This window comes from Lygodium microphyllum, chromosome 4, assembly GCF_053477565.2.
Source record: "Lygodium microphyllum isolate KBCC chromosome 4, Lygodium_microphyllum_v1.1.10, whole genome shotgun sequence".
In the NCBI taxonomy this organism is placed as follows: domain Eukaryota; kingdom Viridiplantae; phylum Streptophyta; class Polypodiopsida; order Schizaeales; family Lygodiaceae; genus Lygodium; species Lygodium microphyllum.
In genome coordinates, this window is record NC_141138.1 from 28726115 (window position 1) to 28798203 (window position 72089).

At 40.3% G+C, this 72089-nt stretch overlaps 1 protein-coding gene across 2 annotated transcripts; it reads right to left on the reverse strand.

The window, feature by feature from the left end:
- Positions 1-9957: 9957 nt before the first annotated feature.
- On the reverse strand, positions 9958-45508 carry LOC148036900 (serine/threonine-protein kinase D6PK-like). 2 transcript variants are annotated; one of them, XM_087675822.1, is made up of 4 exons: positions 44033-45508; positions 11020-12202; positions 10608-10923; positions 9958-10505 (listed from the first exon to the last, which is right to left on the reverse strand). In XM_087675822.1, exons 1-2 carry the CDS (start codon positions 44785-44787, stop codon positions 11338-11340), a joined length of 1620 nt encoding a protein of 539 aa, XP_087531948.1. In that variant the 5' UTR covers positions 44788-45508; the 3' UTR covers positions 9958-10505; positions 10608-10923; positions 11020-11337. The 2 variants fall into 2 exon arrangements, with proteins under 2 accessions (XP_087531948.1, XP_087531947.1); XM_087675821.1 differs by having other exon boundaries at positions 9958-10923.
- Between the last annotated feature and the right edge of the window lie 26581 nt (positions 45509-72089).

Sequence of the window (72089 nt, forward strand, 5' to 3'; positions counted from 1 at the left end):
ATGGCAAATGGTTGCCGATAGGTTTGAAGGCATGATTTCTCGGCCTTATCATATGCTTCAGAATGCCTTTGTGTCTGCAGATTATGAGGATGTTATGCATGAGAGAGACGCTTTGAAATTGAAAGTGCAGGAATCGGAGGCAAAATGCATGGATGTCACTGCAAAATTGGAGAAGGCTGTGGATGCAAAAAGAGCAAGTGAAGAGCATGTAGCTACTTTGTTGCAACATAGAGACTTTATGTCTGATGATCATGATTCTTTGATTCAGGAGGTGGTTCATACACTTCATCAGGATTTTTCTGCTATAGATCATGAGCCAGCTCAACATCATGATGTTGGTGCTGTGTCATGTCAGAAATTTTCATGCACGGATATCATTCCCTATACTCCTAGATCTTACTAGTTGTTAGTTTGGATGTAGTTTTGTTTTGTTCATTATACATTTTGATCATCTCACTGACTCTTAGAATCAATTATGCAACTGCATAAGAGGATTATGAGTATCCTAGAGGGGCTCTACTCATGATAGCTTAGTGCGGCTTGTCAAGGGGTGCAAGGCCTTTGGCAAGGCATAATTGTGTTCTTTGAGTAAGTTTTTCATCATATCTAGTCTTCATATGTTCAATTAGCTATCTACATGCTTGTGGGTTCGAGTCATGACTGGTGGCCATCCACCGGGCTGTGCCAGGTGTTAGGGCTCGAATTCTACCGTTTATTTAGTACTATTTCATGCATTAGTATTAGTATGCATGTAGTCTTTTGGGTCAGCATATGTAAAGCAGTCTTTATACTTCATATGATGTGTTGCCTAAAAGTCAGGGTGTAGGTCCAAAACATCAGGCAGTTGTATTCGAGTAGTTAGTTTCTGATCATGAATGGAATATGACTGTGGGCAACGCTCAGGAATGGTTGCTGATGTTTGATCCTATCATTTTCTTATCGTGTCTTGAATGTTAATGTTATTCTCTTTCATGTTATTCAATCAATGATGATTATGGTGAACAAAAACAGTGTTGTGTTCAACGATTAGTAATTTTATGTTGCTGAGCATGATGTTTGCTCTGCATTTGAATGTATTTCCTAAATATTATGTGGAGATGAAGGCTAGAAATCTATTCAAGGAGTTTCTTTTCAGTATTGTTGTGTATTCAGGCAGAATGATGTTTCGTGATTGTTATGGTGTGTTAGAAGGCCAAAACAGTCCACAAGAGGTTCACATAGCCAGCCATCGTTATCTCTACTCGTAATTATGATAGTCAAAATTTAGCATATTCAGAGGATGTATTGAAAGCTTCATCCACCTTCTTCGTTGAATATAAAAGGGATGCTTGTCAGAATTTGTAAGCAATGATGGCAGAAGACTTTGATTTCCCAAATGAATGATTCATCATCTTGCTCAATCACTTTATAACCTTTACTCCACTAGATAAGCTTCCCTTGATGATATCACTGCTCCAAGTATGGGTGTTGCAAATAAGGAATAAGCTGCCCCATCCACCAATATTTTCTCTTGCAGGTTTCTGATCAACCCCCCATTGACTTGCATGGTATTTATTTCGTTAGTGCATTTAGAGATAATAAGGTTTAATCTTATTAAGATTAACCTTATATTTAAACTCTACTCTCTCAAGATCAGTCAATAATGTCGTGGACTTATTTTTCCCTAGGATCTTGTAGTAGGGACATCCCATTTGGGCTCAAGTTTTCCCAGAAATAGCTCTCTTCATGCATCATAATATAGAACTAATTGTCCCTTCTTGAAGGTACATTTCTTCACTTTTAAATCATGCAGTTGCTTCATCCGACACTTAGCCACTTCTTGGTGCAACAGACTCTACAATTTGAGCTCATCCAAGTGGGCCAGAGTCGTAAAGCACTCAAAGAGGGCATCCTCGTCACCCAATGAATGATTGATTGTGAATCTTATAGTTAGCAACTCAATCTCTAAGGGAAAAACACACTCCTTCCCATAGACTACCTTGAATGGGGTGTGGCTAGTGGCTCATTTAAACGTCGTGTTATACACATGCACCACCACATATAGTTTCTTATCCTAGTCTCGCTTCATTTTGGACACTATTTTTTATAAAAATACAACAAGTTGCTTGTTAGTACTTTCAACTTGCCCATTTTCTTGTGGGTTATAAGGAGTTGTCTTATTATGCTTAATTTTTCATCTTGTTTAGGAAATGGGTTCCATGGTCCGATACGAATTCTTTTGGCAAACCAAATCAGCATATAATCTGCTTGAGTAGGAAACCAGCAGTCTCCTTTGTCATCCTTCCTCGTCGCTCGTGCTTCTAACCACTTTGTAAAATAGTCAGTTGCCACTATGATATATCCCTTTTGTGTAGTAGACAACGGGGTAATAGGACCCACAAAATCTATGCCCCACTTCTTGAATTGAAGTGTAGCCATAAGAGGAGTAAGTGGTCGCTTCCTATTCTCCCTACTATCATACCGTTAACAAGTATCACATCTCTTGACATACTTGAATGCATCCTGGAAAATGGACAGCCACCAATCGCCCTCTCTCAAAGTTTTTTGGGAAGTCAGCTATCCAGCAAAATGCCCTCCACAAGCGGAGTCATGGAACTCTTCCAAAATGAATGAGACCTCATCAGGCATCACACATTGGCAATAGATATCATCAACCCATGCCGATATAATGTTTCTACAATTAAGGAAAATTTCAAAGCTTGTTGTCTAATTTTCATCTTTTCTAATTTTTGATAAACCGACTCTAGTCTCTCCTGTTGATAGGTAATGTGTGATAGCAGTATACCAAGATGGGATTGAAGCCATATCAATTTTAAACGTTTCCTCAATATCACTTCCTTAAGCCAAAGTCTCTTTAGGCTCCCCGAAATCCACAAGGCATTCCACAATACCCTGCAGCTTCAATGGCTTACTCCGAATCTCATAATCAAATTCCTGCAAAGTGAATTAACCACTTTGCCAAACGATAAGGTGGCTTTAACTTGTTCATCAACAATCCAAGCCCATCCCACTTCATATAGAAAACCACTATCTTATAGAGAATGTAGTGCTTGCATTTTTTAGTCACAAATACCATTGCAAGGCACAACTTCTCCATATAGGTGTAGTTGATTTTTGATATGCCCACCTCTAGCAAATGCTATCAGATGATACCATTTTTCCTTCCCAATTTGGGATGAAAAATAGCTTATACTATGCATGGTAGCTGCTAAAAATATGTAGAATACTTTGCCCCTTTTAAGTGCTTTTAAAACTACTGCTGTAACTAGCTCCTGTTTCACATCATCAAAAGCTACCTTACAAGAGTCACTCCAAACAAAATAGACTGCTAAAGAATAATTCGTTAGTGGCAATGTTCTTTCTACTAAGGCATTTATGAACCTCCAATAGTACCCTACAGATGACTAAAAGCTATGTACTTCTTTCAGAGTGCATGGCGGACTCATGGCAACTATGACCTTGATCTTTTCAGGGTTAGTCGTGATCCCTACTGAATTGACCACATGGCCTAGCAATAGCCCATAAGGCACTCCAAAGACGCACTTCCGTGGGTTAAGAGCTATGCAAAATTGTCTGCAACGCTCAAAACACTTTCTTAAAATAATCAACTGCATTTCTCTTATGGTGGCTGATTCAAGGAGAGGAGTAGGTGGGAGAGAAGGGGGTTTAAAGAAATAGAAGATGTAGAAGAATACTCACAGAGGTAAAGCTTGTCAATTTATTTCAACATTATGAGAAGATAAATCTCTTGTAGACAAAAATGTGCATAAAATAATACATTCCTCTATGCTGCTCAAACCGCCAATCTGATACTTCCATTGGCTCCAAAAGGGGGGTAAAATTTTAGGACATCTGCCCAAAATTTTGCCAAATTACTCCATCTCTGAGTTCGGAGTGTTATTCATTGCCTAAAAACTGCGGTTGCGTGTCGCGCGATTTTGCCAATCCTTCCTTTTATATAAAATCTTCCCAAAATGGTTAAAAGCTACGTGCTTTCTTTTACATGTCATCCTATTCTAAAAGTTGTCTCCAACTTTTGGATATTTACAAGAGATAATATCTAAAATATAAAAAATTGGCTAAACTTGTCCAAAATCTAATATTTTTGAACCATCCACACTACGAACATTGACATTAATGACTAATATGGCATTCGCTCTCTAGATCAATAAGAAAGCCGTACTCTAGAGTTTTTCACACTGTGACCATGTAATTGCATGACATCCAACCCCCCCCCCCCCCCCAACATGCATATCCTCCGCCATGTGCCAAAGTCTTACGGATCTCCAATGTCAGAAGAAGTATCCTCTGCCATGTCAATGTCTTCATCTTCTACCTCTTCTTCTTCCATATTCTCATATTCATGCTCAGCAAACTCTTGAATGACTTCATACATCTCTAAAGTGTCAACATAAATAACCTTTTTTTTTGCCATGTTTTCAATATTAATTGTTGCAAAAATTTTAGCCATTGTATCAACATCAACTAGGCCTAAAAATACCCCTGAAATACATTCATTTGTAGCCATCAAACCATATATCTTTAGGTCTTTTTCAGCCTTTCTATATATTCCTTTTCAGCCTTGCACATAGCTGAAATATTCTTAAAATTGCCAAGACTACATGATGTCCATTCGTGCAATCCAGACACAAACCAAGTTTCCCCCTTTCTTGGAGGCATGATTATCTTCCTAGAGACATTGCCATAGCTTTCACTTATAGCAGTGCTGTCAAAAAACACTTAAACTCTCGTGCATTAGGTGGCATGGGATTATCCTGCAACCTATCCCAATTGTGGGGATGATTCACGTAAACAGTGAAAAACTGTATTGCATTTGTATTGTCTTTACTCCGAACCTGAGCATATGAAGAACCATTATCCAAGGCTTTTGTTTCTACCCTTGATTCCAAAATATAGGACTGCCCCAAAATCACCGGATAACTACATGAATCCTGCACAAAAAAATGATATTCATCCCTAACATCTCCAATAGTCATGGGTACATTCGGACAAGCTGCATAAAGATCCCCTGATGAATTGTTTGATGCTCGCATGCATCATCCTGGATCTACATCAATCGGCCATCCTCCATTCTCATACAAATTGTGTGCCATAACATTGATTTCAAAACCATGATCCAAGAGAGCTATGCAAGGTGGCTCTCTTTCTCCCACTTTAACAATTGTCTCTATTGTAGCACGAGCCCAATGCATTTGTGAATAACGACTACTTGGAATAAAATGAGCATCTTCTTCTTCATGTACTTGTTGATGGACATCCCCATTATACATACCCTTCTCTCTATGCTTACTGCTACCCATAAGACCAATTTTAGCCACAAGCTTGCTATCTACACTCCTATTTAACCCATTTTCAACATCAGTCTGCTCCAAATCAGCATTACATGCATCATCATATTCCCTCTGAAGTTGTTTCTCTATGTCTTTGACAACCTACATCAATGCTTGCAAAACTTCACCATCAAACTATCTTTTTCATTTCAACATATCAATGATCATGAAATTCACGCTTTGCGATTCTAAGAACTTCACCAAGTGTAAATTCCACTCTAGTGCCAAGTATGCGATCTTCCAAGACCTTTTTAAGGTTTGTGGCAATCTCAAGATCCGATTGTAACTTGTAACCAGGCTGCTTGCCCCTTTTCTTCCCTTCTTGTTTCTTCTCTTGAGATGCATCCTCCATAGCATGCTCAAGTATGGCTTTTTTAGCGTCTTTCTGCTGCTCCATTTTACTTCGTGTTATGCATTTAGATGGGTCTTAAGAGGAAAGACTAGCAGTGTCCTCATCTCTTCTTCTCTTTTCTTCCACTTGAGCTTCTTGATTATGAACCTCAGCCAAATAAGCATAGACTGAAAATGAATCCACTGGTGCACTCCATCTTGTTCTCCCTCATATACTTTGACTTGCATCAGCCAATTCAGACTTTGTTATTTTTCCTTTTTCCATGCAATCTAATGCTTGCATCCAAATGTGAGATTTTGCTTCAGCCATGCCTCCTTTACAAGCTTCATCAGCCCTTTCAATTCTCAACTCATATGTGGCTGCATCTATGGAAACAAATGTTGTCCTTGCAGCTATCTCTTCCAACCTCTTTTGCATGCCACCATTTCCAAAATTTGGCTCTATAGGAAGACCAGTATCTGTTGCATGTATTTTTCCATCTTTCCAAAAGACTAACCTTTTTGCTTCTACTTCACGGTAGGCTGTAAAGTCTCCCTTTTCATGCTGTAAACTATCACACCAAATGCATCTCCTATTATATCCTTCTTTGTATAGTTTTTGGGTTGTTGCCTGAGCCTTCTCTTCTACCTTAGCATCCAAATTTTTAACATTTGCATAAATTTCTATCAAATTCAGCCTCAAATCACACATGCCTTTGATTAATTCATCCACAACATCACCTTTAAGAGCTAGACCAACATGTATAGCCGATTCCGCCATAGCTACATGTGCTTATATGTCCTCTCTAATTACAAGAGAAATTACAATGAATTCTAAGGTTGTATAGCCACACTTAGCCCCCACCAACTCCCTAGTCTAGGATACTAGTTGGTACTATTTTCCAGTTGGTGATGAGTAGTTAGAACCTCAAATATCCAAAGCCCCCCTTGTAGCTTTAAGACCAAAATCCATGCACTGCTCTATAATAAAACCACACCTTGAGAGATTTTTAGTCAATCAATAGAAAATAAAATAAAATACAAACCATACCTCCATATGTTGCCACAAATTGGCCCTCCCTCCCATCCCTACAATGAACAAAAGCTAGAAAGATTTTTAACTTTCAAGTGTAACAAGGTGACTAGGAAGGATGTCAATGCAAGCAAAATTAAGAAAAACTATCAATAGAAAAATCCTAGGATAACCAAGGTGAAGAAGAGGAAACAATGGAAAGTCACCAACAATAAAAGTTGGGATTGTACTCCAATTCAACAAATGGATCAAGATCAAAATGTTACATATCCAAGTTGCAAAAGTAAGTGGTGATATCAATGCACAAGTAGGGGCTAGAAAATTGATTTACCACATGTAGTTTCTCTCCAATAAGTATTATGTTGAATAATGGGTAATGTTATAAATTGGAGGCCACTTCTAGCTCGCAAGCCAAAATTATTGGAATGGAGTGAAACATTGGTACAACACATAGGATTGGCCCAAAAAGTGCTAATGAAGCACCATTACTCAATAGTATTGGTCATTAGGTGATTGCCAAGATAAGCAATCTCTTGGTGCAAGAAGAGGCTAGAATTGGTTCATTTCACCTTCAAGCTTGAAAGTTGAGAGGATATAATGGGATGACTAGAGATGATTCTTAGGAAGGGTCTTGGCATATTCAGCTTGAATTAGGAGACTTTTGCAAAAGAGATATTCATTCTCTTTGTGAGTGGGATTTCAAATTGAAGCAATTTCTAGTGCTTCATTAATTGCAAGGCCCAAATTAATCATGGCAAATAATTTGGCGAAATTCATGGAGGTGGAGTCAAATTGAAGTAACAGTCTTGCTTCAAAGGAATTGTCCTTCTTGGCTAAGTTTGCACCCATGTTGCTAAGGGAGTAGGATATCAAAGGTTTAAGACCAAAAGTTGGATCGAGTGCAGTGGAACTGATTTGAAGGTGAGTTTTGACTTGTTCTTGCATATGTGTTAAAACTTAGCTTGCTATCTTGCTAAGGGAGTAGGAGATAATCAAAGGTTTAAGACTAGAAGTTGAATCAAGTGCAGTGGAACTGATTTGGAGGTGAGTTTTGACTTGTTCTTGCATATGTGTTAAACCTTAACTTGGAATGTCTAATCTAAATAATGGACAATGTGAGAGGAATCCAATGAGGTTAAATTAGGTGAAACCAAGTTCTTAAATAGGGATTGAGAATGGGCATTAGGAACTTGAAAGATCAAAGTGAGAGGCCTAGGCCGAAGAGCTAGCACAAGACATAAGAGGCGAGTCAGATGGGTATGAGACTATAGACTCCCAAGGGGTTTGTTATTCAGGCTTAGATTAAAGATTCAAGGGAATAAATTGCAATGGAGATGGTTGACCTAGGACAAAGGTGTCCATGGTTTCTTTTGAAAGAAAATTTATTGTGCTTAGACCTACCCAATGCTACCTTAGGCAAAGCGTGAGGTGGAGGGACAGATGAGGGCTTAGATCTTTTTGGAACCCATATGTAGGAGTTGATTGTATAGTAGCCTTGTGCTTCTAAAAGAATGTGCCACCTAGAAAAATGAAAGTTTAGCTTGGGAGGAATCCTTCATTGTCAAATCTGATTTCTATGCATTCAAAGTTTGAAGGTTTAGAGGGCTACGATGGAACCTATGATGGGATGCAAGGTTGCTGATGAAGATGAGTAGATTCCTTAGGCTTGGGTTGTGGGGCCCAACTAACTAAAAGTGTCTCATAGTGCTAGTCCTAGAAAAATTGGAGTAATAGGCCAATGGATTGAGAAGGGATGGAGTCAACAGTTGGCATGTGGCCTAGAATTTGCAAGTGAATGTGTAGATTAACATAGTTGATATTGCATATGGGACCTAATACTTGAAGAGATGGACCAAGAGAAGTTTATTCACCACATCTTTTCTATTTGAGATAAGATTAAAAAATAAGAGGGATGCTTTGAGTTTCAATAGTTAACAATGGATTACATTTTCTTAGTAACAAGGAGTAAGATTCAACTTAGTATGAGTGGGGATCAAGATGGGTTGGCCCAATGGCATCCAAACATCATATAGAACTATATTATAATTAGAGCCTTCCTGAATTAAAGCATCACTTATATGACTTCCTTTTTAGCGGTTAGTTACATCCATAGGAAGATAGGAGATATGATAGTTTCATCCTTAAGGTATAAAAGAGTGGTAGAGACAACCCATACATTAATAAAGGAGGAATAGGAGTTCAACGCAAGGCCAAGTGAAGTCAACCTATGAGCATCAACCTTCTACCACGTTGCTTGTACCATGTTTGTTCAACCACCATGATTGTGCTAAGATCAACATCGCGAGGGTGCATGGGGTGTTCATGTAAATTGTGTCCCGAGGAGGTAATATTTCTTAATGTAACTCCCATTCAAGTGTCCAATAATATTTCTTAATGTAACTCCCATTCAACTTATTCCAATTAAAAAATGATGAAGTAAAGGGTGTTAATACCATGTCCAAGAAGTCGAAGCCTAATCTAATATCAGATGCCAACTTCGAGATCGCAAGAATCCACAACTTGGAGAAGCAGCAACTTGAGAACACACAATACAAAATATATTATCAATGTAGAAATTTAATAAGACTAAATTTGTTTAATATTGAATGGACATATGCACAAAGTCGAGGGAAAAAAACCTCACAGTGAGGAAAAAAAAGTGCCCCAATGTCCTAGTTGTATTCCCCCATCACTACCAAAATATGGCAATGGGACTAGAGGTATTCCCCCATCACTATCGAGTTTGTCTGTCTTCAATTGATAGCCCATAGAAAGACAAACCAACAAAGTGCATTTGGTAAAGCTAGGGACTATATCACAGGACTTGGTGGAAGACTTGGTCAATACAATGCAGAAAAATAACCCAAAATAGCAAATAGCAATGACTAAGAGGGATATATAAAATGCTTGAGATTTGCATGCAAAGTCTCAAATGCATCCAAAACACAGATTTTTCGCACAAGCCATGATCTACTTTGTACGCAACAAATGGATGAGAGCTAAGTGCACCTGAAGGAAGCAATAATGTAATATCATTGGCACACATGCAGAAGAAGCTTGAGAGGAAAGTGGAATGGTTACTTTGATATCAAGTTCAAAACAATGGTAACAGGAAAAAACAGAACACAAGCAATGAAGAAGCGAGAGAATGAATGCAACTCTCAAATACACAACTGTAAAATGAATAAGAGAAACTCAAAGAGCCATAACACAATTTATACATCACTACCATACTATTGCTGTAAGAATTACATCCCAAAACTTTGAGACTACAGCACAAACCATGTAACCTCAAAAGGCATGATTCAAGCACAGTTTGTCATTCAGCTGCCAATTATAACAGATTTTCCTTGTAACCTTGTGTCTTTATGTTCTACAATGAGACTCAATGAGACGCAATTTTTTCTAGCATAGAGAACTCACACAATTTGATCAAAATCCAACTTGTACTATGCTAATAGCATGACTTTAGCTGGAGACAATCAATTTTGAACCGATCAAGCCTCTTGTTACCCACCTTTTTTCTAACAGGTAAAAGGACGTTGAAGATGTCAATGGTTTTACAAGGTAGGAATTTGAAATGTAACTCCCATGTTCACTTCAGATTGTGGTGCAAGCTCTCCTTTGTGGCTTTATGAGTGACCAGCTTTATTATTGAGCTTTTTTGTAATCCAAAATTACTAATATGCTTCTTACTAAGCAAGGTGAGAGAGTCAAAGAGGACCAGTTAAGCAACACTGATGTTGGAAGCACATGGAAGGATTTACTGGCAGCAATCACTGCTTCAGTGTCTGAAAAACTCAACAATTTGAGTGTGTTGCCACAGGAAGCCAATTTAGCTATCATTTCAAGAATCATTTGCAGTAATCACGATGCATAAATAGGATATATACCACGATTGTTTGGGCATGCTTCCTTTGTGCTAGAGGGCCTATACAATGTCAGCATGTTCTCATCTTTCAGCTGGCCACTGATGAGTTGATCCCTTGCTTTGTGAGAAACCTGTGTGCAGAGAAACCATAACGATAACATGCCTGTACATGTTCTTCTGTTTCACGTTTGGGAAAATGACCATCTCAACATTTACAAGGACTGCCTCCACAGGATTTGTGTAACTAGGCCAACTCCAGAAGTTTGGATAACTTGGAACTGCTTGACAGCCTACAGCTGATTAAATTATGGAGGGTGACATGCCTGCTTCATGAATGACTTCAAAGAAAAAGCACAGGCCCAATTAGTAAGAGTTTGAAATACCTAGACGGAAGCACTCTTAATACCATTCAAAAAAGTATAGACATGACTTACTTCTTGCTTACAATATTTGCATGAGTTTGAACTCAAGCTAAATTCTTCCAAGCATAAAAGATGACACACAACACACAACTCAAAGCTGAGTTTGAATCAGTAAATTCCCTGACAGCCGTGTCATTGAAAAGGCAAGTGAACTGAAAATCATGAGTGTCCACAAAGGGTATGATACAGCTGGGCTTCGCTGTGTCATTACAGCAAAGATTTAGTGGAGACAAAAATGACCTACTTGTTAGTTTCTGGTATCCCTGCAAAAGTTTAAAACAGGGAAATGGCTGGTGTTTTCCAATTACATTCACGCTTCATAAAAATGTGCTAGAAAAACTCAAAATCCAAATATGAGTTTGATGAATTAGATCTAGGAGCTGCTGACTTTATATCGGTTGATGAAGCAGATGTAGATGGCACATGATTAGCCCCTGGCAGATTAAATTCAAGGGGTTTGGGTACTTCAGGAGGCAACATGCTCCTAATCAATGCCCAATTGACACCATCAAAAAAAGGGTGCTGCTTTATCTCTGTAGCTCCCCGCTTGTATGCAAGCCTGTGTTGAGGATCTTTGACCAGTAAACCTCTTATCAAATCCCTTGCACCAAAGCTAGCCGTTGGAGACTCTGGGAACTTTAGTGGCTGACCTACAACATTAAAAAGAGTGGCCCGATTTCCAGCACCCTTAAATGGTGTTTTTCCATGTAGAAGCTCATACAGAAATATCCCAAATGTCCACCAATCTACTGCACTTCCATGGCCTTCTCCTTTGATGATTTCTGGAGCCAGGTATTCATGTGTGCCAACAAAGGACATTGAACGGGCCCCTGTGGGCTCTACAATCAGCTCAGGAAGAGTAGTAGATTGAATCCCAAAATCATTCTTTGGCTTTCTGTTCTTTTTAGACTTTTGTGAAAACATTCGTGGAGAAAAACATGATGTAGGCACCACACATGAAGGAGTTAAGCATGCAGGCTCAACGCAATAAGCCAAAACCTTCCTTGACACATCAAAATCAGATGATGACCTCACCAAGGTAGGATTGACAATGCACCTGAGAGATAAATCAAAATCTGAAAGCATAATGTGTCCATCCTCTCTCACAAGAACATTCTCTGGTTTTAAATCTCTATATATGATGCCCATCATATGCAGATATTCTAAACCAAGAAGAACCTCCGTTGCATAGAACCTGTAAGAAAAAAAAACTTACAAACAGACTGCCTCCTCCCCTTCCTCCCTCCCTCTCTTTTCCATAAAAGGTGTATTTAATATATAATCAGCTGTACAATTGGCCTTCTGGCAAATGGGCCAATAAAGGAAAATCCAATCGAAAATTAAACTCTTCAATATCCCAACCTCCACAGCAATGACAAGCAAGACACATAAAATCGTGATGTACAATTGGCCTTCTGGCAAATGGGCCAATAAAGGAAAATCCAATCGAAAATTGAACTCTTCAATATCCCAACCTCCACAGCAATGACAAGCAAGACACATAAAATCGTGCACAGATGGGGAGTAAAATTGTGCAATATATCTTAACAAATGAATAAGCTACATCATTGACAACACCCATAACTATCATGGAAGCCATTGCCACAATACTTAACCCCTTATCTGGACCAATATGATCATAAATGCTATACATTGAATCAAAGACAAAGGCAAAGCTACATCACCAATAACACCAACAACAATCATGGAAGCCATTGCGACAATACTAAATCCTTATCTAAACCAATATGACCATGAATGCTAGACGCTGAATCAAATATAAAGGCATTCCTAGTATCCCAAATGTGCCTAAGCCTTGCATATCTTACAAAATCAAACAAGTCAAAATGTTCAAAAATTGCAAATTGTGACCACTAGGCAATCTTCCCAAGCCCCATCCCATCACCATTGGACATCCTCAAGGAGCCTACCTCGGGAGATACAATTATGCATATATTGCGATCCTTACATTAGAACAGTATGTCACATCTTTTAAATGCTAGGAGGAAAGGACTCTAATATGGATATATGGCACTATTTTCTTGTTTTCTTTGAAAATCCATGATTAGATATACCATGGATAGTTGCGATCACCTATTTGGTCTATAGGTTACGTTGGCCTTTAGACCCCCCTCCCCCTCTCCCTCTCTCTTTTTTCTTAACATGTATATTAACTAGAAAAGAAGTACAAAAGTTGAGACAAGGTCACTAAAGAGACTGCCCAACACCAAGAAACTAAATCATCTTAGCTCCTACCAACGTGCCGCTGCTCCCTCGCCCCCCACCATCCAACCAGCGCGCCCCCCGCCACTGTCCCATGCCGCGCTCCTGCTCCACCCCCCATCGCACCTATCTTCTCCCGCCTTCTGCTGCGCCTAACCCCCCGCCTTCTGCTTCGTCTCCCTCCCGCCTTGTCCTTGGCACGACCCCCGCCCCCCCCCCCCCCCCAAAGCACTGACCCCACCTACTCCACCACCTTCTGCTCCGCCTCCCTCCCACCTTGTCCTTGACACGACTCCCCCCCCAACGCTGACCCCGCCTCCTTGCACATGCTGCTCCGCCCGTCCCCCCCGCGCCTAAACTCGCCTTGTCCCCTCCGGCTGAGGGCCTAAACCCCTACTCCTCTACCCTAGTCCTCCGCCTCTTTCGTATTGCAGCCCGGCCCCGTCCAACAGGCCCAACACCCGCACTGTGGCCATTGTGAGCCGGCTTACTTGGGTGCCCCCCCCCCCCCCCCGCTGCTCCGCCCGTCCCCCCCGCGCCTAAACTCGCCTTGTCCCCTCCGGCTGAGGGCCTGAACCCCTACTCCTCCGCCCTAGTCCTCCGCCTCTTTCGTATTGCAGCCCGGCCCCGTCCGACAGGCCCAACACCCGCACTGCCCCCCCCTTCACTCCAGTTGCTCCCTCCCTTTGCAACAACTTCCCCTCCCCCTCCGGCAGCGCAACAACATGTTTGGTAGGTTCTCAACAGGGACGCGCAATGGAAACCTCTCATCAAACGCCTATGCATTTTGTGAGTGCTCCCCAGTCAAACACCTTGCGTGTTGTCCTCTCTAAGGAACAGCTCTTAGCCGTCTGTGCCGCAAAGTTGGAGCTTAAAGAAACATCGATCTTTGGTTAGGTAGTAGGTCACTCCCCATCCATGGCCCAGCTTCGGGATTGGCTTCACTCCACACTGCGCATCGGCACAACGCAGATAGTGGAGGTGGTTCTAATGGGTCAATGGATCTTCATGGTTTGACTCACCTCGGCTGACACAGCCCGTGAGTTACTGGCCAGTTCACCCTATGCTTCCACAAAGGGGGTCATCCACATGGTCCCCTGGTACAGTGGCTTCACAGTGGAGGCATTTGTTCTCCACAACAAGTTCTTTAGACACCCGGTTACCCTTCTCTTCCCCAGACTGGCAATAGAGTATCGCCAATTGGTGGAAGACTTTGAACAGCTCTTTGGCACTGTCCTTCCAACCTCTTTTGCACACGCAGTGACAGCCGCAAGAGTCCCAAAGGTACGGGTGGCAGTGAAAGAGACCAAGAATATTCCACAGTTCCTAGAGATTGAGGCAGGCGGACACTCCTTTAAGCAGCAAGTCATTGTGACTGGACAGCCAGGATAGTGCCTACGATGCCATGACTTTGGGCACAAGGCAGCAAAGTGCATGCGCTTCGGAGCTAGGGCGGCTTCGCCAACAAGCCCATAGGTGGATGCGGACGGTTTCACACAAGTGCAGAGACGACAAAGAAAGAGATGGCAAGGGGGGCCGCAGGCAGCTCCATAGCCACGGCAAGGAGTAGGAGGGCGAGCGTTGCCCCCTCGGCAGAGCACCACACGGTCCCCCCCCCCCCCTCCTCGCCCTACCTGACAGGTCCACAAGTCTACACATCCACCCCCCACAGAGCCGTCATAGGCCATATCACCCGAGGACCCACAAACCCCACCCCCTCCCCACGGCTGCCTCCCCGACCCTAGTCCACAACCCCCTTCACCTAGAGCTATTGGCCCCCCCACACCCGCCGGGTGCCTCCAACCACCCTATCGTCCCTCGATCCTCCCCCTCCCAACTATCACCCCCACCGACCAGCGCCCCCCCTCCCCCTGATCCCCACCTAGTACATGTGACCATTCCCCCCCCCCCCCCCCCTTCCCACAAGAGGTGAGGAGCCCTAGATGCCGACATCCTCTACCCACCGGCAATCTAGCCCCCCCTCCCCACACAACCACCAGTTTTTTCGTTCGTGCCACCCATCACACTTTCCCAAGACAGGCACAGCTGCTACCACAGGAGTTTTTTCGTAGTGGGCCATGGTCTTACTTGAGAGTTGCGGAGCGCGGAGTGTTCCCACTACCCCTGGAGGTGGGAATCTTCGTGGTACGCAAGTCTAGGAGCGGCAAGGTTCATCTACTAGCACCGCCGGATGGACAAAACTACGCCTTCTTCCTTCAGACCTCTCACACAGGAGACTGGACGATGACTCAGATAGAGGAAATGAAGAGCTAGGTGGCTGACCACATCTCTTAGTGGATGGGAGAAGGTGGACTGGCACTTTTCTCCCAACAGTGGCCGGGTTGCATGATGGACATCAACTGGTGGGTAGGCTGGGGCCAAGGTCTCTCATCTGAGCATTATCTTTCGAGCCCCTCTGCAGTGGAGAGCGCCGATGGATGTGATTGAGTGGCCCCTCGCACAGGCGGCCCGTTTCTACCAATGTACGGAGTCTCACTTCCTAGTCTAGTTGATAGACGCCTTGGTGGTACCACCAGGCGCATCCATTACACCTATGGTCCACCCGAGTGCTACCATGGAGGAATGGAGTTCACCATCTAGGCCGACAATGAAGCGTATACGTATACCTCATAGTTCCTCTTCTTCATCAACAGCTTCCACACCGAACAGATGCTTGCTCGGTCAATCACAGGTCTCCCTATGAGTTCACACCTTGCATCCTGGAATGTGAATAGCCTCCACTATAGTGAGGCATGCGGTTCCAAGAAGTTAATTGTTCAGCAAGAGCTGTAACCTGCCCTTGCCAGACGGATCTACATCTTACTTCTACAAAAGCACAAGTCACTCCCACCCAGGCCCAGCAGGTAGGGAAGATACTCCCGAGCAGCTCACAATCTTACTGGCAAAACCATTGTTGCCCACGGCAGGAGTGGAGGCGTATGCATCTCTATTGACCCAAGTCTCACCGTATGTGTACGAGACCACAGGACGATAGTGGCAGGGAGGGTTCTATGGATCACATTGGATATTGGGGACTCCTGCCTTGGAGTCCTCAATGTCTATGCCCCTATGGAGGTTAGGGCAGCAGCAGGTTCTAGGTGGAGATCGCGGATAGACTCCCAGAGGTAGACTCCTGGATCATCGGAGGAGACTTCAACAACCTAGAGGCTTTAGAGGACCAACAAGGCGAAGGTAGAAACTACCAAGGCATGGCTGGGGAGGAGAAGAGGCATGGCAGATCTTTCTACTGGTAGTAGAAGCATGCGATGCCTAGAGAGACCCTGCCTTCCAAAGGAGAGAGAGATCGCTGGACTTCTCCTAGGGATACAAGCGGCTAGGTGGAGTCCTGCTAGAGCAGTTGGACAGGTTTTATGTGGGAGAGTGGGGAGGCTTTCGTGGAGGCCAGATTGGGCAGTTGGCGGGCACCACGTTGTCCAATCATTGACCAGTTCTCCTGACACTTAATCCCCCAACATTTGCCCTAGAGACACGATCCTATCAGATCCCTAACTCGATGTATAGGAGGGAGGAGGTGACGAGACAGATTGAGCAAATTTGGACCAGGGAGTGGGGCAGGAGGGAGCGGATCGCAGAGGAGGTTGCAGAGGTCCTAGCCGAGTCGAGTAGTATCTACCAAGAGGCAGCCACACAAGCCAGGCAATAGAGCTGGGAGGAGGATGGCGAGACCTTGCAACCACACAAAGATTATTACATGAGGCACCAGGAGATCCCACACTCCATGCACAGGAGGTGCGCACGTGAGCAGCCATTGCTGGCCTAGAGGACAAGAGCTCGGAGTTCTCTTTCCAGGTGCACCAGCCTCGCACCTCAGGAGAGCAAATATGCAGCCTTCAAAATCAGTATGGGAGGACTCGTTCTAGCCCAGACGAGGTGATGGAGATTGCCACCGACTACTACAGACGCCTTTTCCAGCAAGAGACAACCTCAGCTAGACGACAGTGATGTAGACAGCAGGTCTGGGATCACATCCCTCCCTTGTCACAGAGGAGATGGGACACTCCCTCCTAGCCCCCTTCACAAAGAAGGAACTAGAGAAGGCTTTCCTTACACAGGACGAGCAAAAATGCCCAAGAGAGGATGGCCTCTCTAAGGCCTTCTTCACTACCTACTGGGAGGTGCTGAAGGACCCCCTACTGATGGCCTTCCAAGAGATTTTCACTTCACGACAAATGCCAGGGAGTCTTTTGGCAGGCCTTATTAGTCTTCTCCCCAAAGGGAAAGACTAATTGGAGCTTTCCCAGTGGAGACCGATCACCTTATTGTTAGTGTCCTATAAGGCAATGGCAAAGATGATTGGTGGGCGACTACGCCCCGTGCTTCCAAACATCATCAATGACACACAGAGAGGCTTTGTCCAGGATAGGAGCATCCTAGACAATGTATTCACCTTCTTTGAGGCGATAGAGTGGGCTCAGCACAGTGGGCAGAGACTGGCCGTACTACTCTTGGATTTCGAGAAAGCTTAAGGTTGGGTTTCCCCCAAGCTTGGATTCACGGATCTCCGCACTTTACATATCGGACACCAGCAAGGTTCTCATAGGTGGTAGGTAAGGGAAGGAGTTTCAGTTGGAGAGATCGGTCCGGTAGGGCTGCCCCCTGGCCCCGTACATGTTTCTACTCTTTGCAGAGGTGATGTCTCACTTCCTCAGGTCACGTGTGAGCGGATTACGCGGCCTCCAACTTCCAGTAAGAGAGGAGATTGAGTTGTTAGACTCAAAGTATGCATACGATACAGCACTCTATATAGAGCACAATGAATTGATGCTGGAGAGAGTGAGGTTGGCTCTTGAGGTGGCGAAAGTCGGTTGGTTTCCTCACAGACCCGGACTCTAGCACCGAGTGGGCCGTCCACCTGGGATTTAGATGGGTGAGCAGAGGGTAGACCATCCGTTACCTAGGATTCCAGGTGGGACTCAACATCACTCCCGCCCAATAGTTTCTTCCAGTCCTCAATTCTATTCAAAGGAAGCTAACCTACTGAAGCACGGCTCACATCGATTCTCACTAGCAAGCTGAGCCCTTGTGGTTAACCAGGTCCTCCTAGCGACGGCCTGGTACATCACCTTGTGTTGGTGCTTCTCCTCATCCTGCGTAGTGCAACTTCACCACCTAGTACAGAACTTCCTTTGGTCCAGTCAGACGGCTCCAGGGATTCCAAGGCCAAGGTGGCGTGGGTGACCATCATACGGCATCGGTCAGAGGAAGGGCTTGATCATAGACCCAAAGTTAGGGCTTGATCATAGACCCAAAGTATCAAAGTATGGCCCTCTTGGGCAAGCTAGTTGTCTGCAGCCTCACACCAAGAGGGCAGACTTGGAAAGTCCTATTGCAAGAGGGTCTTCAGGATTATAGACCGAGACTTAGCGGTGAGTGGAGGCCGTCCCTGAGATGGATCTTCACGTCAGCCCAGATCACCTTTCCTATGCAACTTGCTCCACGTGTGGTAGGGCCTCCGCTAATCCAGAGCCCCCCAGGCTGCCAAGAGGAGATAGACCGTCAACCAATGATCTGGAGCCCATGAGTCAGAGATCAAGAAGGGGCACAGATTAGCAAGCGCCCCACATCCAGTGGTCTGGTTGGGAGATCGGCCCAACTCATACCATCTGGACATGGCGGGAGGTATACAAGATGGTGGACGAGGAGGTGTTGCAGCGAGTATCAGGCTGCCAAAGAGGAGTGGAGTTGAGGAGAAGAGAGATAGATGCAGCAATACCTCAGAAGTGGCTTACTCCCCCGATACTAGAGGCGATAGAGCTTGGGGAGGTATGGGCCGCTAGGTTTTCACCAACAGGCATCCCCCTACAGGTAGCAGGTAGAGTGGACGGCACTCCACCTGGGACCTTCACCGTACAGGAGATGGGGTGTCTAGCTCTTGACAAAGGGCAGCAAGATGAGGGGATAGCTGTCCTTTCATGGAGGAGGATCCAGGTGATTAGCCTTCAGGGGAACACATGACGGATGGACCCTTTTGTCTTCTTGAAGAAGCTCAGGGAGTGGCGCCTCTGGATCTGGGAGGGCAGGCCACTTGATGAGCTGGAGTGGAATCCGAGAGAGTGGCTATGGCTAGCCACTGCGGTCGCCAAGAAGCCACCGAGGTTCCTGGAGTACAATGCCAGGATTGGCAAACACATACTGATATAGGAAGATATAGATTGGGCGACGTCACGTAGCAGGCACTGGGCGGAGCACAGCATCACAGAGCCTTTCTGACAGACCTTCTGGCGCCGCCTATGGGATAGCTGGAGGCCGAGGAGGGTATCGTATTTCTTATGGCTTGTGGCACATGGAGGCTTGGCGGTGAGAAGTTGGCTTGCCTAAATGCAGAAGGAGGGAGGTTGTAAGCATTGCACACAACAGCCTTTGGAAAACCCGAAGCACTGCCTTTGGTCATATGAGGCGGCGCAGCTCATGTGGAGAGGAGCATGCCGCATCCTCCGCCGTAAAGCACCCAGCCTTGGATGTATCTCATGGGGAGCTTTCTGCTTGCAGGCAGTCAGCCAGGGCCGTCACCTTTTGTATGAGGCCGGGATGTAGGACATGATATTCATTATCGAGGCAAGGCCGTGCGTAGTGGTTGGTTTGGAGGCTCTACCCATCCGCCAGGTACTAGAGCCCACAACAAACCGCTCTGAGGTATGGGAGATCATAGGGAGTCTTACTGGTTGGCAGATCTGGAAGGTGCGGTATCAAGAGGCTTTCAACGGAGAGAGACTTTCAGTACAGGCGACCTTAGCAAAGCTTTGAACCTCCATCATCCACTCCCTCTGTGGCCAATGGGATCAGGTGCAAGGCGAGTCCAGGGCTCATCAGAAGCTCCGATCTCATTTCATGCGCACTTGGGGCGGCTAGGACCTGTTTTTCATAATGCAGGCAGGCAGCCCCAAATGGCGATACACACCCCCCCCCCCCCCCCCCCAATGGCTTCTTGCCCCCATCCCCCCCATACCGCCTCGAGAGGCTTGTATACATGATGTATTTGTGACTTTCATCAGCTCCAGCTAGTCTGTTGAGCATGAGCACTCCGTTGTAATCAGTTTCTTTCAGTAATATAATCTACCGCATTTTACTTGCAAAAAAAAAGAAACTAAATCATCTTTGGTCAAGATATCAGCATGCTGAATAAAATCAAGCTGCCATTGAAGAAGCCCCTTAAGCTTTGGAATATGACACTAGATGCCCGAGGCAACATGAAAAATGAATGCATTGCGAGTAACCCAAATAGACCAGCCACCCCAGCAAATACAAGGGAAACACTTGGAAATATTATAGAATTCCCTACCAAAAAAGCCTGAATATGCCTCAAACAGCCCAAAACCACTTCAACCTTGTCAATCACAACAATAAAAAAGTTCCAAATCTTGCCAAAGAGCTTCTCCTTGATGAAGTGGTACTGGATCTCGATGTGCTTTGTCTGGGCATGGAATACGGGATTCCATGCCAAGGCAATGCAACTCTCATTGTCGCACCACAAATTAGTAGGAAGAGTCTGGGGGCGGCCAAGCTCCTCCAACAACGCCGAAGCCACACTATCTCATATGTGGTAGAAGACGCAGCCCGATACTTTGCCTCAGTCTCAAAGATAAGAGCTCCCGTGGGCTACTTCTTGCTACTCCAAGAGATACCACCAACACCCAAGGTAAAACAATAACTTGCAATAGACCGCCTTTGGTCCATGGTGCCAGCCCAATCCGAATCACTCCAACCTGCGAGAACAAGATCAGAAGCACCTGTACCTGCTGGATAGGAAATCCCAAGGTCGGACGTCTCCCCTCAGAAACCGAAGTCTCCTCTGAGCAGCCTGCCAATGCACCTACTGAGGACATCAAACAGTAGTTGGAGCAAACAAGCTCCATAGTGTGTGCCTAGTGCCGCCGTGACCTCCGCTATCCATCCTGCGGTTGTCACTCCTCAGGGACCCCCTCGATCCCTGAATCTCGAGCGTGTCATGAGCCCAACAAGGAGAAGGCCGAATCTTGCCTCGGCACTCTCCATCTGTGCTGAAGTTTCTGGAAGGTCCATCGTTAACGGAGGTCCAATCAGTGAATACGGTGGCTGGAAAGTAGGCTCCTCATCCGAAGAAGAGTCCTTAAGAGACACAGACTCGAGAGGAACTATCATTGGGTCCCAGCTATCACCGGGATCGCCAAGTACAAGGTGATCCTCACCCCCCTCTAGGGCTTGAACCTCCACGAACCGAACATCACAGCTCATGTAGACATCCCGCTTAACACGATTGTACAATCGGTAGCCTTGAGATTGCGAGCTATAGCCCACAAACACCTGTCTTCTGGAAGTCGCTTCAAATTTGTCACACTATGTCTTTGGGATATGAACATAAGCATTACACCCAAAAATCCTGAAATAAGAAACATCGGGCTTTGATCCAAAGTACACCTCAAAAGGAGTCATACCAACAACAGCAAAAGTAGAGGAACGATTAAGGATGTGAACTGAAGTAGTCACAGCCTCAACCCATAGACACTGAGGTGTTTGACGATGCTCCATCATGGTATGGGCCATCTTGATTACACTGCGATTCTTCTGCTCCAAAATGTCATTCTCCTAAGGGGTGTTTGTATTGGCAAACTCCTGGTGTATGCCATGATCTGCACAAAACCGAGCAAACTCATTAGAAACAAATTCTCTCGATTATAAGGTCTTCAACTTCCGGCCCGATCAATTCTCCTCAAAGAGCAACCAATCCTTAAAGTTGGAGAAAGCCTCCAACTTCAGCTTGAAGAAATAGGCCCATGTCATCTTGTTGTAATCATCTACAATGAGCATGAAACACAAACTCCCTCGAAGGGAATCCGTCCTCATCGATTCACAAAGATTGGTGGAAACAAGCTCCAAGGGTGCTGAAGACTGCCTCAAAGCCTTGTTGGGAACAACATTAGGAATCTGCTTCCCACGGATGCAGGATACACAAGGTTGCTGATTCACTACAATATCTAACAAACCTCGAACAAGATGCCTTCCGAAGATTCATAATTGAGGTGACCAAGCCAGACACGTCAAAGCTCGGACTGAGTTTGGGAGGTAAGAAGAAGAGGAATCAAGGTAGAAGAAGACTACAACTTGTAAACTCCATTCTCCTCATAACTTGAGGAAAGAACCGCTCTTGCTCCTTGATCAAGAATCCAAACAGAATCCACATCAAATTCAACCAAGAGACCAAGGGCACAAATCTTGTGCACCGAGAGAAGATAATACCCCAAAGCTGGCACATAAAGTACCTCAAATGCATGGGCACCACCACTCTCATCTGGAATAAGATACATGTTGCCCCATCCCTAAATAGGAATAGACAAACTATCTTCCATAACAATCTAACCATGAGAAGGCCACAAATGAGTAACACCTACTGAAGGAGTCATGTGCCTAGAGGCACGATTGCCAGCAATCCACTCCCGAGTAAATGGGGCTATCAGTGCAACATCAAAAGCCGCCAAAGTCGAATCCTCAATCACCTCCAAATGGAGGAAAGCAGTTGATGAGGGGGCAGCCACTGCTCCGGAATCCTTTGAAGATTTCTCCTTCTTCTCCTTGTCGGGGCAAACCTTCTTTGAGTGACCTATTTTGCCACAAATGTGACAAGTACTCTCCTTGTCTTTGTTCTTCTTAGATTTATCTTTCTTCTTCTTCTTTTGGTTCTTCCCCTTCTTCTGAGAGGATTGACCAACCAAAGCTTCAGATTTCAAAGCATTGGTTCCTTTCAGTTGCTCCTCTTGATCCAAGACCATAGGAACCAACTCTTCCCACCGAAGAGTCGCAGACCGCCCTGAAGCAATCAAGGTGGAATAAAAACCACTAAAGCGAGGCGGTAGCTATGAAAGGAGCGTTATCCCCCTATCTTCAGAAGTGATTACCTTCCCTACGTTTTGAACCTGCATCTGAAGCTACCTTAGCTTGTTGATATGCTCCTACATGGATAATAACTTGTTGACACTCATAGTTCTCATTTGCACTTCTAAAGAAACGCGCTTCATGACGGTCATCTGATTATACATCTGATCCAACTCCAGCCATATCTCCCTAGCCACCGTCAAATGCTCTATATGAGCGATAACAACTATAGCACATGAGAGATAAAAATGCAACCATTGAGTTTATCCCAATGTGCCTGAGCCTTTGCCAACTCTGCCTTCTCACTGGAAGAGAGTTTGGACTCGTCGTGCGAAGAAGAACAAGTGATAGCCTCTGTAACTAGCTCTACCAATTCCGGTCCATGATCGCCTAAAACTCTGTCTTGGCCTCAAAAGACATCTTCACCTACAATGCTTACACAAAACACAAAAGGCAGCCTCCTCTGACTATGAAAATATAGCTTGCTTGGGTTGAGGTTCGCTTGTCCCATTCCTTCTTCACCCACCAAAGGCAATGAAAAGGAAAATCTGCACTTGAAGGCCAAAAATGCAGCCTTCTTCCTTCTCTAACAGCAAAAAACAGCAGCAACTTCAGCAAATCTTCTCTTTTCTCGCACATCCACGCTCGCCTCAGCCTTGTTCTAATGCGCAGCCCACTTGCTTGCACTTAAACGCTGAAAACGCAGCCCTGTGTCGCGCTGAAAACTCCTCTTCAAATAGGTCGATCCTAGGTCAGTCCTTCAATGCTCTAATACCATGTCAGAGTGAAGCAACGTGGAAGCGAATGACCGTGACAATGTGTAAACAGAGAGAGAAGAGAGAGAGAGAGAAAGACATAGTGAAACGCAAAAAATCTGCAGTGAAGAATGCCGTTAAGGATGCAGAATTATACACGTGTGCAAAGAGAATACTGCGTATATCTCCAACTTGAGGATCTCGAACTTCGTCGGGCCCAAGAGCAATCTTCGCAGTCTGCAGGCTGAAATCTGTGAGACACAATATGCCAAGACTATTGGAAACTCGGCCTATTTATCTTCTTCTTTTTCAATATCCTACTTTGTCTCTTCATCTTCAAGCTCTAGCTCTTCATATTCCTTTGATTCTCTTCTCTTAACTATCTTGATTATTTTACGTATGACTAGAATCTGAAGCTCTGTCCTCTCTAGTTTGCAAAGGGATATATAGCATTGTCAAAAACCTACATCACAATGTATGGTCCAAACCACCTCTTGGATACCTTCCTGAATGTATTGTGTTGATTATCCAAACCACTATCATATACCGACACTCAATCACCCTCTTCAATAGCCTTGGGTCTCAACCTGTGTCTCCTATCAAATCTCTCTTTGTTCTTCAGTCTTGCCTCTTTCAATCTCTACACTGCACCTTTAATATCTTCTAGTCTCCTCTCTAGCTACTGAATCCTAAGAGCTAAGAGTTTTTCTTTGGTCAAATCTTCTTCCCATGGAATCATGCCCATATAGTGGTCATTGTCTCTATAGGCATCACTGGCTTCTGCCCATATATGAGCTCAGTCAATATATAACCTCTGGTAGCAATGTGTGTGGTACGACCTGACCACAAAGAAAAAGGCAATAACTGTGGCCACTCTTTGACTCTTCCTCTGCAAGCCTTCACCAAGGACATTACTATAAAATTATGACCTCTCTTACTCTTTCCATTACCCTCGAGATTATAAGCTGAAGTTAATGCCATTAGTCTTGAAAAGAACTCTCAAACTTCTTTTGCATCTAACTCTCCTCTATCTACAGTCACTTTTCCTACATATCCATACCTACAAAAGGCATCTTCAAGAAAAAAGTAACATACTGCATTGGTAATCTTGGTCCTTAAAGCTTTGCCTTCAACCTGGTTAATCAAATTTTCTTGTGCAAGCACTATGTATCTCATTTGCTACAACCCTACAAGCATAGTAACAAGGTGAACAACCCATTTATAATGCATCCATTGCACAGTGGATAGGCCAACAATAAAGTACATGCTAATATATTTCCATTTCATTTTAGGAATATCCAGAAGGTGTAATTCATCAAGTGGTTTGACCCTTTTGACCTTGATCCTTTAGCCAAGCATTGAGTCATGTACCTAAGAGTATTAACTTTCATTCTTGGCCAATAGTAGCTTCTTCTAACAAAATTCAGAAACTTGGCATAGCCTAGATGTCTGGCTATAGGGCTGTCATGTGCTTCCCGTGAGATTTTCTTCTTCAACTCCCAAATTTTGAATACATATAGCCTTTGTTGATAGTACAACAGTTCATCGTGAAAAAGATAGTTTTTGAACTTGGCCCTATCCTTTAGGGTCTTCTTCTCTAGACAAATAATCCTCTTGATCTCCAACTATTTTGGATCATTGGAGGTTTCAATGCAACCACAACATCAAAAATAGGGTTATTAGGCATTGAGATAAGACTTAGGAGACTTCCTTGTCTTGAAGGATCTTCAATTATTAAGGTATTTAAGAAGGCTTTCCAACCGAGAGCATCAACCACCATGAGCTGCTATTTTCAACCACTGATAGACCATGTGTAAGTAAAGAAGGATCATACGAACAACGCACAACAAAAGCATAAGACTGATGAATGTCCAAGCTTGCTAAATGCACCGTTGCATCCTTCACACTTGCTGAATTTTCAGCAACACTCATGCCCAATTGTTTCCTCTTTTCACTTGCCATCCTTTTTTTACATTCTGCAATAACATAATTCTTTTTTCTGCAATAATTGCATCGCTTTTTCTTAGCATCTTCATCTTTGGTGCTTGAAGAGTCCGTAGTCTATAGAAGAAGTTGTTTTACCTTTATCTTTTGAGTTTAAGGGTTGCCATGACTTCCCTTTGTTCCTAGGGCAATGGCAACAATGCATCAAATGTGTATGCCTCAACATCTCCTTTTGCAAGTAAGTAAAGTGCAGCGGCAAAACTCTGATAGATATCAGATAGGCCAACCAAGACTATAGATATAAAAGAGGCATTAGGAATTATTCCGTCAATATTTGCAACCTACTCCATGATGTCTATCATGAGGACATGTATTTTTGAAACCTCACTTAACATGTGGATTAATTTTTAACCACATGGTTAAGTAAATGTTACACATGTGAGGTGTAACTGGGGTTAGAGTAAATTTACAAGCCTGAGATCCGAGAAAATCACGGGATATCCAAGGCAAAAGTTGCTACAAGTTACATTGCACACGTACTTGGTGGTATCTGGTGCTAGTTATTGGCCTACGTCATTCATTTAGCCATAAGTGTCAATTAGTGACACTAGAGAAGTGGCGCTTAATGGTGCCTAACGCCAATCTGATAGTCAAAGATGGCACATAGATACTCGGCAATGGAAGTTGCCTAGCCAATTTAATTATTTTTCAGTACACTAAAATAATTATTAGATTAATTTTCAGTATTTAAAGACTGAAATTTAATATTTAATTATGAATAATGCAAGAAAAATCATTTGGAAAGGCTACCACTTGTCAAAAATGCCCATGCAAGACTGAAAAACGTCTTTAGAGGCTAGAGAGAGGCATTTTAGTGTATTAGCCTGCCAAAGAGAGAGGGAGGAGATGTTGTTGGTCTGATTTGCAGCCATTAGAGAACCTTCTGAGACAACCAGGAGCAAGAGACGACCGATCAACAACAAGCGGCAACATCTACAGGCTATTGAGACAAAGCAACAACAGTAAATGACTGATTTTCTTTAGTTCTTTACATCTACAAGTTGTTGATACATGGCAACAGCAGTAAAAGACTGATTTTCTTCAGTTCTTCACGAAAAAAGTCTGAATTTTCTCTCCTCTCAGCATTCTCTCTCATCTCCTAGCCTTGCTCCGAAGATTACAACATTGAGATCACCAAAGGCTGAGAAATTTCAGATTTCTCTGCTGTAAACCCTAATCTACAAAGCAGAAATTACAGTTTAGTAGCAACCTCAAGAAGCCTGCCAAAAATTGGAAGCACCAAGACTTGGGTTCAACAGGGTTGAAGCTCTTTTCAATCAAATTCAAGTGGAGGAACCAGCAAATCAATGAATTTGGGGCATTTTCCATCTCTATCAAAGCAATGAAGACCAATTAACTGCCCAAATCAAGGGGCAAATCAGATTGCAGACTTGCTAGTCATTTTGGACAGAAAGGGAAGTTGGAATACTGAAAGGGATTGAGAGAATCCCATTGTACATCAACTTCTTCTTCAATTAAGTTAAATAAATACCGAAAGGGGCGCTAGTTTTAGAGCCAATAAGATGTCCAATGTCCAAGATTATATGGTAAAGTGTGCATTTCAATTTTGTGAATTTGTTAGTTGCTGTAAATAGTGCTTAATCAGGTTATTTACCATCCTATTTGAGGAGGAAGGCTGGTTTTATGGTTCTATCGTTAGGATTACCACTCAATCCCTTGATTTACTAGGCCCAAGGCACTCGATTGCAAGCCAAAGCTTTGTGCTAGTGCTGATTTTTATTCTCAACTAAGAAATTATAGCAATATATCTTCATACAGTGAGATGGACTCAAGTAGTGATGATGCCTCTCAGTATGAACATTCACATGGAAATGAAGAAAATGCAATGTCTGGCCTTGGACAAGGCTTAGACCATGGACAGCAAGATGAAAATGTTGCTGTTGGGCAAGATGCACGGCCTTCAAGGCATAAGGAGGCTGATGACCAACAAAGTGAAGAGGAATTTGATGACCATTTCAAGAATCGTATGAGGACAGCAACAAATCTCTTTGTTGAATTGGCAAAGGGTCCTCAATTTACCTGATTTTTGAATGCTTCAAAGAAGTACAGCAAAGCCAAGAAGAAGAATACCTCTTTTCACCTTCGGGACAATAAGATGCACCGAAGATGATGTCAAACCCTTCATTTGAAGCTTCCAAAGTGCTAATGAAATAAATCTATTGGTACCTACGGGGCCATCACGGAAGTGCCAATCCAATGGATTTTGGACAGCCGGGCATACATGCTATGATGGGCTAGCCAAAATATTTTGGTGAAAGCACGATTTTTCATGCTATGGTTAAACAAGGACCGCATACGGGAATATATGGCATAAATCCCTATGGTATGAAGCAACCAATGCATGGTGTGCAAGGTCCAATGTATTTGGGTATGGCTGGAAATATGCAAAATCCTATGTATGGCAACATTAGCTTGATGCCTAGGGCACAAAGTAGCATGTTTGGTACTGCATCTGCACCTCTGAATGCTTATGGGGCTCAAGGAATGAATGTTGGTCATGCAAATGCTCCGTTTGGCGTTGGTTTTGATGTAAATTCAGCAAATGCACCCTTTTTGCAACACCAATGCATGACAACTTGACACCCAAAGGGGCAGCAAAAGACTATGATGAGGGTGGAAAAGCAATGAAGTTTGAGTCCTTCAATGGTGTACAAGATAGGCTAAAATCTTTGACTTTCATTCAGCAGTTTGATACTGTCACGAGGACGTGAAAATTTGATGCTTTGCTTATGTTTAATTGGCATTTGATTAAAGGATTAATCAAATGTGCAATTAAAAGATACACATGTGTTGCACATGTGAGGTGCAAGCTACTTTTTCACAGTTGAAGACCGAAGGACCCTGTGAAAAAGATGGGTGTCAAAGGCAAAAGTTGTAACAAGTTACACTTGTTAGATTCTAGGTGAATTTTAGTGTCAGTTTGCGCCTAGGACCATTAATTGGCCATTAAGTGTCAGTGGTGACACTAGGGACTAGGCATTAATTAATGGATTAATGCTTGTCCAAGGGTCAATTAATGCATGGGACCACTTTGGGTTGCAAATGGCCTAGCTAATTAATTTTTGGATAGGCAAGGTCAATTTTCTCAGCATGGATTAAGAACTGAATTAATTTTCAAAATTAATTAATTCTAAAAATTAATTAAATGGCTGAAAATTGCTAAAAATGGATTAAAAAAGCTGCCACTTGGCAAAACTTTCCCATGCAAGTGGAGGAAAGGTTAAATAGGGCTGAAGGGAGAGGAAAATCTCGTTCTTCCATTTTTGGAGCTGTTGGAAAGAGGTGTTGGACTGTCGCTGCCAGCTTTTGGGGCCAATTCCCAGCCATTGGAGACCATTTTGGTGATGGAGATTGCATATTCTTGATGTTGGGAAGCTGGCAATTGTTGCTGATGCACTTTCTCCTGAAGATCACAGTCTCTGATGCTCCTATTGTTGTTGATGCATCTGTTTGGGGCTAGTACAGCAGGGCAGCAGCTGATTTTGATCAGTTTTTCGTGAAAAATCTCAGAATTTTCTCTCTCTACAGCATTCTCTCATCTCCTTCAGCCAATACTCAGCCATTCTCAGCAATTATTAGCCATTCGGAAGAGATCTCAGCCATTTTTGGTGGGCTGATCTGTAATTTCTGCAGTAAACCCTAATTCACAGTAGAAATTAGGGTTTAGCAGCCACCTTGGGATCCGTACCAAAGATTAAAGGCTCAAGGGACTGAAATCAGCAGCTAATAATTGAATATTATCAAGGGATTTCAGGAGCCAGCCCATCCCGAATTGATTTGGGGCAGGCTTTGGACAGCCAAGGGTCGAATTGGAGAAGCAGTCTTGGGTGAATCAAGGGGCAAATGACCCAAAAGGCTTGCTGGTCATTTATGATAGCAAGAGCAATTGGTTAGCAAGAGGAGATTGAAGAATCTCAAGTTATACTCCTTCCAATTGAATGAAAGCTAAAGAAATACTGCAAGGGGCGCCAATTTTGGGGCCAACAAGGTGTCTACTGTCCAAGAATGTTATGGTAAAGTGTGTATTTCATTTTATGTGCATTTATTTATTGTTGTAATTAACTCTTAAATCAGGTTATCACCATCCATTCCAAGAAGGAAGGCTGGTTTCAGATGCAACCTATTCAAGGGGAAATTTCATAGAGTCCTCGAAGATTTAAAAGGCAAACCCTTTCTTGAAAGGAAATGCATTATAGTCGTGGTCTACTATTTTGATGCAAGGTAGAGCACCGTCAACATGGGTACAATTCAAGCAAATGTTTGCATCGAATTGATTGACAAGTACCTTTGAGATTAGCATTATGACAGCATGAAATAAGCTGGATACTAAGGAATGTAAGAATCTGGAGCAATATAATAAGAAGTTTTGGGATGCATTGCTGCCTATTACTTCTTATCGCCTAGTACCCCTTCCTGAGCAAGTGGAAAAATATATCTGTGGACAGCCCAAAGGAATCAAGGATTTTTACATTAAATCCATCGTGTCTAGCATATCTCAACTAATAGAGACTGCTGCTACAGCCAATGCTTTGCTGGCATGGGAAGGATTCGGTTTCCTAGAGAGTGGGGAGAAGCCAAATAAAAAGTTGTTTAAGGTTGAGAAAAGGGGAAAATATGAAAAACAGCCTAAAAAGTGGGCAAAACAACAAAGAAAGGGTTCAAAACATTGGCACAGCATAGGGAATTGATGGTTACAAAAAAATGTTTTATTTGTGAACAAGAGGGTCACATTGCAAGGGATTGTCCCAATAGGCAACAAGCTGGAAAATCAGAAAATCAAGGAGATTCTAAAGGAAAGAAGCCCAAAACATCAATGGGATTGGTGCCCGATGTTGTTAATAATCAACCCAATGATGATGCTACTAAGTTGTCCAAAGCATGCAGCAAAATTAGGGATCAGCATACATTGATTTTCTTTGATAATGGTGCACAAGCCAACTTCATCTGTGTTGACATGGCCACCCGTCTAAGCATTAAAGAGGATGAGATGGGACCCATGGGGAAAGTTGGAATAGCATTTAAAGGCCATGCAAAGCCCATCACACCGCTCATTGGAAAGCTTCGATTGCATATACAAGGATATGTGGACAGCGAAGAGTTCTTCATTGCTCCACTTGAGGGTTGTGATGTATTGCTTGGTATGCCATGGTATCACCATATACATGCAGTGATTGATTCTTATGCAAAATAGATCATGCAGAGCCCATCACATCGCTCATTGGAAAGCTTCGATTGCATATATAAGGATATGTGGACAGCGAAGAGTTCTTCAATGCTCCACTTGAGGGTTGTGATATATTGCTTGGTATGCCATGGTGTCACTATATGCATACAGTGATTGATTCTCAAGCAAAAAAGATCACTATTCAACATAAGGGAAAGATACTCACACTTGATGTAAAGTTGAAAGGTGAATTTGTCCCTGTTGTATTTCCAGCTGCCATTTCTAAAGTAATGAAAAATCATCTTTTAGTGTACTTAGTTTTGACTAAGGATAAAGATGATACTGAGAATGTTGGAAACGTATCTAAGTTAAAGAAGGATCACATATGATTTCTGAAAATGTATACTGATTGCTTCTCCCAATCACTTCTAGGGCAGCTACCGCTTGAAAGGCCAGAAGATCATGGCATAGATCTTATTCCTAGAAGTAGAACACCTAATAAGCCACCCTATAGAGTCTATACAGCCCAACAAGAGGAGATTATGAGACAGGTAAATGAGTTGTTAGAAAAATGGCTAATTCAGCCTAGCTCATCTCCTTTTTGTTCTCCAGTGCTTTTGGTACAAAAAAATGACAATTCAGGGCATATGTGTATTGATTATCATGCTTTGAACAAGATCATAATAAAAAATCACTTTCTGATTCCTCAGATCAATGATGTTATGGATAGATTGCAAGGGACATTGTGTTCAATGAACTGCGTGAGCATATTCTAGTTATCAATGACAAGAAAAGTGAATTTTTTTTGCATGAAATCCAATTTTTGGGGCATATTGTATCGGCTGATGGTATTCATATGGACCCTACAAATGTTGAGGCAATACGATCATGGCTACCTTTGAAGAATGTACATGAGATCCGTAGCTTCTTGGGTTTATGTTCCTACTACAGGAAGTATGTAACCGATTTGCTAAAATTGCATCTCCATTGCATGCCTTGCAAAAGAAGAATGTGCCATTTAGATGGATAGCAATGGAAATTTCAACATTTGAAAAGTTGAAGCAAAAGATGACTTCAAATCCTATGCTTATGTTGCCTGATCTAAGGAAGTCATTCATAGTTCAATGTGATCCTTGTGGTAACAACTTTGGGGTTGTTCTTATGCAGGACGACCGAGTTGTGGCTTATGAGAGCCAAATTCTCCATGGTACAAAAAAGAATTTGCAAGTCTATAAGAAAGAGCTCTTGGCTGTAATTCATGCACTGTCTACGTGGAAATGTGATTTATTGGGGGCTGATTTTATAGTGCAGACCAATCATCGAACTTTGAGGTACTTTCTGCAGCGAACAAAGTTGTCAGAGAAGCATATGAGATGGAAAATTTTTCTCTTTATATTTCATTTTCAGATTGTACATATTGATGGTAAAAAGAATGTTGTGGCTAATGCACTATCACGTATGCCACAAATTTCAGCCGTCAGCAAGTCTTATCACATTGAGTTGGATGCCATGAAAGAGCAATATATTGTTGATTCGGACTTTACTAATATTTATGATCAACTTTGCAATGACCAAAGGCATGAGCACTTTGTGCTAAGAAATGGATTTCTCATAATGCATGGATGACTGTGCGTCACAAAGCAATTAAGGTCTAGAGTTATCACTAAAAGTCATGCTGCTTCACATGCAAGACACAAAGCTATTGATGCCACGATCAAGGCAGTGGAGTATTTCTTTTATTAGCCAGCTTTGAGGCATGATATAGAACAACTTGTTGAGACATACATCGTATGCCAGAAGGTAAAGCATGATAGGCAAAAGATCTCGGATTTGTTACAGTCCTTGCCTATTCCAGATAGGCCTTGACAGAGCGTTGCAATGGACTTTATTTTTTAGCTTCCTAAGAAGCCTACACGGAATTATGGGATATGGACTATCATTTTGCAAGTTTAGCAAACAAGCCCATTTCATTCCGGTGGGGAAGAAAATAAAGGATAATCATATGGCACGATTGTTTTTGCAGCACATCCTTAAGTATCATGGTATGCATGCTAGAGTCGATCATTAGTGATCGAAACCCCCGAATGACCATTTTATTTTAGAAGGGGTTGTTTGAGAATATGGATACCACACTGAAATTCTCATCATCCTTCCATCCGCAGACAGATGGTCAGTCTGAGGAAGCAAATTCCTGAGTGTTAGATCTTTTAAGCTGCTATGTTTCAGACCACAAGACACAGTGGGAGCAGTATTTGCCCTTGGTTGAGTTTGCTTATAATTAACAACACAATGTATAGTTCTACGCCCAAAGCTCCATTTGAGGTGGCTGAGGGCAGCAAGAAGGTACCACCTATTCGCAAACTAAGAATAAGATCTTTGAGACTAATCGTTATGTGGAAAACTTGGATGTAGCCTATGCAAAGATAAAATATGTACTTCAAAGATCGCAAGAAAACCAAAAGAGGGCAATTGATTGCCACAAACATGCTTTGTAGTTTGCAGAGGGTGATTATATACTGCTACATTTTGAAAAGGCAAGGCTGAAAAAGATGAAAGGAAAAGAAATATTGTTTTCGAAGTTGCGTATCAGATACTATGGGACCTTCCAAGTGTTGGAGAAGATCAGCAATGTAGCATATCGGCTGAAATTACCTCCACATTGGTAGATACACAATGCCTTTCATGTCAGTTTATTAAGGCTTTTTCATGATAATGTGTCAAAGGATATGTCTACTAAAATTCGGCTTGAGGTTGAGGAGCTAGATGAGATTTTGGTACCCGAGCAAAATTTGGCACATAAGGAAAGAAAAATCAAAAGATAAAGTTTCTAGGAGATACTTGGTGAAATTTCAGAATTATTCACCAATGGATGCAAAATGGATGCAAGAGGATGACTTGGCATACCATCCTCAGTTATTGCAGCTTTACCTAGATGCCTTTCAGTTAGAGCTGACTTTAGTTCACGCTCTGTCAAGTTCAATACAGCAAGGGTCTGGAGTATTGCCTGATGCTCAAGGGGGAGGTAGCACTTACACTTCTCCAGTTATGGACAACTCTCGTATGTAGTGGATCTCGGATGTATTCAACATGCATCCAAAATACTATGTTGACAATATGTTTGCCATGAGGTCACTACTTAGTCTACTAGTCACTGTGAGATATATGCAAATGAGTATGAGTTTCACTTGAGCACTGTAACTATACTTTTGCATCAACTTATGATCAATTTGGCGTGAATTTTGCCTCAATTTTGAACCAAAAATTCTGATCAGTTTCAGCTCAGTCTTTGATTAGCTTGAGAATTGTTTATGGTCACTTTTGGGATCAGTTTTTGCATTGATTGCGTCAATTTTTTGCAATGAGTTTGTGATCAGTTTGGAGTCACATTTGCAGCAATTTGTGATCAGTTCTCAGATCAGCAAGTAATTAGTTTATTATCAAATTATACTCAGTTTTCAATGGTTTACATCTAGTTCCATGGACAATAACATATGTTATGATGCCATTGATGTTTTAGCCATGGTTTATATTTGGTTATGCTATGCTATGGTTTGGTTTTGCCAGATGAGTTGAGCTCATGAGAAATAGACATGTCACATGGTAATCTTGCAATGTTTTTAAGATTCTTTGTGAGTCTTATGTTATGTTATGATTGCCTGGTAACTTTCAGCATGTGTTGGATATATGGAATGGTTGAGCAACAGTGCACAATGTTGTGTTAACTATGATGCCTTGTGGAAATTCCAATCCACTATTTTTCTCTTGATACATTTGGCAGTGCAATTAAGGACCATTGCAAGGATTTTAAGGGGAAGGGCTATCATGAGGACATGTATTTTTGAAACCTCACTTAACATGTGGATTAATTTTTAACCACATGGTTAAATAAATGTTGCACATGTGAGGTGTAACTGGGATTAGAGTAAATTTACAAGCCCAAAACCCGAGAAAATCACGAGATGTCAAAGGTAAAAGTTGCTGCAAGTTATGTCGCACACGTACTTGGTGGTACTGGTGCTAGTTGTTGGCCTAGGTCATTTATTTGGCCAGAAGTATTAGTTGGTGACACTAAAGAAGTAGTGTTTAATGGTAGCTAACGCCAATCTGATGGTCAAAGATGGCGCAGAGACACTCGGGAATGGAAGTTGCCTGGCCAATTTAATTATTGGTCGGTTAGATTATTTTTCAAGGCACTGAAATAATTATTAGATTAATTTTCAGTATTTAAAGACTGAAAATTAATATTTAATTATGAATAATGCTAGAAAAACCATTTGGGAAGCCTGCTACTTGTCAAAAATGCCCATACAAGACTAAAAAACGTCTTTAGAGGTTGGAGAGAGGCATTTTAGTATATTTAGCCTGCAAGAGAGAGAGGGTGGAGATGTTGCTGGCCTGATTTGCAGCCATTGGAGACCTTTTGAGACAGCTAGGAGCAAGAGAAGACCAATCAACAGTAAGTGACAACATCTACAGGCTGTTGAGATAGGCCAGCAGCAATAAATGACTAATTTTCTTCAGTTCTTTACATCTACAAGCTGTTGAGGCAAGGCAACAGCAATAAATGACTAATTTTCTTCAGTTTTTCGCCAAAAAAAATGAATTTTCTCTCTCCTCAATATTCTCTCTCATTTTCCAACCTTTCTACAGCCTTGCTTCCAAGATTACAACATTGAAATCACTAGAGGCTGAGAAATTTCAGATTTCTCTGTTGTAAACCCTAATTTGCAACAGAAATTACAATTTAGCAACAACCTCGAGAAGCCTGCTAGAAATTGGAAGCGCCAAGACTTGGATTCAACAAGGCTGAAGTTGTTTTCAATCAAATTCAAGTAAAGGGACCAGCAAATCAATGAATTTGGGGCATTTTCCATCTCCATCAAAGTGGTGAAGGCCAATTGACTGCCGGAATCAAAGGGCAAATCAAATTGAAGACTTGCTGGTCATTTTGGACAGCAACGGAAATTGGAATACCGAAAGGGATTGGGAGAATCCCATTATATATCAACTTGTTCTTCAATTAAGTTAAGTAAATACTAAAAGGGGCGTCAATTTTGGGGCCAACAAGATGTCTAATGTCCAAGATTATATGGCAAAGTGTACATTTCAGTTTTGTGACTTTGTTAGCTGCTGTAAATAGTTCTTAATCAGGTTATTTACCACCCAATCCGAGAAGGAAGGCTGGTTTCAATGTCCTTGACATATGTGATTATGCATCCACTGAATCACCCTTTGTCATGTGCTCCATCTCAAGCTCTTTGCACAAATAGGCTACACAAGCCTCATTGCACGCTTGATACAACAAAGCAAGTTTATCCTAAGTACCCTTCGTTATTATGCACGACTAAATATGCGGAATAGCCAGTCTTTTGCACAAGAGTGCAAACAAAGCATGAGCTAAATGAAGATCTATAGTGGAAGGTGCAATAGGAGCTAGAGCAAAAGATCTAGTGGTAACAGTGGATAAGTTAAATGAACCTGTAGTATTTTATATAGCTAGGCCTATAGCCTAACCTCTAAACCATATACATAACCCTAGAGCTACTTGGCAACTAAGACATGTTAGAATTTGCCAGTGCTAGGCAGTGCCCATATAATTTGTGTGGTATGGACACTTTAATAAGTGTCAATTTTGTGTGTGTATACCTAGTGTCTTGACATTAAACTAGTGACATTAAGGACTAGAGTAGGTTAGCCTAAATCTAGTTAGTTGGTGGAAGGATGGTTAGGTTAACCCTTGACCAAAATTAGGTCATACCTTCACTCTATCTTTTCATTTCAGCAAGTGCCCTCTACACTTTTGCTTCGACTCACTCACTGTCGTTCTCTCCTCTCTCTCTCCTCAATAGCTTAATGTGCAAATCATGTATTAAATCGTACACCCACTAAGGCAATAAAGACGATCACACTGTTTGAAGCTTGGCAAGGCAAGAAACCCAAAGTTGATTACTTTCAGGTGTTTGGATACATAGCCTATATACATGTTCTCAAAGAGCTTCATTGAAAGCTCCATAACAAGGCTGTAAAATGCATCTTTATTGGTTATAGTTTAGAGAGCAAAGGCTATCACTTGTATGACCCATGCATGAAGAAATTTTTTGGTACTAGGGATGTCATATTTGCTGAAAATGTTGTAGTTTCAGATGCCAGTCACCCATGACATTGGTGATGTCTTTAAAGGTTTCTTGCCACTTTCTTTTGGAGTCTGTGCCTACTATAAATGGCCAAACAAACATAATATAACAAGTTGTTGCTGCACCACATGCTCCCAAACAGCAAGGTTATGATGATGGTTTGCCTCGTGCGGTGGAAGATGCAGTACAACATGAAAGGGCTGTTATAAATGCAGCCAAAACAGTCCCTAGAGGGCTGTTACACACTCTCCACAAGAGTAGGATGGATGCTCCCTTACCTCAATGCACTAGAAGGGCTGTTGGGAATACAACACACGATGCAGGGGGGGCCATTTGATTGATTTTATGAAAGTAGATGATTGTGATGAGCATGTGTTTATGAGCTCACTACTAGATCATGATGAGCCTACTTCCTTGGATGAAGCTCAACAAGACGTGCATTAGATGCAGGCCATGCTGGAAGAGTTAGACTATATTGCTACTGACTCTACATGGAATCTTGTAGATTTACCACCTGGTAAAAAGGCTATTGATACAAATGGGTTTTTAAACTCAAACGCAAGACTAATGGAACTATTGATAGATACAAAGCACAATTGGTAGCAAAAGGCTGTGTAGAAAAGGGACATAGATTATGAGGAAACCCTTGCTTCTACATCCCATATGAGTAAGATGAGATGTGTGATTGCTATGGCTACAAATTATGGTTGGAAATACATCAATTGGACATTAAGACAGCAATTTTGAATGGGGATCTACATGAGGATATTTATGTGTCACGACCTCCATGGTTTGCGATTAAGGGAAAAGAGCACATGATTTGCAAGTTGCATAAGGCTCTTTATGCTCTCAAACAAGCTTCTTGTGCATGGTACTCTAGAATTGATGCATATTTGGCCAACAAAAGGTTCAAAAATAGTCCAACTTCTCACACTCTATACATTAAGAATGAAGGGGGGGAGTTGTTGATTATCGTTCCTTATGTGGATGACATGCGGCTCAAAGGACTTAAAGAGAATAAAATTGCAAATTTCAAATGTATATACCCACACAAGAAAATGTTTGAGAAATTTTCATGAAGGCATTACCACATGAGAAGTTTGAGGCTTTCAAAAGTCCTCAAACTTACTACCCTTTGGTGATTTACCATCCTTGTACTTCATCACCTTGGCACTACAGGGGGCTGTTAGAATTTGCCAATTCTAGGCAATGCCCATGTAGTTCATGTGGTGTGGACACTTTGAAGTGTCAATTTTGTTTGTGTATGTACCTAGTGTCTTGACATTAAAGTAGTGACACTAGGGACTACAGCAAGTTAGCCTAACTCTAGTTAGTTGGTGGAACGCCGGTTAGCTCAACCGTTGATCTAACTTAGGTCGTACCTTCACTATCTTTTCAGTTTAGCAAGTACACTCTACTTTTCTGCTTCAGCTCACTCACTATCTTTGTCTCTGGTTTCTCTCTCCTCCATAGGTGGTGCATTTTCTCACAATACATGCTTCATCATGTATACCCACATGGGATAATTAATGTCGTCCAATTGATCAAAGTCCTCAAACATATTGAGCAAATCATTTCGCCCTATCATTTCTAGCTGCAAATTGTTGGTATTTGTGACCAGCTGCTATCAAAGTATAAACGCAGGGGCAATGCAGAAATAAAGCAAAGAAAGGCCACAAAACTTATAATTTTTTGCAAAATTAATTATGGCAAGAAAGAATTTACAACTGCAAAGGCTCCAATGTCTGTGAATGTCGATGTAGAAGATGTAATTGGTCTCAATGTCGATGAATTTGGGAAAATTCCACTAAGACCCCAACATTATTTATTGTTGTGCAATTTTGGGCACCAAACATAAAATCCGCAAAATTTTGGTGAAATTTGGGATTTTTTAGCAAAAGCCCCAATTTTTTGAGAGAATTTGAGTGAAAATTGCAATATGTTGCAAAGAACCCCAGATTTTATGCCTTTAAAGGGGTTACACATGAACGGAAGTTTCTGTTAAGAGATTAATGCTGATTGAGGTTGTACGTCAAGGATATTTTAATGATATATGTCAGCAAATGTTAAGACGTGTGCAAGCAAAAACACCTATCAATAGGCCTGTTGAGCTACGTGATGGGGCAGATATGTCAAGAAAGGGCTGTCCAGTGAAATGTCGAGGCTGTCAGCATAGGTCAGAAAACGTCACACCTGTTGGGGCTAAAGAACATGCACAGCTATCGACACACAAAACAAGACTCTCTGCTACAAGCTATCAAAACAAGCAAACAACAGATGCAAGGCTGTCTGCGTGCTAGCAGGCAAACAATGAGCTAGCTGCTGAGGGACAAGCTAAGGCTAAACAGTGGCTTAGGAGCACGCACTCACAGTGAACAGCACGAGGAGAGTGCTAGAATGCCACATCCACTATGTGAGAATGATATAAAAGTACAATCCCTAAGGTACTAAGTACGACATCCACTGTCGCATGTTCACACAAGGAAAAAACCCTTCTCCAGCAAGACGGTAAAAGGTGCCCCTAGATAAGGGAGTGTTCACACCAAAACTTAGGGGAGACACAATAAGTGTAACAAAATCATCAAACTCTACAATGTTCTCTTACTCAAACAAAGTTGTCTACGAAGCATATGCAATGGACCAACTTCTTATCCATATTTCACTTTCACATAGTACACGTGGAAGGTAAAAATAATGTTGTGGCTAATACACCATCTAGGAACCACACGTTTCAGCAAAGTTTGTAGCATATCATCATGAGTTAGATAAGATAAAGACTAATTAAATAGAGGCTAAGGATTTTGCTAGAGTATGTTCTATTATCAAATGATCAACATTATGAACACCATACTCTTAGAGAGGCCTCTCTTACGATGCATGGTTAATTATATGTCACAAAGCAATTAAGGGCCAAGGTTATAATTGAATGTCATACACCTCCATATAAAAGGCATCTTGGCATCGATGCTACAGTGAAAGCAATTGAACCTTTTTTTATTACCCAACTTTGAGATCTGATGTGGATCACCTTGTGCACAAGTTCCACATGCATTGTATGCCAAAAGGTCAAGTCTAATTGACGAAAGACATCAAGTCTATTGCAACCCTTGCCTACTCTATAGAAAAACATAGCCATGGATTTTATATTTGATTTTCCTAAAACACTTACAAGAAATGATGGCATCTGGAGCATTACTTGCAAGTTTAGCAAACATGCTCATTCCATTCTAATGAGAAAAAAGATAACTATGGATCGCATAGTAAGATTATTCATGCAAAACATGTTTAAATATCATGCCATGTCATATGAACAAAACCAAAACTATCTACCCAATAGTAGAATTGTCCATCCAACATGTATGAAAGGCAGTAAACATGTTGCTTGTTATAGAAGGGAAGAGACAAGTACTATTGTGCCACATGGGCTACTTGAGAAAGACTAAAAGCACAAAGGAAAGGACTGTCTAAGCTAGGAGACCCTAATTTCCACCTAATATGCCTATAATAAATGTGGTTTTCATACAAAAAAGAGTAATGAGTAAACAGTATCAAAGCTTCAAAAATCCTCACTAGACTTTGGCTACATCTCACCAATAGGGAAGAAACATAAGAAAATACAAAGAAATGCACATCTATTAACACCCCCTCTCAAATCCTAGGTGTGGCTAAAGACCAAAGAAGCAGAGAATCAAATGGATGTTCGGAACATGGCAATGTCGATCTGGTCCATCATGAAAAGATCTAGCCAAAGAGCATGATCCTCTCTCAAAATCCAAAAAGGAAAGCCATTAAGAAGACTAATTGTCATGATACTTCTCACTCAAGCTTCCAAGTTTTCCACCACTTGTCCCACTTCACAACATGTGGTTAGACACTTGTCTTATGCTATTCTACTTTCTCTCTTTGCACTAAGTCTACCTTTCTTTTATAAAGAAAAGCTCATCACCTCTCATCTACATCAAATATAAGCTCATGTACAACAACTGAAGATAACCCCTAAGTTAGTCATTGCCATCTCCACCCCCTCCACTTCATCATCAAATCTCTCAATTTTCCCCTTCTCTCACGGGTATTTTATAGAGCAACAAACCTGTAAATTCATTATAACTTCTCTTTTTGAAGTTCTTCTTCCACTTGAAGATCGAAAAAGAAGCCATGTCAATGTATAGCTGATCACCATGAAGAAAGGCTGAATTTCCCTTGTTTTCTACTCTTAAATTAATCGAGAAGAAAGCTATGGCAATTTATTACTAATCAACCATGAAGAAAGGCTGATTTTCCTTCTCTTCCTACTCTCAATCCGTTAAGAAATCGCTTGTTTTATTGCATAACAAGTATATACCGCTAATGCATGATCTTGTGAGAGTAAGAAATACATATCATCACCCTCAATTGATTGTCACTAAGCTCATCCCTCAAGGACTTGTGTTGAGCACAAATACATTCTTTTTTTTCTCTCTCTTTTTTTCCATGGTGGTGGGGGTTTGGGGTGTGTTGGTTTACCCATATTCGACCCTCAACTTGTCTCCATTTCTCTTAAATGTCCATGGCTGTAGTTTAACTAATAAACATGTTCTACTTCAAATAGTCATTCTATCCAGTTTCTTAAAATGTTAAGCCCCCAAAATAAGCAAAAAATATCATTCTCAAACATACTACATTGTATGGGACGCTTACAAATGATTTCAAAGCTTTGGCTCAATCCTTACCCCACACCAACACTGCTCACAATGATAAGTTAGCTTGTCCTCAGCCCTTCCATTGATTGCTTGAGTATACTTTTCTTAGAGTTTCAGTGGAAGAGTAGAGTGCTATCCTTCAAGCTACTTAGAGCCCTAGATAGGAGAATCAACATATTCGTGAGTAACTTCTTAAACTAGAAAGAGTTATGAAGCCTAAAGAATTCGAGGAAAGAAACCCACCTGCCTCCACGAGACAAAGCCATAGTAATAAGAGGAGCCAATCAAGAAGCCCAACTACTTCCACGAGGCAAAGCAAAACAAATGTAGCATAAGCTGATCATACAACCATTCACACGATATGAACAAGGCTGGCTGATGCAAAAACACAGCCGTGGCCATAATGATGGCCATGGTTCAAGTGAAAATTTGTATAGAAATTCACACACCAAACTGAGCAGCCAACTGCACAACCTAGCAATGAGCTGGCTGGGAAAAGGAAGGTAGGACATGCAAGACTCTTCAAGCTGCTCATAGCAGCAGAATGAGAAGCAGAAGGGCAGTATTGTAGACTGCAATGGCAGGTTATAGCTATTCTAACAATTAATCTTAAGCATTGAAGCTGGGAATAGGTGATCAACATGCAGAGATTAAACATGGAACTGAAGCATAAATGGCATCAACTGAGTGCAGAATTGCAGTGAAACAACTGGGCAAAATAAGGACAGCACACACAAATAGGCAGCTACACACCTGGAAACTTAGGCACACTCTTAGAACTAACTAAATGCAACCTGGAAACTTAGGCACACTCTTAGAACTAACTAAATGCAAATGCAATTACTAGCAACCAGGCATCCATAACATCAACTCATGCCTGGCCAGACAAGGGACTATCTATTAATTTCTCACCCATCATCCAACCAATTCTTGACTTGCATCCAGTTTAAATGTACACTTTTTCTGTTCGAGATAAGACATACACCCCTGCACCACCGTAAGGGTGAATGCCTCCCCTACAAAGGTTCACAGAGAGAGCAAGCAACAGCCACACTAGCATCGCCCTTTATGCAGATAGGACAGCTCATGAGCCAAATGAACAACAAAGCTTGATCGCACTAGGACCCTCCTCAATGATGACCCTACCCAAAGAGGAGGTCCAACTGAGTACTCTAGTGAGCAAGTGCCCAAAGCACACCCAGCAAACATACGTGTCCAAGCAAGTGATGCACCCAAGAAGAACTTGAACCCACACAAAATTATAACCCAAGTTTCAACAGACAAGCCATCACCTCTCAGACAATTTAATGAGCACTTAACTTAGGTTCTAACTGACCTTCAAGAACTCTCTATTTTGACCCCCACTCAAATTAGAGTGTCATAAGACCTAACTTTGAGCCATCCCAAAACTCCAACTGTGCCACAACGGGCTAACTAACTACTTGGTGGCCCAAGGCAACCTCTGGCCTAGCCCAAGCTCACCACAACATAGTTGTGCCTAAATGTGCCTAGACTAACCTGGACCTGTGAGACCTGCTTGCCAGTCTAGAGTCTAGACATGTCCATATGGCCCAAGTACTAGTAGGTGTACATAACAACAACTCAGTCATAAAGCCATCAAACACAAAAACAAGTGTGCACCCTTGCAAACATGTTCAACGGAGAAGAACATCACAGAGGGCATCCTGGACAAAAACACAAAGGTAGGAAGATTGGCTGCATAAGCAGCAAAAACAACATAAACATTTGGTCCCGTTGAAATGCCCAAACATACGACCATACTTTCTGGCCTGATTCACTTAGGTTTTTGGGTGCAGCCTTCTCCCAGAGAAAGTTTTGAGGAAGAAAAGCAGGGATGACCAAGCTAAGGAGCCCTTTCAGCTCTCACTAAAAGACATGTACATTTCCTAAAGTCAGAAGTCCAGCCCAACAAAAGGCAACTACAGCTGCTAGCTTCCTACAGACTTCTCTGTCCACATGCATGTCCTCTGAATAAATAATCAGAACATTTTCAGAAATAAAAGGTGAACCCATTATGCAAAGTGTGGCCTCTGCACTGCCACATTATTAAGAAACCATATACATGGACAACAGTCCCACATTTATTTACTAGTCCATCCTACATAGGCCACCAGAAAGCACAAACAAAAAAGGAAAAGCTAGAGTAGCAAGATGCACCTTGCTGCCTGTTCGGAAAAATGCTTGCCTGGCTGTCGTTGCCTCAGAGTATGGAGGTCACCACCAGAGCAGAACTCCATAACCAAACAGGTGAATTTCTCTGTCTCAAAATGTGTATAAAGAGTTGGCAGAAAGGGATGATCTAGGGATTGCAATATTTCTCTTTCAGTTTGAGCCCTTTCAAGTTTCTTCCTGCTGGCCAATGAAGCTTTGTCCATAACTTTCATTGCAAAAAAGCAGCCACTGCCCTTTAATTCAGCCAGGTAAACACTGCCAATATCACCACACCCAAGACGCTTCAGCAACCTGAAATGGTTGAGCCCAAGCTCCCCATCCTGAACCCGAACTGCCTGTATCGCTTCCCATCGAGCATCATTCCCCTTGTGAGGTTTGTTACCAGCGCCACCTACGTTTGTGCAGGTGCTTTGATTACTGTCACTAGCAGCACTGCTGGTGCTGGCATGGCTTAAGCTAGTCTTACCACTCTCCGCACATTCTCCAGCTTCATGAATTATCCACCCTTTCCCATCAACCACATTGTAGCTGCTATCTAGGCCATCGCTGATCTTGCCACTGAGACTGATCTTGTCGCTACTAGACGCTGTCACAGGGCCACTTTTAACACTCATATCCACACTGCTGCTACCTCCAGCCATCGGCATGCGTGACCCGATGACTAATTTCTCGCTGAACACCTCCGAGCATAAAGAGCCTGAGTCGCTGTCTCTCAGAGCAAACAGCCCGGAGCTGGCCATTTGCCCGAGCTATTGTCTCTATCAGGCCCAAATTACCAATTGCGCTGTTGATTGAAACTAGCTAAGAATCAGGGTACATATCTGTGGCATGGCTGAGCTTCTGAAATTTGCATGTTCCATTACATTCTTTGGTCAATTCTGTGGTTGATCAGAACGCAGGATTAATGCCCCTTGTAGATTGATCTCAGGTCATGAAATGACGACTGCGGGATGGGTCAACGACAGACACACACACACACATATTAGAGAGAGAGAGAGAGAGAGAGCATCTTTCTGGAGCTGGGTGATGGGAGAAAAAAGAAGAGAGGATGCATCATGTCCCCAAATGATATCTTTTGCGACAGAAAAGCTGAATCCTGGTTAGAGAGAGAATGTTGGTAGAGAAGAGGAATCATGTAAGTAGGAGACACGGACTGTGACACAGAAAAAAGCTGCCTACCATGTAGTCTAGGTAGATGAAATGAGGAGCGAAAAGAAGAAGCAGGATGTTTTTTTACCAGACAGAGAGTGCCCGTAGGTAACGAGATGATTAATGAGGATCTAAGGAAGAGACACAGAGAGAGAGAGAGAGAGAGAGAGAGAGAGCCGTAGACAGAGTCGTGGACAGATCACAGTGGACATACACAGAGAGAGAGAGAGACGAAGAAACAGGTCATGTGTGTGCGTATATGTGTAGGGGCCACGGTCATGTACTAATGGAGCTTCATGTTTCCCAATTGAGGACTTCCTGCAACCCTTTAAATAATGAAAATTACGGTTCACCAATCCGTTTTTCCCCTCATTCGATTTCTGGGCCCTGCTCTGTGACAAAAAAGAAGAATATGCTTGGGACGCATCACCCAATTGTACCAGTTATTACTAGTCATTGGGAATCACAAGCCTTTTCAAATTTTGAACACACACACTCTCAACAACAAGACCCAATAGACCCAATACAATATCAAGAGTCTTTCTTATCTCTCCCCCCCCACCCCCCACCCGGACTCCCATTGAAATGTATGCACGAATCCTCTCTCGGAGTAAACATATCGAAGCCCCCGTCCTGCCTCCCATTGAGATGTATGCACGAATCCTCTCTCGGAGTAAACATATTCAGGCCCCCCTCCCCCCCCCCCCAAAACCAAAACAAACACTTTCAAGGATGTTCTGTCACATAACAATGTTTTCGTTCCCACTTACAAATCACGATATCTGGTGGCTTTCTAGAGCATGTCCCCACTCAAATCCATCAACCAACCCAAGGAGCCTTGATGACTACTAATGTTTGTCATCCATTTGCATGTTGAAGATGTAGTGGGGGAGAGCATGAACAAGGAGAGAGATGACATTTGCTCACTAACTGTTCCATAACATCACTATGAACTAAAGTGAGTGTATGAAGTACCTCTCCAAAGGGGGTACTTGATCAACCTACAAAAATCCTAGTTTATTTGTGAAAGGAGATGAGATACATATTAATATGTATACCACCAAAAACGTACACTACATAAAGCAAGTTCTTACAATGTTTTCTTAAGCTTCTTAAAGACTACTCTAATGTTAGGGCTCTTAGCCTTTAACTTCCCTAAAATAGTTATGATCTCTCTCTCTAAATAGAGTTTATCTCCTCATCTAGAGTCTTCCTTAAAATAGTTATGATCTCTCTCTCTTAGTAGAGTTGATCTCCTCATCCAGAGTCTTCCCAAAAAAAGAATCCTACCCATTCATGAAGGACCAAATGGATCAAAGTAACTAAAATTATAACCTACCAAAATCTTGTGTTAGATATGCTCAATTCCCCCCATAAGGTGCCACCTACAAACCATGGTGCTCAAAGTTGTAAGGTCCATATCATGAGGAGGAGCCTTGTGTGAACCTAGACATTAGTTGGGCCAAACTTGTATGTCAAGTGAGGTCTATATGTGACCAAGATAATAAAAAGCTTATCTTTGTGGGTCTAGCCTATCAAGGCTAGATGAGCAACTAAGTTGGTAGCATCTCAAAGCACATTCCATTAAGATGTGGGATTTGAGAGTTATCAAGGACCCCTGTTTGGGTTCCCATGGGTTGCCTCAGTGGACCTTAGGTCTGAGGGGTCCTATGGCAACCATTATAACAAGGGTTTGAAGGTAGAACCCTGACCTAATGACAAAGGGAACATTTCTTGGAATTTTCTTTAGCTAACTGGCAAGGGTTAATAACATGATGTGTCAACCATGTCGACCTACCACCTTCACATGCTACAAAAGGGAAGCCACTCAGAACCATGATCATCTATTCACCCAGTCAAAGTTCATCTAGCAAGCTTTTAAATCTTCACCTAGAATCTATCTAGATCACCATCTAAGCTTCATTATGGAAGCAGACAAGTGGACAGAGCCATCATTGTATCACTTTGTTCGCAAATAAAGGAATCTCAATGTTTTTGTTATTCGTTGCATACTCTTTGCTCAAGTTTTGTTTGTTGCATCATATAGTTTTATGCTTTAGTCCAATAGATAAGACATTATAGAGCTTCCCCATTGGAGGATACCTACTTTTTAATAAGTGTATTTCAAACAAAACTAGGTTACTATATGTGTGAGAAGTCCTTTCCCTCCCCTTCCCCCAAGGGAAACCTTAAGTGCTTTGTCTACACTTATTTACAAGCTAACAACCTTGCTTTGTGAAATATCACCTTTGGCAAGCAAGGTGTTGTTCATTTTTTCATTCACAAAACTCAAAATTACTGTTGGTGAATATTGTTAAGTACCTTACATTGGACAAAAAGTATTATTGTTTAAATGATAATAATGCATTTGTAGTCCTCAACCAGGAAGCTTCATCCTCATGTAATGGAAGACCATTCAAAAATCATTTTTCTCATTCTTCAACACCTCTAGATTGGGGAGCGACATTAGGCACATGCTTCCTACTAGTCGACTTATAAGATAACCTTACTAGTGTAAGCACCATGATAACCACCACCCCAAGAAATTGAGTGTATCTATACTTGCTATGTGCTTAAGAGAGCTCAACCCACAACATCTTGATTGTAGTGAAGTGCTAACCACGTAAGTTATTCTTTTTGAGACATGGAATTGTATTTGTTACAATATATCGCTAAAGCTTTTAAATTTGTTTTATTGTGAAGTGACTTATCATAGAACTTTGTCTTTTTAGAAGAATAAGAGATTGTTGCATCAAAAATTAGATCATGAAGTCTCAAACAACCTAATTCTAATTGATTGTGAGAATCAACCCTTTTGTTACATCTAGTTTCTTATCAAAGGTGCTAATCATATATGATGATGACGTTGAAGGATACCATGCAAATAATGCAAAAGAGCTAAGCCAATATAAGATTTATGATTCCTTCTACAACAATCTAATTGTAGCATTTTAAATTTGAGACATTAAATTGAATACATGGAACTCTTTTCTACCCCATCTCATGCCCTATTCTTTTATAACTTTAGTCATCACTAATGTGCATGAGATTATGAGCATGATATCTTGAACTTTGAGCCTTATTCAACCTAGTGAGAATCTTCATCAAGTTTTTCTCATTAAGATGGGGAAATGGACTTAAAATTTTGAGATTATACTCTCCAAATTATGGTCAACACAACATTCACATGATGTTTATTATTATTCTTCATAAAGCATATATGCAAGAGCTAAATTGTGTTTTTTTATTATTGTTCGCAAAACCATGTGCAAACTTTTGCATTTTACCTAGGATTATGACTCATGCCAAACTTGAATCTTGCTTGTCATCTCACAATAAGATGTTCATGTAGCAAGACTCTAAAATAAATGAGTACTACATGGTCATGAACATTGCACAAATAACATAGTGTTTTCTCTATGAGATTCAACATATTAATAATCTACAACTTCAATTGATACACGTGAAGCAAACATAATTCTTTTTTAAGAAAATAAAATAGAATTCTTTTTTACTACTATGACAAAGCATATTGGCATTGTACTCTTTGTAGATGCATGAAGAAAGGAGTGGTTTACCTATATTGTTTAACATGAGAATTAAATGTTATCTAAGTGTAAAAATTTTTTGGACATCTAAAAATTCTAAGCATGAAGGCATTGAAGTTGGCTAAGAGAAATATCTCCATGACCATTAAGTTCTACGAACCACCAATATTGTTGTCTAAAGAGTTTTGTGCTTAGTCATATTTGTAAATCAATTAGCTTGTTTAATGATATTCTATGTGAAATAAAATACAAGTTGCCCCCTTTTCAAAACATAAATTCATTAGAACTCGAACACACAATAGCCACCTCTCTCTCTCTCTCTCTCTCTCTCTCTCTCTCTCTCTCTCTCTCTCTCTCTCTCTCTCTCTCTCTCTCTCTCTCTCTCTCTCTCTCTCTCTCTCTCTCTCTCTCTCTCTCTCTCTCTCTCTCTCTCTCTCTCTCTCTCTCTCTCTCTCTCTCTCTCTCTCTCTCTCTCTACACACACACGCAACCTAACTTGCTATATGAAATTAATCATCAGCACAAATAATGAAATTGGACAAATAATGAACTTTAAAAGTAGAGGACACACTCTTTGGCATTGCTTATACTATTGTTTTGTACTCATTTCAAAAGAATCAACATCAATTGAGATATTTGACATGCTACTACTTGCAATTATTTTCTATGACTACTACATAAATGGATTTGAACGAATAACTTGGAATTGAATGGATAACCCCTAGAGTTTTGGTCAATCTGCTAGAAGACATGGTTTACTGGGCTTTAAATTTTAACTTATATTGATATACTACTACGATAACTTTCTACTCTCTTTCCCTATGCTTCCCACATTCCATTAACGATCATGGTGATCTAGAAGTTGATTTGTGACACTATCCAACAAAAAGGCATCCTTAACCCTTCCATAAAGGGTGCTCTATATGTCATGCTCCATTTTTTAATGTGATTTTCCAACCAAAAATAGAGACAATGAAAGGAAAAGTGGGCAAGCTCACCACATGATAAGCGGCATAATGCATGTGTACATGTAAGATTTAATGCACAAGTCTTAACTGCATATGGCAAGCTTGGCTACTTAGTTATCTCCTAGGCAAGTGCCTATGGCTAGCTTGATTAATCTACATAATGCATGTCCACTTTGAAGGCTAGAACATACAGAAACTTGACTACTCCCTCCTAGGTCATGCACATCCATTATGAAGGGTAGAACATAAAGAAGAGCAAATAATGTAGAGATGAGTTGAGATGAAGAGCTCCACAACAACTTTGCACACCTCTAATTACCAAAAAACAACTGTACAACTCTCTCACTCTCACATTAATGCACCATGCAAGAAAGAAGTAAGATATAAGATGGAGGAAACCATTCCCTTTTATAATATTGTTCCAAATAAAAGATTGTAATGAGCACAACAAATTACCTCACCCTATGTTTGTGACAAGATCCTTGTGAAAGGAGATGATGTTCCTATCAACTAGGGAAGAGACTGAAAAGAGAAATGAGAAACTCTTCTACATGACAAATAGAAGGTTTGATAAGCATAAATCCAAAGATAGTGTTAATTGGTAAGGTTCATATGCCCCCTATCCCCTACAACTTATTTGATTCCTCATTTTGATTTATTGTTGAGTATTTAGGGAGAGCAATGAGTGCAATGACTTGAAGCACATGATTTCTTGAGAAGGTAGCTTAGTACTATATCACCCATATGAGTATGAGTGGTACATTTGGTCACTCTAGATTTTTACCAAATTTGGATTTGTAACAAATCTAGCTCAATGGATATGAATCTTCTATAATAAGTTAGTGCTTTGCATTGGCCAATTCAAAATATATGTTTGAAGGTAAGCAAAATAGGCATACAAGTAGTAGCAATATAGCCATTTCAAAATATATGTTTGAAGGTAAGCAATATAGGCATACAAGTAGTAGTGATGAAGTCATAGCTATAGTTATTTCCAATTAGGTCCCTTGTCTAGATCAAAGGATGTTTAGCATGTTTGATTCATCTTATTGTTGTAGAACCTTTGAGACCAAGAAGGTAAGAAAGTAGGGAAAAGGTGATTAAATCTAATACCCCTTCATAAGAAATATAAAATTGGTTGCATTATATGAATCATTTTTTTCCTTGTGTCTCCATAAATCAAAGTTTACCTTAAGTTGCATGAAACTTTGAGTCTTTGGGACTTTGATGAGTACAACAATCTTAAGGAGGTGATTAATTATTAGGTAATGTGCCAATTGCAACTAGAGAGGACAATTCCTTCAAGTAAATTTTTTTAAAACCTCCAACAAGGCTCAAGACCAAGCTTTTCCCACAAAGCAAGCTCATGTAGTCCATGTCTTCTTTTTGTACACACAATTTCCCCTCTGTCCTTTAAGATGCTATAAGCAAGTTTCAATTATTGTTTGTGTACGGCTTTGCAAATATATTGGCTAAAATACTACATTACAATTTGAAAGAGAGTGTGTGGCCATCAAGGTTTCCTAAGTATAGGTCTTAAATTAACTATCAAAACTTTGAATACATTGGTAGAACTAAACTCTAGGCAACAAAGATATTAGCTAGGGTCTTTGGTATCTTCATCTCTCAATGGTGGCTAGTTTTGTGATCTATGTAATTAAGAATTAAGGTGAACATCATCAAAGTTATTATTTATTATTACTCACCTTATTTAATCTGCCCCATCTTATTCGCTATTGGCTTGTCAAAATTTGATACTAGTTGTTGGAATCCATCCTTCAATTTATATGCCTCACAAATTGAACAGTTGTGTCTATATGTATTTCATGTTGTTTTATGAGAGGAGAATTTAAAGATACATCTTGTGGGATTTTGAAATGGTTTTGGTGGATTCACAAGCCATTTAAATTAGGAAATAAGATCCAAGGCTTAAACATGGTCCATTTTGCAAGGCGATCAAGCACAATCCACTGTGCATTTAAAAGCCAAATTTTGGGCACACATGCTCAAAGTTAGGACTTCAAACACCATTAAATGAGATAGAGTTATTTGATTTGATGGGTTTCCTAGTTTGTTTTGAATATTCTCTATTTTTCATTCATTAAATAGTCATAAATAAATAAATTGCCTAAAAATAGTAAAAAGTACCAAAAATACCAATAAATTAGAAAAAACTAGGCAAATAGTTTTGAATATGACACATATTAGTTTACACTCATTGAACATGCTACAATATGAAAAACACTATTTTGCTACAATAAAATAATGATTCAATAACACAAGGATAGGTCTTGGTGCTATCCATTGTGTCTAAGTCAAGAGGGATGCTACAAGTTAGTTCTTATATGCTAAAAATGATTCATATCCTAGTGCATTAACATATTTAGGTTGGATTTGTGATAAGTGTTTACCTAAAATAGTACAAGACGAAGGATGCCTTAAGTATGTGAAGTAATGAAGGATCATGTAGATTTGCATACATATGAAAGAGAAAGGACTGTTTGCTACACACACGTGTTGATTTTTCATAAATATTGGATGTGCACATGTCATAACTTTGTGCATTAAAAGCATTTTCTCACAACACTACTAGATGCAATTGGTTTAATTATGGCCAAGTATGTGAGGAGATGCCAAGTTTTGAAAATTTTAAGGGTCCAATTGGATAAATGTGAGCTTGAGTGGACACAAAGTATTAGAATCTTGAAAATAAGATGAGGGTTGACGATCCAGTCTTTAACTTATTTAGGTCACTCATTTGAAGAGCCATGACATTTCGTTAAGGAGGAGCCTAAGTGTGCATTTGTGTGCGGCGAATAGACATCATCGTGTGGGGAAAACTCCTAATTGGAGATCATGATTAGGCATTTATTAGTGATTAGACTAGAATGCAATGCTCTAGATCAATGAGAGGTTATTCTAGTTAGTCTACCCATTTCTCATGGCCGTAGGGCCATAGGGTGTTGGTATGTGAGGTGGAGTACTATGCCAAGTGTGAGGGAGTCACTATTGGGCCCATTTTAGTTCCTGATAGGTGGTGCACTTGCCAAGAGTCCTCAAGGATTCCTCATAGCACCTATAACTTGGTTCTAGAGTGTATACCTCTTCATTTAGAAGTAACGAGAGGGTTGCTTAGGCAAGAACGAGAGTGAAAGCTAGAAATCTCTCATATCTAATGAGAGGCATGTGAAGAATGGTTAAGGAGACATGTGGAGGATTTTCACAAGTACTTCCTTGATCATATTAATCCCACATCTCTTAAAGTCAAGGATCTTATAGTCCCTTGTAGTAAGAATAGTCCTAGTGTAGATAAGAGTGGGAGTCTAGCCCTAACACTAGTAGTGGCTGGGTGGTTCTCTCCTCCAAGGAGGACTAGTGGTAGTAGTGGATCCATTCCACCTAGTATACCACAAGTAATGTCGTAGTTGCTTCAAAGTCTATTCTCATATCTACGATGATGGCATAATAGCCACCTTTGATACTCGCTTAGGCAATTCAAATTTCAACATGTACAATAGCCCTACCTACTCTAAGGTACCCATTGTCTATATTTAATGGTAGTCCAAAGTGAGGATATGGAATTACATAGTAAGGACTTTTAGAATCTAATTTTTAACTTCCAAGTAAATGAAGAAGCACATCATATGATATTCTTTAATATGACCTTAAAAGCAAATGTAACCCAATGGTACTATTGCCTTACGACCAATTGGATTACTCATATGTAAGGGTTTAACATCACTTCCATGACATGGCACATCCCCCCTCTCAAAAAACCCCGCTCCACCCACCCCACCTCACCCCCTCCCATGACATGGCAGACCCCCCCACGACACATCACACCCCCCCCCCCACACACGCGACATGACACACCCCCCACGCTCCACCCAGACCATGGCATCCCCCTCCCCAAAAAACCCCACTCCAGCCACCCCACCCACGACATGGCACAACCCACCCACGACATGGCACATCCCCCCTCCCTAAAAAAAACCCCGCCCCACGCACCCCACCTCATCCCCCCCCCCCCACGACATGGCACACCCCCCCATGACACGGCACCTCCCCCCCTCAAAAAATCCCACTCCACCCACCCTGCCTCACCCCCCCATGACATGGCACATCCCCCTTCAAAAAACCCCGCTCCACCCAATCCCCCCCTCCCCACAATGTGGCACACCCTCCCTCTTCAAAAAACCTTGCTCCACCCAACCCCTTCCCACTACATGGCACCACCCTCCCTCCCCCCCTCCCCCCCCCCCCCCCCCCCGACTCCACCCAGACCCTCGCACCCCCTCCCCAGAAAACTCCACTCCACCCACCCCACCTTACCCCCCACAACATGGCACACCCCCCCCACGACACAGCACATCCCCCCCCTCAAAAAAACCCGCTCCACCCATCCCAGCTCATCTTACTCCTCAACGACATTACACATCCCTCTCCCTAAAAAAAAGTACCACGCAAATTGGATGTTGTATGCACGCATAGAGAACACCGGAAGGTCCCCAAGAACAAAGAACTATACTAAAACTCATAAAGTAAGAAGAAGGTTTTGCACGACATGAAGCAAAAATACAAATTGGGTACAATCTCCTCCCATGCCATGTGTGAGCGCTCCACAAGGTATGCATTTATAAATTTATTAATCTCCAGGCTAAAAAATAGTCCAATTTACAATTAGCATGCTTTAGCTTTTGTGTTTGCTTTTGCCCAAATAAAGAATAAAGTGGTTGGGTGTCCCAAAAGTCAGGCTGTGCCCAAATACAATGTCCAATAATGAAATATTTAAACCAAGCACCTATGTGCATACAAAATAATAAATGTTTATCAAGCGCTTCAATAAATAAGCGCGTCTAAATAAATATTAGCACCATGCCTTTACTAATAAGACGTGCGCCTATCAAAAATGATAATTTCTTCTAGGTAATCTGAATACACGCCATCACCCGGTGGTTCCCAACGCCACCGCTACCTGCTCTACGCATCAACTGAAGCATTCACAATTGCTGGAAAATAATAAAATTAAATCGACAAAGGTGAATACCTAGAAGTCTTCAGCTACAAAATAAATAAATAGGTTGGAACTCTATCCTAACCTTAATTTAATACGAGTGCACTCTAAACTTATAAACGTCTATTAATTTAAATATGTATTTTGCGGAATTATCTGCTGTGGAATCACCCACGTGCACATTAAATTAATTTGATGCTCGAAAAGGACAGGCATCCCTGTCAACTTCTCGCACAAGGAATCCACCTTGTGTACGAGCCTCAGCAAATAAATATAGTTTTACAGAATCCACCACAAAACCTCACGGAATCCACCGTGGAATAAAAACCTTACAGAATCCACCGTGGAATATGCCTCTTGGCATCATACCCCCTGGGGTGGGATAGCAATTGTCCTCAATTGCTATTAGCTCAATGTGGAGCGAGTAGTGAGGGGTAAGCACTTAGGTCGTAGGCGTGCATCCATTGGGCCTCTTCAACAGGATGATTTTTAAACTTAACCAAATATCTAGAATATCTACGGCTAGTTCTACTAGTCATAAAGTCAGTATTTAGAATAGTTTCAGTTTCAAGGATTTCAGTTTCTTCTTCTAACAAAGGAGGGTTTTCATAGACAAGGTGGACAAGTAATTGGCCTCTAAAAGGTCGTAACAAATTGATATAAAAAGTATTATGGATTTTCCAGTGTTGGGGTAGTTCTAATTTAAATGCACTGTCATTGATTTTGTGGATGATTTTGAAAGGTCCATAAAATCTAGGGGCTAACTTAATAATAGGGTGTTTCTCAAGACTTTGCAATCTTCTCTTTTCAATGTGTAATCAAACATAATCATCAACTTTGAAACTCATTGCTTTTTTTTTCTTATTAGCTTGTTTAGTTTATGATTATTGGGCTTTCACAATCATATCTTCAACAAAAATAGTAGCATACGTATTGGCAATATCATCAACAGCTTTAACTTTATTTGACAATGATGTGACAGGTGTAGGCAATCTATGTCCATAAATGATTTCAAAATGTGCTTTTTGTGTAGTTGTGTGTGGTGTATTATTGTATGCAAATTAGAGTAGATGTAAGTGTGTATCCCATGTTTGTGGTTTTGAAATTGTGTATGCACACAAAAGATCTAAAATTGTATTGTTAGTAGCTTCTATTTGCCCATTGGTTTTAGGATGGAATACAGATGAGAAATCAATCTTAGTATCTAAATTAGCAAACAAAGTAGTCCAAAAATTATTACAAAATCTAGAATCGTGATCAGAAATAATAACTTTTGGCAAACCATGGTTAGTGAAAACAGTCTTAAAAAACAATTGTGCAGTTTGAGATGCAGTTAATGTTTTCTTGCATGGTAGAAAATATGCTTGTTTACTAAATCGATCTACTATAGTCCAAATCATATCATGATTAGCTTGGGTGTTGGGCAAACCATTTATAAAATCCATTGAAATATGTTCCTATGGTAGTTCAGGAATTGGTAAAGGTATTAACAAACCATATTGCTTACCATGGCGTTGCTTAACTTGTTGACAAATTAAACACTCATAAACAAAGTTAGAAACATCAGATTCCATTTGTGGTGAGTAAAAATCTTCAAATAATATGCTTAAAGTAGAAATAATACATTTATGGCCTTGATATGGGAGACAATGAATTTCGTGCAACACAAATGATCTAAATGGAATAGTGATACACAATATTTTCTCAGAAAATATAAATCCATCATAATAAGATAAAGAATCAATTGGAATCCAGTTATTATCTACTAATTTATTCCAATCATCTTGAAATTTGGGGTCATGGTCATAGGTATCTTTCATAGGAGTAAGGGAATCAAAAGATATAACGGAAATATTATGGATACTTGGTCTTCTACTCAATGCATCGACAACAACATTCTCTCTTCCAAGTTGATGTTGAATAAGTAGATGGAAAATTTGAATAAAAGCAGCCCATTTGATATGATGGTTAGAAATTTTTGGTTGATTAAGAAGTTATTTGATACTTTGTTGGTCAGTTTTGATCATGAATTCGGATCCCATTAGATAATGTTTCCGTTGACATAAGGCTTGAACTACTCCTAGCAATTCCTTATCATAGGTAAAATACTTCAGTTCAGAGGGTTTAAGTTTGCAACTAGAATAGGCTATGGGATGTGAATCCTGCATAAGGACAACTCCTATTCTTGATCCACTAACATCATTGACTACTGGAAAATGTCGATTAAAATCAGGTAATTGCAAAAAAGGTGCATGTGTTACAGCATGTTTCAATAAATCAAAAGACTTTTGTTGATTATCAAACCAATAATATACAACACCTTTCTTTAACAATTTTATCAAAGGCAATGGAAGCAATGAAAAATTTCTCACAAATTTTCTTTAAAAGCTAGCAACACCTAAGAAAGAATGTAACTCATGCACATTTTTAGAGATTGGCCAATTCAAAATTGCTTCTATCTTTTTAGGAACAACTTGAATACAATCAGAAGAAACAATGTGACCTAAATATTCAATGGGGTGTGAAAAAATTCACTCTTGTTAGGGTTAGCATATAATTGATTTTCTTTTAACAATTTGAAAACCAAAGATAAATGTGTATAATGCTCATTCTCATTCTGATTGAAACCAATATATCATCAAAGAAAACAATTACACAATGTTGATACTTCAAAAATATACGATTCATCATATGACTGAATGTAGCTAGTGCATTAGTCAAACCAAAAGGCATAACAAGGAATTCATAATGACTAATTTGAATTCTAAATGCAGTCTTGAATATGTCAGGTGTATCCAATCGTACTTGATGATATCCAGATTTGGGATGAATCTTGCTAAAAATGGTGGCTCCTTGTAGTTTATCCATGAGGTCGTCTACCCTAGGGATTGGATATCTATTCTTAGCATTGATCTTATTTAGGGCACGATAGTCAATGCACATCCTATAGGTATTATTTTTCTTCTTAACTAATAGGAGAGGTGCACCAAAAGGAGAACTACTGGGCCTAATGAATCCTCAGTTCAATAGTTCTTGGACTTGTGCTTAGATTTCTTTCTGTTCAATTCTTTTGTGTCTATAAGGTGCTTTACATGGTGGTTGAGAACTTGAGATTATGTATATTTTATGGTCTTCGGGATGTGTAGGTGGTAAACCAGGGGGTAAATCAGCAGCAGCAAAACAATCTTGAAATTGTGAAAGAAATTGTGCATACCTAAGATTCATCTGATTTTCCTTAGCTTCAATTTCATTCACCCATACTAAGTATGATTTACTACATTTTCTAAATGCACGTTTAGCTTGTGTGTGACTAAACAAGGGAAAATTATCAAAGATGCGTGTTCCATGTATCTATTTTTCGTTAGAATGAATTTTCATGGAATGTGTGGAATAATCTATGTCGGGATTATATTTGTAATGCCAAGGCATTCCTAAAATAATATCACTAGCTTGTAAAGGCACAATCAAGAAATTTCTGCACTCAATATAATAGCCGATTTTAATTTCTAAATCATGAACTTCTTGCGTACCATTGTATCTAGTGCTTAAGAATGTAACTTTTATGTGATAATGAGTTGGAACAATATGTAAATTCAATTCTTTTACCAACTTTGTAGAAATAAAATCACGTGTGCTCCCATCATCATGCAAAACAATCTTTTCGTGACCATGCACAAGACATTTCATTCTTAATAATGAATGAGGAAGTGGTGTTCATTAAAGTCTTTGGTACTTTTGCATATGATATCATGGCTTTTGGTTTATATAATATTCGTGGATCCTAACAAATGACGATTTATAAGACTTTTGCATAAGTGCTTTTAGCATGTTCTAAGTACTGTTGTATAGCATTAAATCTTTGAAAGTGTGTATTTGGGGTGTTGTATGGGTTACTCTTAGATCATGTTGTGAGTGCAAATAGCATTGTTATTGATCTTAAAAAGATAGCTATTATTGTATCCATGAGCCCGCTTGCCAACTTTGGGGAGGTTCACAACATTGTCTCATTTGTGGGATATTATTATAGATTGGTTAGTTATTGGTTACCTTTGACTGTCTATCAATAATTTCAGGTTCTACACTTAAAATGGTAATATTAATATATATTTTGGTCATAAAATGATGTGCTAGTTTCTCATGGATCAAATGAGATGGCAATTCTCTAATTTGAGGAGGCTTTTTGGTTTACTATGAGTATTCTCTATTTTTCATGCAATAAACAAGTAAAAATTTTAAAAGTCTTAAAATGATTTTAAAAGTTTAAAAATTCCAATAAAGTAGAAAAAATTACGAAAAAAATAATGAATCTAAAACATATTAATATACACTCATAAAAAATGAAACATGATGAAAACTCTATTTTATTATAAGAAAATCATATTTCGATAATGCAAGGATACTTCGGTGATGTTTGTTGTATCTCAACTAAGAAAGAAATCTACATGCCAGTTCGTATATGATGAAATGATTTATTTCATAATGCGTTAGCATATTTAGATTATATTTGCAATAAGTGTTTGCCTAAGATAGTACAAGATAGAGGGCTTGATACCTTAGATATATAAAGTAATGAAGCAACACATAGATTTTGCTAAAGAGAAATGATTGTCTGTTACACACACTCTAATTTTTCATAATCTTAGTTGTTCACATGTCATACACTTTGTGCGTTAAAAGCATTTTTCTGCATACTCTAGTGCATGGCAATTAATTTCATTATGACCAAGTGTGTGAGGAGATACCAAGCTATGATAGATTTAAGGATCAGGGTCAACGTCAACAGACCTATCCTTAATGACCTCTCTAATGAAGTGGTAATGCACCTCAATGTCTTTCATTTTGCATGGAAGATGGAATTCTTGGCTAACTAGATAGCACTCATAGAATTTGAATGCATAGGGATCACATCAGTAGTACCAAGGTCCGCCACTATAGAGGGCCTAACCAGAGAGCCTCCTTGCAAGCATTAGTGGTGGTTGTAGTATACTTGGCCTTGATAGTAGAGAGGGTGGTGCATTATTGCATCCTTGACATTCAAGAAACAACATCTCCACAGCAAAGGTGAAGACATAGCCAGAAGTGGACTTCCTACTATTGGCATGTCTTGCATAATCAAAGTTAGTGCACCCCATGACTCCTAAATCCTGGACACCATAACATATGTATATAGCCACTGCGCCCTTCAGGTACCTCATGATATCCTTAATAGCATCCTAATGCTGTCTGCTAGGTGTAGTTATATAGCGTGCCACAACTCCCACTACAAATGCTATGTTAGGATGAGTGGTTATCGTGGCATATATCAAATCGCTCATGGCGGATACATAAGGGATCTTAGCCATCTCAACCTTCTACTCATCAGACTGCAAACAATTAGCCTTACTAACCTTCACATGAGAAGATAGAGGATAGTCAATAGGCTTACCATCCTACAAATGAAAGTGCTCGAGGACTTTCTGGATATACTCCTTCTATGACAAATAAAGGAGGCCCTTAGAGCAATCGCATGTCATGTGTATCCCAAGAATATGTGAGGCCAATCCCATGTCCTTTATCTCAAAGCTCTTCTTGAAGTGAGTTTTCAAGGCATCTAGCTCATCATGAGCTCTCCCAGCAATAATCATATCATCCACATAGAGTACCGAAATCATAAAGCTACCATCGTGAACCTTTTTTGTATATAAATACACATCCATAGCACTACAACTATATCCTTGTGAATGCATAAAAGCATCAAACTTGTGGTACCATTCCTTGGGTGCTTGCTTAAGGCCATAAAGGCTCTTTCTCGACTTGCACACTAGGTGTTTCATGCCTTTTTCTTCAAAGCCCTTAGGCTGCTACATATAGATCTCATCATGTAAGTCCTTATGTAGAAAAGTCTTATTTACACCCATCTAATAAAGGTCTAGATCTACCTGAGCAACCAAAGCTAGTATCAAGCGTAGGGTCGTCATTTTGACCACAGGAGAAGAAACTTCATTGAAGTCAATACCATATTCCTACTTGAAACCCTTAGCTACCAATCTGGCCTTCTAGGCAAGCTTGAGGCATCTAGAAATACTTTTCAGCTTGTGTACCCACTTGCATGGCAATGCCTTCTTGCCATTAGGAAAAGGAACCAAATCCCATGTATGGTTAGGCTAAACTCTGACTATATAGCCTTGTCCCATGAGTGACTATCATCTTTGTGCATGGCCTCATCATAAGAGAGAGGCTTAGTACATTCGTCACCATAACATAATTTATGGAGGGCATAAAGCACTCAAGTGGTCATCTAGTTTTAGTAGAGCATCTCAAAGTAGGCTAATCCTACACAATAGGAGGGGCATTGACCATTGGAGCATCGGCTTCTGCAAGCTATCTAACTTGCTATACGAGAGTAGGAGGCTCCTCTTGAAAGATCACCCTGCATACCTCAACCACCTGCTCAAGCTACTTATGTATCTTTTCCTAATGGAAAATGATATCACGATTGTGAATAACCTTGTAAGCCTATGGATTCCATAGGTGATAGCCCATCTCATCTGCATCCCTATATCTAAGAAAGATGTATTTCATGAACTTAGGATCCAACTTACTATGCTTGTCTTTTGAAACATGGCAGAATGTCTCATAACCAAAGACATGCAAATGCACATATGATGGAGGTTTCCCAGTCGAAACCTCCTCTATAACCTGGCAATCAATAACAATGCAAGGAGACCATTTAAAGTAGTAACTATCTCGGTCCAAAAGTAATGTGGTAAGCCTGTCTAGTTAAGCATACTATGGATTCTCTCCTGAATCATCTTATTCATGCATTTAGCAATACCATTCTAGGGAGGGATGTAGGGGGTAGTCAATTGACGCTTAATACCCCACTCATTGCAAAACTACTCAAAAGCTTTTGAGACATACTTACCTCCATTATCTGACCTTAAGCATTTCAGCTTATACCCAAATTGGTTCTTAACAAAAGCAACTCAACATTGAAAGGTAGATAAGACATCCGATTTTTTCTTAATAGGGCAAGCCTAGACCTTTCATGAGTAATCATCAATGAATGTGACAAAGTACTTCGCACCACCTAGTGAGTGACGGGGTATGGAACCACATACATCCAAATGAACAAGAGCCAAAGGCTCACCCATGTGCTTCATGCTAGACTTTTTATATGTACTACATGTCTTCCTACCATATACACAATGAGTACAAGACTCAAAACACTTATAGTCTAGGGGCAGAAGATACTGCAAACTAGTAAGCATTTCCATTCCTTTCAAAGGCACATATCCAAGGCGACAATGCCAAAGATATATATGTGGAACTGCAACCATAGCCAAAACATGGTCAACTAACACAAATAGAAACAAAGGATAGAGGGAACTAGACTTAGCCCTACATGTAATAATAAGATTCCCATGGGCAATCTTCCATGAGATATCACCAAAAGAGATAGCATAACCTGCATCATCCAAAGTGCTAGCAGAGATAAGGCTCTTTGTGAGAGCTAATACATGACATGCATCATGAAGAGTGAACATGCTGCCTAAATCAAAACGCAACTAGACATTACCAATACCAACTATCTCCAATGCCGAGTATGATAGGAGTGAAACCACTCTTATGAGGGGTCACATGAAAGGAAGCCCTTGAATCTATCAACCAACATTGAATATAGCTTGACAAAGCATCAGTTATCTATGAGGCATCCAAAGAAGAAGCTGCCAAGATAAGATCATCAAATACATCCGGTTGCACCACACTAATCTCTGCAATCTTGACACTAGACTTGCTAGGCCCAATACTGCGATCATCATTCTTATCTTGCACTTTACCTTTTCCCTTTCTCTTGCACTTGTCTTCATGCATTCTATGGCATTGTGGCCAAATATGACATGCTTTCCTATAATAATGACAAGTAAGAGCAAACTTATGACCATGGGACTTACTCCAAGACTATCCACATGTCCTAAATTGAGACATATTAGAGTCTTTACCGCGGCCACTTCCATCTTGTTGACCTCTTACAGTCAATGCATGTGACATACGAGAAGTATCCATATTCTTTCTATTCACCTCTTCTATCAAGAGGGCACTCTCAACATCCTACAATTTCAACCCATCCTTAGCATAGAGAACCATACAAAAAGTCTCACATGACTCAAGTAGAGTATCAAGAAGAAATAAAGGATGCAAAGTATCCTTAAACTCAATCTCTTGCGAAGTTAAATGACTAATGATGGAGTGAAACTCATTCGAGTGTGAAAACATAGAAGTCCCTTCCTTCATGTGAAGGCCCATTAATTGTTTCGGCCAATACATCTGAGATGCAAGACTTTGCTTGTCATAAAGATTCTTCATCTATGTTCAAAACTTATATGCAGTCTAATTTCCAATTACAACATTGTAGTAAACCTGCTTAGGGAGTGATAAAATGATTTTGGACTTGCATAGCTCATCCAATTAATCCCAATCCTCAGCCCCAATGTTTTCAGGTTTGACACCCCCATTTTTGAGTAGTCAAACATGCAATTTCTACACTAAAATACCATTTCTTGGTCTTCTAATAGATGTAGTTGGTCCCATCCAATTTCTCAATATTGAAGATAGCACTATTGTGAGAACCACTAGCCATAATGAGACCAAGCAAGTACAAAGAAGAGTAAGATAGGATATTATAATACCCTGCAAATTAGTCCCAAAACCATTGCCAAATCAAGTAGGAGATAGGAGATATTGCTATTAGGGCTCAAATTCCAATAGTTACTTAGTGATTTTACTTTGATATATACATATAACTACTAGAGATCAGCCTATGTAAAAGTGACCATAAATGTCATGTGGTATGTTACTTGTTTTACAAGCGTTTGTCTTTATATTCAAGCAGTTGTATTTCTTGAGATTAGATGAATAAAACCGAATGCAAAGAATGATAGCACCATGTTTTATTGGTTGTTATTGATTAATATTTATTTATGTATCTTGTTTCGTGATTACCAAATTCATTGTTTACGAGTTATGTATTTATAAAATATTCTCGGGTATGGTGGCTATTGGAATCTAGATAGGAATTATGTTAGTGATGAAATCTAGCATTTCAACATATTTGCATGTTCTTGTATTTTCTATTATGGGTCTGAATACCTAGAACACTTTGGTGATCCTACCAGTTTCATGGAAAATCTTCTGATGATTTAGGCATCACACTTGGAATTAAGTTTCTAAAAGATTAGGTTGTGGGTTTCCAGAATGCTAATGGCATTTAAGGTTTACAAGGTGCCTTTTATGGGTAGCATATATGTCAAACAATTATCCATATCTATCAAACCCAATTTTGATGAGAAGCAGATCTCGAAGATAAGGGAGGCATTAGTAAGGCAATAGTAGAGCATGAAGTTTTGTTGAATGATGCAAGAGTAGTAGGATGATTAGGTAGGCTAGATGAAGAACAATTTGCAATTGATAGATAGGGTTATCAAGATCTGGATCCCTTTGGGGTACTATTGCAAACGGTGAATAATCCTCATGTTGGTGTTCTAAAGAATCTCCTCCAACTCCTTCAATTTCACGAAATGTTTCAAAGGATGAAGAAACATTATTACCACCTAAGGATCATGATCCTCCTCCTAAGTAGACATTTGAGAGATTGCAGCATATAGTGCTTGGGAGAACAATTTTGTTGAGAATACAACACTTCAATCAAAGAAGTCTTTGAAATTTAATCCTTTACCGCCATTGCGGGGGTCTCCAAAGCAGAATATAATGAATCCAAATCAACTTGTTAACCCAAAAGTGAGAGCTTCTAAGTTTTTTGGAAAGAAGAAGGAAGACCATGATTGTCATGTGGCTCACTTTGAGACAAGGTGGACAGCCAGTGGATTCAACCAAATGTATGGTGATCACGTTAAGAAGTAGCAGTTTGCAGCCACACTATAGGGAAAAGCCATGGATTGGTTTAGTAGGTATGGTATGGGAGCATTTAATACATATGATGCACTGAAAATTACATTTTTAAGCAAGTTTAGAAAGGATAAAACCCCTGGAGATATTTTGAGGAAGATTATGAAAATCAAACAAACCAATATGTTGGTTGAAGATTATGCGCAGAAGTTTAAGAACCTACTTACTAATAGGTTGGATACTGCAAATGCACCATCAATAGGAATGCAAATTACTTATTTTATCAAGGGTCTTTGAAGTTAGGTTAGGAATCTTGTTGCTAATGTGGAGCTTGGTCAGAATGACACCTTAGATACAATGATGAGAGCTGCTATGAGGGTTGAAAAGAGGTTAGCTACTTTTGGGTCAAAGACCCAGAAGGATGACGACTCTTCAGACTCATATTCAAGATCAGAAAGTGATAGTGAAGAGGAGGAGAGTGATTACAGTTCAAAATCAGAGGATGATTTTAGTGACTCAGATGATGATGAGTCTAGAAAGAAGAAGTACAAGAGGAAGAAAAAGAAATCACTTTCAGCTAAGAGCAAAAGTAAAAAAGATAAAACTAAGGAAAAGAATGTGGAAAGTAAACAAGATAAGAAGATTAAGCAAAAGTTGAAAGATTTAGGTCTTTCTGACACTAAGAAGAAAGAAAATTCCAACATCGGTATCCTCTCATGCAATACTTCTTTCTCATGGCCATCAACATGTTGCTGCTCTAAAACAAAAACATATTTAAACATAGTACAAGGTCTAAAAACCAAGAAATCCAAATTTTGGGCAACATTTTGCCATGCTTGCTTCACCTCCAAAACCAAAGCATCATGAATATCCTAATATTTTGACTTAAGTACCACAAGTCCATCAACATTAACATCCAAATTCTGAAATATCTGCTATACAATCACTTTCAAAGGGTGAAATCTATCCAACAATAATTTACGATCAACTTACAACTTCCCATACATATCCATAAACTGCTACATCTCATCTAAACACTTAGTCTTAAGCTCCTCAATTCATTTTTCAAACAATTGCACTGAAATTTTATTATGCTCCATAACCTATTGTAGGCTTAGCAATCTGAGCATGATGCTGTGAGAGCAAGGCATCATAATCACCTTTATTGTTGGAATTGCTGAGACAAAACCTTAAACTTCATTTTCTCAATCTACAACCGATCTTGCAATCTTGTAACTTCTATTGCGATCCCTGCATTAGCTTGTTCATATTGCTTCAAGTACATCATAACTCTCTACATCATAGCCATAACATTTGTCATGCTGCCAACCATAAAATTATCAGCCCCTAACTGATCCAAAGTAGATGGAACATTAGATATGTGAGTAGACCCAAAATCTTTACCCAATGCATTCTTGATGGAAACAAGAGTATCATCAGAAACATTTGATGACTTATCTTCAGATTGAGGCTTACCTCAAAGCCAGATTCTTTCAAATTTTTGCTTCTTTTTCACTGAATGTACATTACCCGAAGACTTCAAAGCATCCATTTTAACATGCTTATCCACATGCATTACATGATCAAAACCCATATGCTGTCCATGATCTTTATCAAATTCCAAGGCCACTTGCCTAGCATAAGCCGCCTGATACCCTTCTTGAAGCAAATCCTTATAGATTGCATACTTATCCTCATCACCCCCAAAAAGAATATCAGCATTCTCACTGTCATTGCCATGACTATTATAATTAGTCATAGTATCGGCTTCACCTATATCAATGGATATAGAATTAGGGGTCCAATTCAACAAAGCATCTATAGTCAAATCTAAATATTACATCTGAGCATATTCATATAAAGCCACCAAAAAGCATCCCATTTGAAACTTATGGAACATTTTATTTGTCTTGAGCACTTTAATTTCAATCATAAGCCAATTATGCATCACACCATCCCAATTAGATTTACCCATGTTTTCAGCATAGTAGATGAGACCATATGTCTCACGAGTAATGGAATCAATTTTAATGAACATCACGAATCTCTCCATAAACCATTTGAGTTGTATCTTTCGAGTTTTATCAATCTGCTTCAAGAAATAGACATTACGTTGACTTGTAGCATCCCTAAATGCTTGAAACATTTGATCATCTGAACACTACCACAATGTGGGATTGACATTCATGGTCGGGTAATGCAAAAACATAGCTCACCGATGCCATAGTAAGATTAACGCAACCAATAATCTTTCCATGAGATTGCCTCAAAATGTCGAGCTGAACCGAAACATGTACATTTGCTGCCCATGTTGCCCAAGGCAAGCATGCAAAATCATAAAGCCCAATCTTCTCCAACCATGCTTTGGTGGGAGCATGATCAACATCCAATACAATGTAGAATCTACAAACTGTGTTTGTGCAGCACTAGGGTTGGCTACTTGAGGTGGAGCTTTCAGTGCTGCCTCGACTTCATGTAGCTACTTAGACCATTTCTCCTCAGCCGGGTCGAAATTTGCATCATTGTCATCATCCTCACGAGCATGCTCTTGTAGGGACAATCATCTAGTTGAGCTATGTCGAGTATGAGTCATGGCACGGATTGTAGGCTTGTTCACCAAAGACAATGGTGAGAAGGAGGAAGACAAATGAAGGAGTCGTCCTCTCTATTTGAACCCACAAGTCCAAGTATTCTAAGTGTTGAGAACTTTTTGTGCCATTTGTCCCATCACCACGACAACTGTAGACTACTCTTTATTATCATTGCATGTCACTATTGAATTTGTACACCAAGGTAAAATAAATTAATCTTTGAATAATAAGGTTGTACCAATCTTTTTAGCCTAAACCCATTAATTGCATGTTTCAACACATTGCCTCACAAATCTTTTAATAAAAATGTACCCTAACGAAGATCTTTGAAAATTACAAATGGATATGCATGACAAAGCTTTAATTTGTGAGGGAATTTACCACCTCGAGAATTATAAAAAATAACCCAATCACCTTCCTGAAAATTTTTCTTTTTAATATGTCGGTTTACCCAAGCCTCTACCTCCATTGCTAGGTAACTCCTGAAATGTAGGCAACTAATACCTTGTCCTCCTCTATCTTCAGGAGTTGTTCCAATCTATATTGCACTCACTCCTCAGGATCCAACTTATGTGTAACTGCAATTCTCAAACTTGGTACCACAAATTCCATAGGTACCACATCCTCTAATCCATACACAAGTCTAAAGGGTGTGAGTCCTATTGTCACCTTATATGCATTTCTAAAAGCCACAATGTTGAATCAAGGTTAACATCCCAATCTTCCATGTTATCCTCAACAATTTTCTTCAAAATCCGAAGTAAAATCTTATTAAAACTTTTTGCTTGCCCATTAGCCTAAGGATGATATGAGGTAGATTTCTTATGTAAAATCATATACCTAATAGTCAATTCTTGGATAACTTGATTTAAGAAATGCTCTCCCTGATCACTAATTGACTCTATAGGACAAAAAAACCTAGTCACAATGTTAGAATACAGAAATTTGGCCACACTAACTGCTTTATTATTCTTAATCAAGGCGTGAGCTTCAACCCATTTAGTACAATGGTCCGTACAAACCAAAATATATCTTACCAATAGTCCTTTTTGTAGCTGGCTTAATTGGCCCAACAAAATCAATTCCCCACTTCTGAAAAGGCTCAAGTGGCAATAGAGGATGATCTTGCATCCTATCCCTTTGAAGGGACTGACCCTCCTTCAAACATTACAAATATTTTTTGGAATATTAATGAGCATCTTGTAAGATAATAGACCACCATAAACGTGTTTGTAGTATTTTTCTACCCTGTAATGTCACAAAAAAAAAGACCACCTGACAATCTGGAGCATAATTGGGGTTCATTCTATACCGCTTTTGAATAATAGGCTTAGCATCCTTTTCCAAGATTATCCTATGTTGACACACTGCCGGATCAAACCCTTTCACGTTTGTATAGTCCCAAGCAAAAACATCCTAAAACTCTTGAAATATTTTGATAAGGTCCTATTTAAATGATTCCTCTACATAAATACTCATTTTAATGGGTTTTCCTTCCCCCTGCTCATTCAGGTAACCTCTTGAACCTCATCTTCAACTACCCTTGTAGATCTTCTCATAATATTCTCATACCGCTACTCAGCTTGAAGAATAGCCTTCTGTTTTTCCTCCTCATGCATATCAGGGTCATCCTTCTCCTTAACATCTTTAGATTGCTAATTTTCAGATTCTTTTTCTAACTTATTTTCAAGAAGATTGATTTCACAGTCCTAAATTAATTTATTCTCCTTATTCCCTAATCTCTCCTAAAATTCAGGTTGCTTTTGAGCTTTAGGAAACTGAATGAATGCTATCAAGACAAATTTTAGACTACAGATTGACCTACTTGTTGGTCGAGAGCTGCATTTTCCACAGTTATAGGAGACTCTTGATATTCCTAGAATGATGCCATCAACATCAATCTCAAAGATAGGAACCATTGAGGGATTTGCTTGCAAAAATAATTCCTCTTCATCATCTTCCACCTTATCAACCAGATTGTCTAGCAAAACTTTTCAGCATGACCTAATTGACTATGTATAATTGAATCTCCTTAAGCCCTCGAGGAATGCATACATAATCATTTCCCCAGTCATGTTTCAACTTGGCCAACCTGAACCAAGGTATGCTCAAAAGCATCTTATAAGAATCTCCAATTTCTAATATCCTTAAAACCACAAAACTTACCCTGATTTTTAAACCTTACACTTTAATCAATTAGTTTTGAAGAATACCAAAAGGTTATATTCTTCTCTGATCTGCCATCCTAACCTAAAATGGACCCAGTTACAATTCCTCTTGCTTTGTTGCCAAATATGTATGCTTAGGTGGTATGTTAACCCCAAACCCACCATCCAACAATACACCATCATGATTCCCTCCACATATTCCACATGAATTGTAGGGACTTGATCATCCACCACCTCTTGTTGAATTGGGATAACTGCTTGACAACTAGAAACTACCTAATCCTAAATTGCTTTATTATTAAACACTTCATGTTGTTTTTGCCTAATCTTCAAGAATAGCTTTTCCTTGAACCCTAGAATTAAATCCAAAATCACTTTGCTAGTGCTCCAAAAAGTTCTTTTGAACCTCCTTATTGTAACTTTCCAAAAACTATACTTTTAGAAAATTGTTCTACTTATCAAAATACTAATCTTGTTGTTCAGGAAAATGCTGTAGCTATTTAGGAAAATGATACTGTTGTTGAGGAATCTGAATTCCTAAATCCCCTTTATCATCAAATTGCTCAAATTCTTGTTTTTTAGTAAGTTTTTGCAACTTCTTTACTTGCCTTATGGCCTCTTTTCTTATCCTCTCCAATTCCTGCCAATCAAGCTGCTTTGGACTTGCTTGACTCTGAGTGATAGCTAATACCAAAGTTTCATAAGGACAATCTTCAACCTTAATACAATTAGAAAAATCACATTCAACATGCAAACTTACAATTAATTTTCTTGTCACATTCTCTGCCCCTTTTGAAACTATTTCAAGATATGTTTTCTCATAACCAACAATACTTGAACATTTCGAAAACTGCGTTTGCTCATTTTGGTCAGGAAGCTCTATGAAGACCATTGCAACAGGGGTAGGTGGATGCTATGAATGAGATGCTCCTACAGGTCTTCTATCATTGCGAGACCTTGATATTGGCATTCCTCTCTCAGTCCTATGACTTTCCCAAATCTCATAGTTAGGTCCGACAAAATGCCCTTGACCTCCACAATAATGGCATGTTCCCATTTGAGTAGTTTGTTGTTGTGCTTGAAAATTTCTCCAATGTCATCTTGCTTGCATTCTTCTTAGTCTCCTAAAGGACCTTTGAGGTACTATGTTAGACATAACCTGATAACTATAGCTCGTTGCATGCTTTGGAAGCTAAGAGAAATAGTGAAGATTATATAGCCACTTTACTGTAGCACAAGCACTTTCATGCAACTAATGGTAGTGATCTAGTTCAAGAAGTGGTTAATGAAGTTCATGAGGAGTTTTAGGAGATGGATGATGCTTTACCTACACAGGACATGGTGGTTAGCATTCTCGAGTTCAAATATCTTCTTACAGAGACATTATTGTCTATGTTCCTATTTCCTTTTAGTTGGTAATAGCTTGATGTTGTCAGTTCTTCATGCTTCATAAATCATTTTGATTGGCACTTAGAATTGGTTATGAAACTGCACAAGAGGACTATGAGTATCATAGAGAGGCTCTACTCATGGTAGCTTAGTGTGGCTTGTTAAGAGGTGCAAGGCGTAACTATGTTCTTTGGGTCATCCAGCATTTCACTTCATGTTTGTGGGTTCAATTCATGAGAGTGCCAACAAGCTATGCTAGGTGTTAGGGCACAAATCATTAGGGCTCAAATTCCAATAGTTTCTTAGTCTTTTTACTTTGATATATGCTAATAGCTACTAGAGATCAGCCTATGTAAAAGTGACCATAAATGTCATGTGAAATGCTACCTATATTATAGGCACATGCCTTGATATTCGGCCAGTTGTATTTCTTGAGATCAAATGAATGAAATAGAATGTAGAGGATGATAGTGCCATGTTTTGTTGGTCACTAGTGATTAATCTTTATTTATGTGTCTTGTTTCCTTATTACCAAAGTCATTGTTTACGAGTTATGTATTCATAAATATTATCGGGTAGGCTGTTGGAATTTGTGTAGGAATTATGACAGCGATGAAGTCTAGCATTTCAACATGTTTGCATACTCTTGCATTTTCTATTATGGGTCAGAATATCGAGAACAACTACCAAAGTAATGAGCTATCCATAAGTTGTAAGCAAAAGGTTATCAAATCCAGGTAATTGCTCTCAAATAGAATGCATAAGATTGAAATGATAGGCTATTGTGATAAATTGCAGTAATATGCCAACAACCAATTGTGAGAAACCAAGAATAAAGAAGCCAAGAACAACTAGCACTAAATACTATCACAATTGCAGTGTATTAGAAACTATATATGCAATAGACATAGACATCATGCACAAGGTAGATCTCAAGGGTAAATGAAGACAACTACCAGATACATAACCTTGAGCAAAGCTCAATACATAATCAAGAAGTAGATAAATAACATTGACAACATCCTAACAAACATAAATATCAAGTCTAAGCCAAGAGATCAAATCAACCCACAATAGGGTAACTTCATTCAATAAATACCAAGAGAGCATGTACATGTCACAATGAGTCCCACTATCTCACTAGAATAAGCTCAAGCTCAACTACATAAACCAAATGCTCTGTAATAGATTCAAGTGCCAATGTAACTCAATACACAAAGCCAAGTATCTCCCATTAAAGCAGGAGTTGAATTGCAAAATGAGCAAGCAAAGCTCAAAACATCATGTGAATGACATTCGAGTGTCCAAGTTCCATAGAGCATACATTTGA

What these genes read in the sequence shown, in the direction of transcription:
- LOC148036900 (XM_087675822.1), bottom strand. Translation starts at nt 44,787, where the DNA reads ATGGCCAGCTCCGGGCTGTTTGCTCTGAGAGACAGCGACTCAGGCTCT. An exon ending in TTTTCCGAACAGGCAGCAAG is followed by an intron (nt 12,203 to 44,032) that starts GTGCATCTTGCT and finishes TTTTTCTTACAG; the next exon opens with GTTCTATGCAACGGAGGTTC.